This window comes from Canis aureus, chromosome 9 (genome assembly GCF_053574225.1).
Source record: "Canis aureus isolate CA01 chromosome 9, VMU_Caureus_v.1.0, whole genome shotgun sequence".
In the NCBI taxonomy this organism is placed as follows: Eukaryota; Metazoa; Chordata; class Mammalia; order Carnivora; family Canidae; genus Canis; species Canis aureus.
In genome coordinates, this window is record NC_135619.1 from 6,845,794 (window position 1) to 6,902,444 (window position 56,651).

General features: G+C 53.6%; 4 protein-coding genes and 1 long non-coding RNA gene across 9 annotated transcripts; 3 read left to right on the forward strand and 2 right to left on the reverse strand.

Annotated features, from left to right (window-relative positions):
* Positions 1 to 201: 201 nt before the first annotated feature.
* On the reverse strand, positions 202 to 10,069 carry EFS (embryonal Fyn-associated substrate). Of its 4 annotated transcripts, XM_077908653.1 has the most exons (7): positions 9,754 to 10,066; positions 5,588 to 5,668; positions 5,390 to 5,501; positions 4,995 to 5,135; positions 4,169 to 4,891; positions 3,716 to 3,805; positions 202 to 2,599 (listed from the first exon to the last, which is right to left on the reverse strand). In XM_077908653.1, the coding sequence occupies exons 2-7, from the start codon at positions 5,596 to 5,598 to the stop codon at positions 2,165 to 2,167; spliced, it is 1,512 nt and encodes a 503-aa protein (XP_077764779.1). In that variant the 5' UTR covers positions 5,599 to 5,668; positions 9,754 to 10,066; the 3' UTR covers positions 202 to 2,164. The 4 variants fall into 4 exon arrangements, with proteins under 4 accessions (XP_077764779.1, XP_077764776.1, XP_077764778.1 ...); XM_077908650.1 differs by having other exon boundaries at positions 5,390 to 5,668; XM_077908652.1 differs by lacking the exon at positions 4,995 to 5,135 and having other exon boundaries at positions 5,390 to 5,668; positions 9,754 to 10,069.
* Positions 10,070 to 18,464: 8,395 nt separating this feature from the next.
* On the forward strand, positions 18,465 to 21,944 carry IL25 (interleukin 25). The gene is made up of 3 exons (XM_077908661.1): positions 18,465 to 18,749; positions 18,926 to 19,170; positions 21,135 to 21,944. The coding sequence occupies exons 1-3, from the start codon at positions 18,741 to 18,743 to the stop codon at positions 21,388 to 21,390; spliced, it is 510 nt and encodes a 169-aa protein (XP_077764787.1). The 5' UTR covers positions 18,465 to 18,740; the 3' UTR covers positions 21,391 to 21,944.
* A 391-nt stretch (positions 21,945 to 22,335) lies between these two features.
* On the forward strand, positions 22,336 to 25,304 carry CMTM5 (CKLF like MARVEL transmembrane domain containing 5). Its single transcript, XM_077908662.1, has 5 exons — positions 22,336 to 22,911; positions 23,784 to 23,936; positions 24,431 to 24,523; positions 24,824 to 24,908; positions 25,009 to 25,304. The coding sequence occupies exons 1-5, from the start codon at positions 22,786 to 22,788 to the stop codon at positions 25,020 to 25,022; spliced, it is 471 nt and encodes a 156-aa protein (XP_077764788.1). The 5' UTR covers positions 22,336 to 22,785; the 3' UTR covers positions 25,023 to 25,304.
* Positions 25,305 to 26,798: 1,494 nt separating this feature from the next.
* Positions 26,799 to 52,721, reverse strand: MYH6 (myosin heavy chain 6). 2 transcript variants are annotated; one of them, XM_077908654.1, is made up of 38 exons: positions 52,572 to 52,721; positions 52,029 to 52,247; positions 50,595 to 50,738; positions 50,205 to 50,361; positions 50,094 to 50,121; positions 49,707 to 49,818; positions 49,298 to 49,390; positions 48,513 to 48,576; positions 48,197 to 48,295; positions 47,631 to 47,734; positions 47,405 to 47,543; positions 45,723 to 45,991; positions 45,301 to 45,471; positions 43,816 to 44,125; positions 42,873 to 42,943; positions 42,503 to 42,590; positions 42,299 to 42,416; positions 42,028 to 42,151; positions 41,649 to 41,785; positions 39,587 to 39,842; positions 39,211 to 39,453; positions 38,885 to 39,061; positions 38,469 to 38,614; positions 38,133 to 38,223; positions 35,793 to 36,182; positions 35,350 to 35,476; positions 35,152 to 35,270; positions 34,565 to 34,761; positions 33,847 to 34,030; positions 33,492 to 33,657; positions 33,222 to 33,346; positions 31,996 to 32,304; positions 31,544 to 31,747; positions 30,240 to 30,365; positions 29,758 to 30,033; positions 28,048 to 28,143; positions 27,222 to 27,356; positions 26,799 to 26,875 (listed from the first exon to the last, which is right to left on the reverse strand). In XM_077908654.1, the coding sequence occupies exons 2-38, from the start codon at positions 52,227 to 52,229 to the stop codon at positions 26,852 to 26,854; spliced, it is 5,820 nt and encodes a 1,939-aa protein (XP_077764780.1). In that variant the 5' UTR covers positions 52,230 to 52,247; positions 52,572 to 52,721; the 3' UTR covers positions 26,799 to 26,851. The 2 variants fall into 2 exon arrangements, with proteins under 2 accessions (XP_077764780.1, XP_077764781.1); XM_077908655.1 differs by lacking the exons at positions 26,799 to 26,875; positions 27,222 to 27,356; positions 28,048 to 28,143; positions 29,758 to 30,033; positions 30,240 to 30,365 and adding an exon at positions 31,179 to 31,396.
* Positions 30,548 to 35,330, forward strand: LOC144320315 (uncharacterized). The gene is made up of 2 exons (XR_013385842.1): positions 30,548 to 31,427; positions 31,511 to 35,330. It is a non-coding gene; the product is annotated as an uncharacterized LOC144320315 (long non-coding RNA).
* Positions 52,722 to 56,651: the final 3,930 nt, after the last annotated feature.

Sequence of the window (56,651 nt, forward strand, 5' to 3'; positions counted from 1 at the left end):
CTCTCCACTGCACAATACACTTCCAATTTGTCTCCTCTGTTCAGATATTTTCCAAATACGGGAGCTCTAATATGTTAAGCAGCTTCCCACTGCTCCCCTACCCCAAATCATTTCAGTATCTCTTTAGGATTTATTTTGGTGCTGTCACAGCCAACGTTCCTTGGGTATTTGTTTGTCTGTGTCCTTGTGTCTGTCCTGGAATTATTATTTTTAAAAATATTTTATTTATTCACGAGACACACACGGAGAGGCAGACACAGGCAGAGGGAGAATCAGGCTCCCCACAGGGATCCCCGATGCAGGACTTGATCCCGGGACTCCAGGGATCAACCACTGACCCACCCAGGCATCCTGTCCTGGAGTTAGACATAATAAACTTTATGTGGCACTGGGCCATTTACAGGCATTTTATTGTTATGGCCTCACAATCCCGTGAGACCATTATGATCATCCTCTTATTAAAGATAAAGCCTGGACTCAAAGGGACTGACAAGATTTACTTGCAGATAGGCACAAGGCAGATCTGGGACTTGCACTGAAACCTCTATTTCCAGGTTGATCTCTTGACATTCTTTTTGGGAGATGATGAAAAATAGCTCTGATATAAATCTTCAACACCCAAGGGTAAGTTTGGGTGACTCCAGAATCTGGAAGTGAATTTTCTTTGAGTGAAATGAGAAAGAAGGAACCCAAAATGGAGAAGGCAAATGCAGAGTGGGGCAAGAGACTCAGATTGTGATTGAAGTTTGGGGAGCCTCTAATCCAGTCACAGTGCCAAGGTGTCATCTGGGGAAAGCAGAGATGAAGCAATGGATCGGTGGCTTGGACTTCTTCCTGTGGTAAGTGCCTGGAGTGATCTTCCATCTAAGCCATGGCTTGTCAATTTCACCAAAGCTTGAGGACTATGGACTAATGACACATTGCATTCATTCGACACATTGCATTCATTTGGCCCCTCAGCTCCTTCAGAAGGATGGTCAGCAGGAGGCCTGGGAAGGGGGATTTAAGGGGCCAGACCTTCTTGGGTTAACATAAGAGAGGGCACCCATAAGGAGAGGTTAGCCAGCAGCACTTTCCAGTTGGCCAGAGTGCTCCTGTGGCGCTAAGCTGAAGACAGACCTTCACTGGGGTGATCTCTTCAGCATGGCACCTTTCAAGGTTCTCGTGAGGCCAATCTCTCCACACGTGCACCTCTCTAATGATATCGTGTGATGATGAAGTCTTGGAGGAAAGGCCACCAGTCAGTAATAAGTGTCTGCCTTCTGGCAATGCTGGTTCTCAGACTCTCTTTGGGGCTCTTATCCCTGGGCCCTCAGCTATCACCTCTCAACCATCCTGTCCAAAGTCCTTCAACAGCCTCTCCCTCAACCAGTTAGTCCCTCACATCACCCTGTTTATTTTGTTATTTACTTATTTTAACTGACTCGGTTATATTCACCCCACTCCACAATGTACCCTCAGGACTGTGCTCGGCACATCATGGGAGCTGAAGCCCGCCGAATGAATAGTTGTTGAAAATAAGAGCAAAACCTCCCCCCAAACCCAAGGACATTCTGTCCACAGTGTGTGTCCTGTAGGTTTGGCCAAGGGGCATCAGGCCCGGCCCCTTCCCCGAGCACCCAAGAAGCAGAATCAGAGAACCAGAGAGCAGGGCTTACTGAGGCCCCACTCCGTCCTGCCTCCTGGGGGGAGGAGCCTTCGGGCCTCTCCCAGACCTCCACCTTCTGCGCAGTCAACGTCCTGCCCTCAGCCTCAGCTAACAGTGAGGTGCTGATGTTTTAGAGCCAAGAACCAGGACAAGACAGGGGTTCCAAGTGACCCAAGGTTTCAGTCACCTGATTTCTGTGGGGCCAAGTTTCCAGAGGTGGGTGGCAGTGTTGTGACCAAGAACCTCCACCCCAGGCCGAGGGAAGAGACCAGTTCCTCCCTGCCCCAAAGGGCCTGGCACCTGCCCCTGACAAAGCAGGGAATAATACTAAATATAAATAATTTATACAAAACGGCTCGTACAAAAAGCTGTGGGAGGGGGAGGGACATCTCTGTGAGAGACTGAGAAGACCGGAAAGATGGCCCCACCTCTCCTGGTCCCTAAAACAGAGCTCTCTGGCTGCCCAAGGCCCAAAAGGGGTAGGCAGGAGAGGGGCAGAGCAGGGCCGAGGGGCCCTCAGGGGGCCAGGCTGGAGAGCAGAGTGGTGAATTGCAAGGCCTGCCCGGCCAGCTCTGCCACGCGCTGTGCCAGTTCTTGGGCCGCGGGGTGGGACGGGTAGCCCAGGGCGGCCCCCTTGACAGCCAGCACGGTGGCCCGCAGTGCCTGGCCCAGCGCCGTACCTGCAGCCCCGACCTGCGCTCGCAGAGGGGCGGAGGCTGCCAGCCGGCCCAGAGTGTCCCCAACAAACACCAGGCGGTGAGCGGCCACCACTACCCGCTTGCCATGGGGCACGAAGAGGCGTGGGGGCTGGTTGGCCTGGGTGCTGGCCATCAGGGCCGCCACGGCTGCCTGCAGTGCTGAGTAGTGGCTCTGGCACTGCCCTGCGTAGAAGTGCAGGAGCTGCAGATCTCCGGTGGGCAGATCCAGTGGCTCCCCTGGGGACAGGGCCTCCTGAGGGTGAGAGGAGTGGTTGGCGGGCAGGTTCTCAATAGTGCTACTTTTACAATCGCTTCCTCCCTCCCCCCTCCTCCCCCCTTCCCTTCCTTTGCTCCCCATTCCTTCTTTTTTACCTGGGCTCTTCCCTCTGCCCATCAGAAAATCTAAATTCTCATTGCCAGTGGCAGAAAGTGCCCGGAGTCTATGTCAGATCAATCTGGATTCAAACTATTGCCAACGAATCTCTGAACTTGTTTCTTTATCTCTAAAATGGGGAGGTCCAGTATCAACGTGAACCACATGTGTAATAGAATTTTTTCTAGTAGCCATGTTAAAAAAGGTAAAAAGATCTAACTCCAGATATAAAAAGTGTTATAATTTCAACATGTAATCAATATAAAAATTACTGACTTTTTTTCATATTAAGTCCGCAAAATCTGATGTGTGGTTTCTATTTACAGGGCCTTTCAATTCAGACAAGCCACATTTCCAGTGCTCAATAGCCGTGTGTGGCCAGCGGCTGCCCATATTGAGTAGTCAGTTCTAGTCTCCGCCTCCCAAGGCTGCAGGGCAGTTAATGCCACGGGATGAAGGGGCTTAGAACAGAACGTCGCACACCACGAGCACTGTACGGGTACTAACGGTGGCTGTGATTAGTGCTGACACATGCGATGCACTTGGCACAGGGTCTGCACTTGGTAACTACCCGATAAACCGTAGCTACTATACTGAGGACCATTCTAGACAGTCCAGGAGACCACCTCACTTTTCCCAAGGCCCAGAGAGATTAACTGGTGACTTCAGGGCTCCTGGCTTCTTACTGGTGGAGCTGGGATTAGAAGCCAGGTCTCTTAGGAACCCAGGAATTCAGTTGGAAGGAGCCCCGCCCAGCTCTGACCCACAGTCCAAAATTCTCTCTGCTTCCCTGACTGCTTGGTTTTCTAATTCCTCTCCAACACATTCTTTCCCCGCTTTCTGAATTCCTGATATCCTTTCCCAGGTTCCTGCTGAATTCTCACTCCTCTCAACTGCAGCTCCGCCTCACTGAGTTCTTATCCCCATCCTAATCTCTCTCCCTGGCTGGTTCCTCCTCCCTGTCCCCCTTCTCCAGGGCCATCTGCACAGGGTTACCTGCTGCTCTGGTGGCCCCCTCTCCAGCAGTTCAGGATCCCCTGGGAAGGCTTTATCCAGGGGCCTAGATCCCTGAGCTTTATCCATGCCCTGTGGGAGGGATCAGGGTCTCAGTGCAGGGGTGGGGGAGCAGGGCAGGTGGCCCCCAATCTTATTCCTGGCCCCTCCTCTCCCTTCCCCAGGTCTCTCCCGCCATCAGAGGTTGCAGTCCCTTGAGAGTTGAGTTCTGGTGGGAGGGTCAGATGGCTTGTGGACCTCAGGCTGGGTTTAGGAGTGTGGCCCTGCTACAAGTGATGGGGCCTAGTACTGGGGTCCCAGGGCATAGGGTGAAGGGCTAGTGGAGAGAGGAAGGAGGAAAGAAAGGGAGGGTCCCTCTGGGCCCCATGCCTCCTCACTCCTCCCTCTGATTATCTTGGGGTCATTTCTGGTGGGGCTGGTGGGAGATGAGCTCACCTTCAGGTGGACATAGTCGTACTCCTCGGCCATTGGGATGCCCTCATACTCATTGCGGTGTCCTGCTGGATCGTCCTCTACCTCCTCACTCATTGGATCCCCCTCAGCCTTGGGGCCCCCATAGCCAGGCAGGCGGGGTGGGGGTGGGGGTAGAGGCCGGTCCTGGATGCTGCCTTTCCGGCCCGGTGCAGGAGATGGAGCTGGGGAAGGGCTGGGGGCCTCAGAGACAGGCAGGGCAGGCAGAGGGCGACGGGATAGGCTCTCAGCTGAGGGTAAGCGGGGCCTGTGTGGGAGTGGGGGGCTTCTGGCCAGAAGCAGGGCCAAGGTGTCCAGGTCATTGGAGGCCGAGGCTCCTGGGGGCTCTGGAGAAGGAGGTGCCTCTGGGCCCAGCAGGGGCACATCGTAGATGCCCTCATCAGTGCCTCCACATTCCCCATCTGCTAGCAGTTCCTCTGGCGCTTCGTACAGATTGAGCACGGCTGATGCCCGTTTCAGGTTGGAAGGGGCAGCGTAGAGGGGGGGCTCTGGTTCCCGGCCCCACTCCCAATCCAGATCCGGTTCCAGCTCTGATGGTGGCTTTGGGGCCAAAGGCACATCATAGGGAGCTTCATCCTCTCCAGGTGACTGCGGGGCAACCAGGGCCAGAGGGCGTGTAAAGGAGGCAGGGGAGTCATAGGGACCACTGGAGGGAACTCGGAGGGCAGCGGGGGGCACGTCATAGACCTGGAGAGGGAGCAGAGTCACCGGTTATCCTCAGACGCAGCACTGGATGCCCACGGAGCCCTCAGTTCCCTGCCCAACACACACGTGGACACCCAGCCCTCACCTCCAAGGCATCTCCGGGGGCAGCCGGTTGGGTCCCACTCCCTCTGGGGATCTTGTAGATGGGATCAGGGGAGGGCGGGCAGGGTCTGGCTGGTGGTCCTAAGGTAGGACAGAGCCGAGCTGGGGGTGGCACCACATATACCTGGGGGGTCAAGGCAAATGGGTGGATCAGGAGTGAAGACCAGGGAAGCCCATAATGTATGCCTTAGAGGAGCTTACACCCCTTCCAGCCCCCACCCTGTACCAATGGGGAAGGGTTGGCAAGCAGGTTTCACATGGCACAGGATCCGTGCAGAGCTGTGGTTTCAGGGATCACCCTGCCCCACTTGGCTGCAGGTACCAGTGGAGGGGAATGGGACTCTTCTGGCTTGGGGTTGGTAGGGCTCCAGCTCTCACCTCCTGGTCCTCATTGCCGTGCTCTGGGGCTGGATATGGTGAGCCAGGCTGGGCTGGGGGCACCTGGGTGAGGCTGGGCTGGGGTGCCGTGCCAGCAGGAAGGAGCTTCACTCTGTTGGCGGGCACAATGCCCTGTTGGCCATGCAGAGAGCAGAGGCACCAGCCGTCTAGCCCACCAGCGCCCTCCCTCTGCAGTACCCGTAGAACATCCCCTCGGCGAAAGGACAGCTCCTGGGGGGACTCAGCGGTGTTGTCGTAGAGTGCCCGGGCCAGCTGGGCCTGGTGGGTGAGGTGGAAGTGGGGAGAGGGGTCTCACACATGTATCAGGTCATCAGGTAGGTCCTGTGCTCAAAATATTACAGAGCTGGGATCCCTGGGTGGTGCAGCGGTTTGGCGCCTGCCTTTGGCCCAGGGCGCGATCCTGGAGACCCAGGATCGAATCCCACGTCAGGCTCCCGGTGCATGGAGCCTGCTTCTCCCTCTGCCTATGTCTCTACCTCTCTCTCTCTCTGTATGACTATCATAAATAAATAATAAAAAAAAAAATTAAAAAAAAATATTACAGAGCTCCCCATTTCCCTCAAGCTAAAAATCTAAACTCCTGACTCAGCTCTTCGTGACTGGGTCCTGCCTTGTCTCCAGCTTCATCCCCTGTACTCTTCCTTTCTATTCCCTGAATTAGAGGAATCCTTTCCCACTTCAGGGCCTTTGCACTTGTGGTTTCCTTGGCCCAGAATGCTCTTGCTCTGACTCATCACCTGACTGGTCCCTTTTCATCCTGTAGTTTTGCTTAAGTGTTTCCTTCTCCAAGAGGTCTTTTCTTCCCTCTTCTCCCCACCCCATTCTGTGTCAGTCTCCACCATTGTTTTCTTCCATCATACTTCACACTATTTGCCTATTTCGTTTCTTAATCTGTTTCTTCCCTTTCCCTGTAAGCTCTGGGAGAACAGGGATGGCTATACTCGTAAGCCCCTACAAAAAGGCTTCACCTGGAATTGAGTCTCAATGAACCTATGTCAAGTGAATTTCCTCCAAGGCCACGAGAAAGCCCTGAGAAGGCCCACCTCCGTCACGTTCCCTGTTTTCCAGGCAGCATCTCCCCACCCCTGTCCCTGCCCCAAGCAGGTTAGACTGAGTGGCAGCAGAGCCCCACCAATTTGAGAGAGCCTGGGAAAAACCCAACACAGATAGTGCCTCGGCAGAAAAAGGAAGAAAAGAAAAACTGAAGCAATTGTTTTATTCTCAGTCTTAGCAAATAAGGTTCTATCAGAGGAAGCAGAAGTTACCATGGAGAGGAGAAGAGTATACATGCTACTGTGTGTGTGTCTGTGTGTGTATAGATGGGTGGCTAGCAGGCCAAGAGCATACATTTATCAGCCTGTTGCCAGTTGTGTCTGGTAGGGACATCTAAGCTTTGTTGCTTCGAGAGTCACCTGCTCAGGTGGTTGGTCACAGATATCAAGTGCAAATTATGTGTCCAGACACTGTGCAAGTCTTTATGCTAATCATCTCATTTCATCTCATCTCATTTAATCTCAAAACATCCTTATGAAGAAGGAGCCATCATTATCCCCATTTGAAAAGGCTAGGACAGGGATCCCTGGGTGGCGCAGCGGTTTGGCGCCTGCCTTTGGCCCAGGGCGCGATCCTGGAGACCCGGGATCGAATCCCACATCGGGCTCCCGGTGCATGGAGCCTGCTTCTCCCTCTGCCTGTGTCTCCGCCTCTCTCTCTCTCTCTCTGTGTGACTATCATAAATAAATAAAAAAAAAAAAAAAAAAAAAAAAAAAGAAACAGCTAGGACAGAGAGGGTAGGACTGCCCGCAACAGAGAGTGGGTGCTGCTGGTGGAGGTGACCTGAACCTCAGGCTGTCTGACCCCAGAGCCCACGCTCTCAAACCCCGCCCCTGCCCCACTGCCTCTCCAAGATCACAAACAGGAGGTTCTACTTTTTTTCTTCTATTAGTAACTTAACCACTTGGTTAAGTATAGTCCATGACTCAAACATGACTCAAGTGCATATAAAGTCTTCATTATACCTAATTTTGCTTTGTCAGTCACCCCTCATAGGGCTCTGGTTCCATGTTGTCCTTTGGTAGAAAAACTTACACCGCTCACAGTATCAAAAAAATATTGTGGTTTGATTATGCTTGCTAAGTGACTGCGCCTACTGGCAGGATTCCAGGCAGTGATGGTGGAGAGCAAGTGGTTAGGCATCACTGAGCGGGTAATCCATGTTAGCTGGCGAATTCAGGAAAACATCTCAAGCTAAAGATCTCTAGCAGGCTGCATTTGGCCCCCAAGGCCCTGGAGAGGAGGCCCTGCTCAGCCAGCATGAGTACATGTTCCTCTTAATTGGCATTTCCCTGGGGTGGAAAGGTGGTCCAGCCCTCATGGTGTGGGGATTTTAACAACAAACTGGCTTTTCCTTTTGCCTGATTCCAAACTCATCAAACCATTTTCTGAGTATATTTTGGATTCTAAAAGGATATTGTCCCACAGAAAGAAAACATGCTAACCAGATGGCACAAATTCCTGGTTAGTTCAGCACTTTTCTAATTGCAAATTAGAAATTAGTGCTTTGGGGGGCTCCTGGGTGGCTCAGTGAGTTAAGTGTCTGTCTTCGGCTCTGGTCGTGATCTCAAGGTCCTGGGAAAGAGCCCTGCATTGCACTGTCTCCCTACTCAGCGGGAAGTCTTCTTCTCCCTCTCCCCGTGCCTCTACTCCTGCTCTCTCTCTCAAATAAATAAATAAATAATGTTAAAAGAATAAGAAGTAGTAGTAGTGGAAGAAGAAGAAATAATTAGTGCTTTGGATTAGGCAGGGGGACTCAGACCCCGGGCGGAGTCCTGGCTCTCTGTCTTTTTCTAGCTGGGTGACTTTGGGCAGGTTGTTTGACCTTCCCAAGCCTTGGTTTCCTGCTTTGTAGAATTCCATGGCCATATCCAAATATCCATTTCTGGATAATAACAGCACTATCCTTACAGAATTGTCTCGAGGACTGGAAGAGATAATGCATCAGACAACCAGGACAAAGGTTAGGGCCAGCACAGAGGCCAGCACATATTCAATAAATATTAGCTGTTATTAGGATCCTAAGTTTGATTAGCATAAATGCCACCCCCACCTCTAGGTAAAAAGAAAGCTCCTCCTCCTGGGACTACAAAGCCAACCAGCTGACCAGCTAGCTCCTGAGCCAGCATCTTTCCATCAGAGTACCCCCACTATTTTCAGGACCACCCCCCCGCCCCAGGCTCTGAGTGAAGATCTTCTCACCATCATACCGATTGAGATATGAGACCAAAGGAGTTTGGTCTTAGAGGGAGTGAAAAACTGAACTTGCCCTTGAGGGGTATGGGAGGATGTCTGGAGCCATGCTTCTCGGCTTGCCAGCCTCATAGGGCTCCTTCCCAGAGTCCCCATTAGGAGGGGACCAGAGAGTAAGCGGCAGCCTTACATTCCTGGGGAATCACAGGGTCTAGGGAAGGGTGGAGAGGGGACAGAATTGCTTGGATCCAGACTATAAGGCATGCTGGACAGAAAGAGGTGGGGCTGTGTGGAGAGCTCCTCCTTGTGTTAAGGTTTGAATTCCGTCCAGTGGGGCCAAACCTCTGAGACAAGCAAGGAACCCAAGCCAGAGTTGCTGATAGACTGATTGATGATGGGTGTGGCCACCTCTGCTCTACCCCCTCCTCAGGGACCCAGCTGAGGGAGTGGCTGCCTTAACTGGGGGGTGGCAGTGGGCCTGACACTCTCTGGGAGGCCTCCTCCCACTGTCCCATCATGCCAGCTGCCTCCTCCCTTTGTCCCCAGTCCCCAGAAAGTGGCCTGAGGCTGGCTGACATCACCTCTCCTCCTCCCTCTATTTTCTCTCTCTCTCCCAGCCTAATCTCCCTCTTTTGCTCTATCTCCCCCCTTCCCTCCAACCTTCCCCTAGAGAAGGGCCTCTTTGGCCTCTCCCACTCTCCTGGAACCACCGCTGTTCCTTCAGCCCCCTCCCAAACTTTTACGTGCCTCCCAGTCACAAGCCCCTGCCAACCACCGGTAGCCATCTGTTCCCTCCCATAAAACAGCAGACAGGCCTGGGGCTGGGCTTGCTCCCTCCCCTCCATCAGGGGTAGCCTCTAGAAAGAAAAAGAGGAGAATGGGGAGGAGGAGGGGAGAAGGTGGAACCTAGACCCAGAAGGAGTTCGGGATGGAGAGGGAGAAACGGAAACAAAAGTGGGGGTGAGGGGAGGACACAGCCTTTCGGAGAAAGGGCCCAGGCAAAGAGACAAAGCGAAGGCAGAAATAAAAAGTGACAGGAGTGCAGGGCAGACCGTGAGGGCCCAAGGCCCGCAGCCTCCTCAGCCCGGTGGACTCACCGACGTGGCTACGGCCATGGCCTTGGCCTCCCGCGCGGCCTGCTCCAGGCCGAGCTCGGTTTCGCTGACTTCAGCAGCGGCCGCCCCGGACCATGGAGGCGGCCCCCGGCTGCGGCGCCTGAGTCGTGGCCTCCGCGGAGGTTGGAGGAGGAGAAAGAAAACCCACAAAACTCCCCAGATGGGAGGCAGCTTGGCAGGGCAGGAGGAGGAGCGGGGCGGGCCGGGGCGTCGCTGCGGGACCTCATCCAAGGGCGCGCTCCGGGCCGTCCCGGGGGCCGCGGGTGGGCCAGGCCCCCGAGCTGCGTGCCCTAGGCCGCGGTCGGCCCCCGGGGCCGCAGGGGCGAGGGCTCCCTCCCGGGGCCGCGCTCGACGCCTCGCCGGGCCGCCCGGGGCCGCCCCGAGCGCCGGGAGAAGCCGCCGGGGCGGTTGGGCCGGACGGGCGAGTTCAGGGGCCAACCCTCCCCACCCGGGGGCCGCTGCCGAGAGCGGGGCGCCCAGGGCGGCGGGCGGGGCGGCCCCAGCTGCGAGGGCGTGGGGCGAGCGCGCCCCGAGACGTTCGCCCTTTTCAGACTCGCCCGGGTTGGCACCCAAGGCCCCGGGGCGCGTGGCCGGGGGGCGGCGTCGCCCAGGTGGCTGCGCCCGGCCCAGACACTCGCACCCCCGGCGGCCAGGCACGGTCACCCTCCGCACGCCCGGGGCCCTGGGGCCGCGACGGCACCTCGCTCCCCGCACGCGGGCTCGGCCCGAAGGGGCGCGACGGCCTTCCCCACGCCGCGGCCCGGCCCCCGCGCGCCGCCGCCCCCGGCCCGCCCGCGCACCCTCCGCAGGGCCCCTCGGCGCGCCCCGGAGCTCGGGGCAGCTCCCGGGATCTCTGGGGACGGAGAGAAAGGCCACGGAGCAAAAGCAGCAGCAAAGAGAAGGCGAAGGAGCAGGAGCCGGGGTCCTGGGGACTCGCCTGGACGGGGGCGGGCGGGGACACTGGGGGGCTGCGAAAGCTCCGGGGGCCGCGCGTGGCCTTCGGGCTCAGCCCCGCGCGCGCCGCTCCCCTTTCCTCCCCTCCCCGGGCTCCCGGCTCCCTCTCGGGGAAGCTCCTTTCTCCTCCCCTCGGGCCCTCCGGGCTCCGGCGCGGGGCTCCAGTCCCGGGGATTAAAAGAAAGGAGGGAGGGGGAAAGGGAGGGGAAGGGAAGGGGCGGAGGAGAAAGGAGGACGAACCCTCCAAAGGCGGGTGTAGAGTTTCAGCTCGGGACCCTCGGGCCACGCCGCACGCCCCCTCCCGGGCCCCGGCGGCCGCGCCTCTTCCTCCCGACGTCGCGGCGGACCTGCGGCGCGGGGGTGCGGGCTCCGGGGAGCGTCCCTCGCCCGCCACGCCCCGCTCTGCCGCACCAGCCCGCGGGTCCCGCGCCTCTCAGCGTCCCTTGCAGGAGCCCCACATCTGTCCCGTGGGAGGGAGCGCGCTCCCTCCTCCTTTCTGGGGTCCTCAGCCGAGCCTCTCTGCTCCCTTGGCCTTGCCTCCGCGCTGGCGCTAGGGTTGGCCGGCCGTTCCTGGGGAGGGAGGGGGCGGGGGGTGCGCGGGCCGGGGTCTGAGGCCGGACAGGGATTCCGGCCCTGGCGAGAGAACAGAGCCTGGCCCCGGACCTGCGGGCGGGCGGGCCGTGCCGCCTCTTCCACTCCTCCACCAGCCCTGGCCTGTCCCCGGCCCTCACTCTGGCTCACTCTGCTGCCCCGGGGGTGGGGGGTGGGGGGTGGGGGCTGGGGGCGGGAGCGAGGACCTGCTAGCACAAAAGGGCAGACCTGTTTCACAGGAGCTGGGATCAGCTGAAAGGACGGGGTTCTTGGGTTCCCACATTTCTCCTTACTGTGTGCCGTTTCCCTCCTGCTTCTTCCTTTTGGGGCACACCTCAAGGCCTCCGAGGCTGGAAGGGAGCTTTCCTTTTTCCACTTTTGAGGTTCCTGGTATTTAAAAAGTGAGATGCCAAAAAAGATTGAGAAGCTGTAGTAGATTTTTAGTGTTTACGTTTAACAAATTAACACCTCAAATGCATAAATCAGACAATGACTGTGTATAACCTTATCGGGAGATAACATCAGAAGTCTAATTTAAGAGGCTTTGTGAACCTGGGGCCTTGAACAGATGCTCCCTTCCTTCTCTCCTGACATTCTCCAGGCCCACACATCCAGGCGTTTCTTAGGAGGGAAGGGGGCTATCTGGCCTGGCTCCCCCTCCCTGACACCTAGGCACTTGTGAAGAAGCAGAGGTGAGAAGTGGGACCTATGGGGTGGGTTAGGAAGAGATTCTGGGGTGAACGTGGGGTTGGACAGTACAGTATGGGTTCTAGGCTTGGCTCACAGATGGGGGCAGACCTGAACGTGGCCCTAGGAATTCTGAATAGACTTAGACCCCTTAGGGGGTACTTGGGTGACTCAGTGGGTTGAGCAACTGCCTTCGGCTCAACTCATGATCCCAGGGTCCTGGGATAGAGTCCCACATCAGGCTCTCTGCTCAGTAGAGAGCCTGCTTCTCCCTCTCCCTCTGCCTACCACTCTGCCGGCTTGTGCATGTTCTCTCTGTCAAATAAATAAAATCTTAAGAAAAAAAAAAAAAAAACCCTTAGGATGGTAGAAGAACTTATAAATTTCCAGATGGATCTGAAGGGAGACCTCCAGCCCAGTCCAATCTCCTCCAGACCTGAGCCCTGATGGGGGTGGGGGTGGGGGGCTGGCTGCCTGGAACACAGACATTCAGCCGCTGGGGAGTGACCTTAGTATGCTCTGCAGGAGGGGTGGGGGACGGAAAACGACTGTCAAGGCGAATTGGGACCCAAGATGGAGATGGGCAGGAAATCCAATTCCCAAAGATGAATGCTCAGACAGCCACAAGGCAGCCAGAAGAGGCAGGAAAGAAGTGCAAGGACCAGGAAAAATGGTGGTTTGGGAGGTTGGGCCTTGGAGCCTACTGGCCGTTGCTCAGTCCTGGGGAGATAAATGTAGGTGGGGTGGGGATCCCTGGGTGGCTCAGCGGTTTAGCGCCTGCCTTTGGCCCAGGGCGTGATCCTGGAGTCCAGGGATCGAGTCCCACATTGGACTCCTTGCATGGAGCCTGCTTCTCCTTCTGCCTATATCTCTGCCTCTCTCTCTTTGTCTCTCTCTCTGTGTGTGTATCTCTCATGAAGAATAAATAAAAATCTTAAAAAAAAAAAATGTAGGTGAGGAGGAGCAGCATACAAACCTGAAGGAAAACAAGACTGTGCTTCTGGAGAGCCCAGGCAGGGAAAGGACCTGGTCAGACTTGGGAATAGATCCTGGTTTATTAGCTGTATGACCTTGGTCAAGTTATATAACATCTCAGAGTCTCAGCTCCTCATCTGCAGCAGAGTCTTTGGTGAAGAGCAAATACACGTAAAATGCCTAGCACAGAGATCTCCCTCCCCGTACCCCCACAACTTGTACTTTCATAAAAACTGAAAGTGTTTCTTTGTTGAGGCCAGGAGGAGCCTTTTCCTGACCTTATCTCATCTCTGCCGTCACCTCTACAGAGGTTTAAGGTGATTCTACTTTGTTCAGGGAGGCTCTGGGCTTTAGGTGAGGTTGGATAAAACCCAGCTGGACACTTAGAGCCTGAGTGGGAGGTAGGAGCGGAGGTGGGGTTGGGGTGGGGTGGGGAGTTGGGGGGCAGCCTCAGGTGGCCTGGCCCTCAGGCTTCAGGGCTTCCCCAGGCCATATTCATAAGGTAGCAAGGAGGGAAACGCCCCATTTGGCTTTCTGGGGTCCACTTTCTCTTCATCTCCCAGGAGGGCCGACTGCTGCTTTCTTCCATCCCATATCATGACCTCCTTGGCCTGTTTTTGCTCCTCCTGCTGCTCAAAACTCAGGCACTCAGGATTTCCAGTTTTCCTCTCTTGGAAGCCCACAGCACCCAGATTGCCTGGGTTCTAAATCCTGGTTTCAACGCTGGTTAGTGACCTTGGCATGACCTTTTGGAGCCTCTGGTTCCCTGTCCGTAAAGTGGGATAATAATGAACCATAGCATCAGGCTTTTTTGTTTTTAATTTTATTTATTTATTTATTTATTTATTTATTTATTTATTCATGAGAGACACAGAGAGAGGCAGAAACACAGGCAGAGGGAGAAGCAGGCTCCATGCAGGAAGCCTGATGCGGGACTCGATCCCGGGACTCCGGGATCACGCCCGGGGCCAAAGGAAGGTGCTAGACCGCTGAGCCATCCGGGCATCCCAGCATCAGGCTTTTTATCAGGATTAAGAGATCTCCGAGAACAGCAAACAGCGCCTGGCCCATGCTGTATAAATGTTGGATGAAAACAACCATTATTATTGTTATATGATGCCAGCCCTATGGGGGCAGCAGAAGGTCAAGGACAGAGGGCATGGTCTTGAGAAACTCACATCATAGATCAAGCTTGAATCCAGTCAGGACCTTCCCCCTGATCTTGGAGTAAATCCAAATGCTCTGCCATACCTGGTAGGACCCTCTGTGATGTGGCCCCTGCCCACCTCTTTACCTGTCTCATCCTGCTCTGCCCTCATCACATGTTTCCCATGCGTGTTGTCCTGTCTGGTTCTCAGCTCCTCCCAGCTCTTTCCCACCTGTAGTTCTCTGCCTGTCCCACTGCCTCTGCCTAGACCACCCTTCCCCCACGTGCTTTCCATCTTCCTGTCAAATTCTTCATCTTCAGAAAGGCCTTCTCTGGCTTTCCACGTTTGAGCAGGATACTCCTTCCACCCCCCTGAGCCTCCTGTCTCATAACACTGTTGCATTTTCTTCATGACACTAATATTATCAGAAATTATCTGGTTTCCTTGTTTATCAATTTGTCTCCTCCTAAAATGTAAGCCTGAGGAGACAGAGATCTGATCTGGCTTGTCCTCCTCTGTACTCTCAGCATTCAGAAGAGTGCCTGGCATATACTGATGCTCGGTAAATAGCTGATGAGTGGATGAATGAGCAGGGCAACCATGACTGTAGGACAAGTCTGAGTAAGCACAGGGTCCCCCATGGGTGGGTATGAGCCCTGGGCCAGGCAGGGAGGTGCAGGGCCTTCTGTCTATTTCACCCAGATTTTCCATGTGTCTTCCAGGGCAGACAAGATTCCCTCCCTTCCTTCCTTCCTTCCTTCTTTCCTTTTTCTTTCTTTTCTTTCTTTCTTTCTTTCTTTCTTTCTTTCTTTCTTTCTTTCTTGACTTATTTATTTGAGAGAGAGAGAGAGAAAGGGAGACAGAGTGGGCAGAGGGAGAGAATCTCAAGCAGACTTCCAGCTGAGCATGGAGCCTGACTTGGGGCTCAATCTCATGACCTTGAGATCATGATCCCAGCAAAAACCAAGAGTCAGGCACTTAACTGACTGGGACACCCAGGCGCTCCAGCCAGGGCTCTCTTTGAAGGAAGGCTCCTAAGCCCAAGCCTCTTTGTAACTTGAGGTGATGTGACAAATAACTAGCAATCAGTACCATTATCATTTACTAATCAGGACACGGGAGCCTAGAGCCCCCATCTAGGCCAGGTATTCAGTGGCTGGATCAAAGGTAGGTTGTGATGATACAGGAGGTGCCCCAGCCTGAAGACAGCATGGATTTACCAGCAGAGGCAGAAGTATTTGAGCCTTTTATTTATTTATTTATTTTTATTTTTTTTAATTTTTATTTATTTATGATAGTCACACACACAGAGAGAGAGGCAGAGACATAGGCAGAGGGAGAAGCAGGCTCCATGCACCGGGAGCCCGACGTGGGATTCGATCCTGGGTCTTCAGGACCGTGCCCTGGGCCAAAGGCAGGCGCCAAACCACTGCGCCACCCAGGGATCCCGTATTTGAGCCTTTTAACTGCTGTTGCGTGGCCCTCACATCAGGTGTGTGCAGATGAGCTGCAGCAAGACTGCTGAATCCTGTGGTTTCAGTGGTATTTCTGGAGCCGAAGTCCAGAGCAACTGAGCTGGTTGGTGGTTTTATGGTCATCCATGGTTACCCCCTCAAAACCGAAAACTAAAAAATCTACAAGCACTTCTACAAATGAGGAGAAAGGTCCAGGGAGGGCCCAAGGTCAAGAAATGACCAGAGGCAGGGGCAGGACTTTCAAAGCAGCAGGGAAGGAGTCGGGTGTCTTTCTGTGGAAGAGAAGGACACCCACATTCTAGCATCCTGCAACCCCCTGGGGTCTTTCCTGGCCAAGGGTGGGGATGCCTTCCATCCCCTCTCTCCTGCCCTTCCCTGCTGGGTGCTCTTCCCTCCTCCCTGAGGCTCAGCCAACCCCCTCTGGCTACAGGGCCATGCCCAGGCAAGTGAGGACAGGTGTGGAGTGAACTTTCCTTTCCTTCCCCCTCCAGTGTTCCCATTGCCACCCATATCTCCCCACACCACCAAGGATTCCCTGGAAGCTGAAGTGACTCAGGGATTCCAAAATGAGTTCCCTGAGGAGGAAACCCTCTGGAAAATGTTTCTCATGGCAGGGAATCACCCAAAGGAATCCCACAGAGCGGCTGGTGAGATAAGGACAGAGGCTGAACAAACTGGAGGGGGTGGGGTACTTGTGACTCAGAGCACAGGTTCTCAGGTCACAACTGTGATCACCACAGTGGGAGAAAGGCCAGCTCTGGGGGCAACTGTGTGCTCACAGGGGCCTTCCCTCTGCTCTTTAGGGCTTTCCTCAGAGGATATTCTGGTACAGAGGCAGGAGATACCCCAAAGGCTTCTCCTGAAAGGCAGTGTGGGTCTCTGGCAGCATCAACAGTTGAACCAAGCAACTGGAATCAGTTCTGGCTCTTTCCAGCACCCCCTCCTGGACAGGGCCAAGATGGGAAGATCTGGGCCAATGTCAGGCTCTGAGGCTATGATTGATTTGGGGGACACCCATGGGGATTGAGCTCTTGTGGAAGAGCAGTGCCCTCTAACAGTCTTTTCTGGGGTTAGGGGTTTCTCAGGAACACCAAAAGCCACCCTGGTGGCCACGTGCCAGACCAAACGCTAGGGGATCAGGAGCTAGCTAGAGCAGTGGACCCCAGCCAGCAGGGCTGAGTGCCTGAGTGGGCAGGAATATCCTGTGGCCTCTGGCAGGTTCAGGTGAGACCTGTCCCAGCCTAGACCTGGATAAGTAGGAAAGCACAGACTGCAGGGGCTTCTCTCCCACTTGCAGCTGACTAGGTGTCAGCAGAGTGTGGCACCTGTGTGCCAGATTAGATTTGGGGTTGGCCAGGGCTGGAGTAAAAAGCCAGCTCTGCCTCCTCCTAACTGTGCAAGCTTGGGCAGGTTCCTAAATTTCTTTGGGTCTTAGTTTTCTCATCTGTAATATGGAGATAATAGTTTCCATCTCATGGTTTTGTTGCAAGAATAAAATGAGCTAATGCACATACAGGGCTTGGCACCATTTTGGCATGTGATACACAGGAGCTGACGCCAGTGGCATGCAGAAGTGAGAGGGCGTTGGGGAACATGGGGCAGACAGGGGGGCAATGGGAGCGGGGTGATGTGTTCCCCACCTCAGTGATTTTCTTAAGAGCTCCTGCTCTCCCAGCTACCACCTGTTTCCCCGAAGCCCCTGCCTCACCTCCCCCAAACCCACCAGAAAAACTTCTCCCAATTCTCCAGACTGCCCCCTGACCTCATCACTCCTCTGCTTTGGGGTTGCTTTGCCCTACGACATTTGAAGGATTCCTCCTCATTTTGCAGTTTCAGTTATTCCTGGTTCCCTTTGTTTATTTTCTGAGTCCCTAGTTACTAGTGGAGTATTTTCTAAGGGAAAGCACATGCAAATCAGAAAACATCATTCTAGAGACCTTGTCTGTGTATGAGTGTGCTGGCGGGGAGGGTCGTGGGTGTGGGGATGGGGGGGGTCGATGGGCAAGGTTGGAGAGAAAAGGCTTGGCGGAAAGTAGGTGACCTCCTCTCAGCAGTGTCTCCCAGGAGGGGTGACCCTTGGCTGACTCTTGTCTTTGGGGTCAGGCCTAGTTAAAGCATTTCTGAGCACGTATGCCCTCTCCTGGCCAACGGTGGCCCAAGTTGCTGGGAGTGGGGCTGAGGTTGGGTGGACTTGCCCTGTGGCCCAAGAGGGGCAGCTGCCTCTGCTGTGGCCCTTGTCTCCAGTGCCTTGTGAGTGGGGGGGCAGAGGCAGGCTTGTTCTGGAGCTGAGACCTCCTGCTGGGTCTTAGGTGAGGCTGTTAACAACCAGGCCCTTCCCCTTCCTGGGTTTACCTCATTTGTGCAATGGGAGCAACCACCCACATCTTCTTCCATCAGACTCTGCACATCCAGCATTCCTGGCAGTCCTGTGGGGTTAGGCCTGCATCCCTGATCCAGAAGAGGTCAGGGAAGGGTGGGATGGGGGTTGGCAGCTACTGAAGAGGGTGAGGGGAAGTCAAGGAGTGGGTAATGGACAGTGAGAAAGAAGTCTTAGATGATGGTCCTAGATGCTGGGGTCATCAAAAGGGAGGAAGGGGTCAGAGAGCAGAAGGGTTGAGGGTCAAAGGAGAAAGAAGGAAGTATTCACTAAGATGTGTGATCAGGAGGCTGTCTGAGAAGAAAGGGAATGGTGGAGAGAAAGCCCTGGGGGTAGCATAGAAAAGAGGCCTCTTAAAGACAGACCAGATGATGTTCCCTGATTTGGGGTACCAAACCAACCAGGGAAATTCCCATAATGTCAGTCCTCCAATGCCCAGTGTAGCAGAATACTATTACTTTGACTCCCACACCCAGAAAGGTACAAAGAACAGATTTTCCCCAATAAGCTCCCAAGGTGTGATGTGAATTATAACTTCCATGAATATAGCCTTGAAGCATCTTTTGGAAACACTTTCAGGGTTTTTTTGGTTTTGTTTTGTTTTTTTAATGTCAGGTCATTCCCTCCAAAAGGTCGTGGAAATAAATTTGAATAAACAAAACAGGTTTGCTGAAAATAAAACCAGGACACCGGAGCTGCTCCAGTCAGCCTGCCCCACCTGTCAGCTAGTGTAGCACCGTGGCTGGGCGAGCAGCATCAGGCATGAATCAGGTGAGTATGAAGAGGCCCGACAGGTGCTGAGACTGTTGCCGAGGGTGGAGAGAGGCCAGGCTCCGGGTTTAGGGCTGGGGACCAGGTGGAGCTGGAAACCAGGCTCTCAGGGAGCAACTGGGGAGGGAACAGCCTGATTAGTTGAGAGCAGTTCTCTCACTGGCCTTTTCCCATAGGTGATCGTGTTCTTGGTAATGGCCATGGGAACCCACACCCTCAATTTTCGGATCCGGAAGGACTGCACCCACTGGCCTAACTGCTGTCCCAGCAAAAGGCAGGACCCCACTCATGAGTGGCTGAAGCGGGACACTGTGCTCAAGTTCCCCGGAGAGACCACTAGCCTCACCCACCACCCAGAATCCTGCAAAGCCAGTGAAGACGGACCGCTCAACAGCAGGTCTATCTCCCCCTGGAAATATGAGTGAGTCTGCTGCCCCTTTCCCAAATGCCAGCATATGTGCCCATCAGGGTGTATGTGAGGGGCCAGGGAGTTCCATCTAAGTCCAGCCTGCCCACTCCCTTTTATCTCAGAGAGGCCATAAAGGTTTGGGTGTTAGGCAAAGCCCACTCTGGGGTGTAGCTCTGCCTCTTAGTAGGTGACTTTGAGCCGCTCCCTCAAGGTCTCAAAGCTTAGTTTTTTTTCATCTGTAAAATGCAGTAAAACCCTCAGGCCAATGTGCAGATCAGATGAAATAATGTATGTAAAATTTGTACCTTATACAGGAAAGGTTGTTTCTTTTCTAGAGGAAACTCTTCCTCCTCCTCTTCTTCTGTCCCTACAATGGTATGTTTGTTCTAACTGAAATATCAGGGAATAATGGTATGATACACACATGAAGCACCCCAATGCCACATGCTACTGCCCTGGCCCAGTAGGGATGGGTTATATGCATATCAAGCTAGTGAAACCCTCAACTCTGTGGGAGTAGCCAGAGCCCTGGGCTGGTTATTTTTGATTATAGGCTGTCTTATTCTTTCGTTCAGTGTGCCACACGAATATTAAAATTCTCTATTTGTTAAAAAAAAATTCTCTATTTGTACCATGATATAAAAAATATTTGGAAACACTGAAATCAGGGCAATGAAGCAAAATACTAAATATTAATATTAGGGCTCTAGGGATCCCTATCTTGTGTCTGTCTTCCTGGGGTGTCTGTGTTCCCATTCCCCATAGGTCTAATTCTGGCTTGGCCTTGGCTTTGGGGATGGGTGGACAAGTTCAGTAGGTAGGGAGAAGGTGAACTTTGGTTGAGACTAGATCCAGGGTGGAGACTCCAGGTCTCCATGTGTTAAAGTGGTCTTAGAAGTCTGGCTGGGTCCTGGGCTAAATCCAAAGAGGTGGGAGCCCCTTTGGGGAGGCTGGGTGCCAGGTGGTTGACTTGGCTGGGGTCCAGACACCCCCCTGTTTGGAGGCTGTTAACATCTGATAATTACTTGGCTGATCTTCCCCAAAGTGTTCTTTGTGATACTTGTCCCACAGGCTGCTCCTCAGAAAAAAGGTGATGACAGTTAAGTGTGGGAAAAGCTGCTCCAGCCCTCACCCCTCAGAGATTCATGATGTGCTCAGCACATTAAAAGTTGCAAGAAGTCCGCAGAAAAGAAATAGCAAATTCAGTGTTGCCCAAACTCATTTGGCCACAGGCCCCTTTTCTTGCGGGGTACTTATTAGGGAACCCACCCTGGGAAATGCTTCTCTAGCTGAGCCCCAGCTAGTGAGGGCTTGTCTGTATGGAGAATGGTCTTATAACTGAGCAGCTGTTTCCCGCTAGCCTTTGGGAGTCCCCGGCCTTTGGAGCATCTACATTTTAAGTCTTGTTTTGGCCACAAAATCCTTTCAGAATAAGTATTACCAGGATGCTTACATGTGCTCATGATATGTGCATGAAGAGCGTCTGGATGGAAGTGCAGGGAATGGTTGACTGACCGTGGCTCCCTCTGGGGAGTGGGACCAGTAGGGAGACTCACTGTCTTCATTTTACAGTTTTTTATACTTGGATGTAAGAGCAGTTTTACTTTTTAATAAAAAAAACCCCCAAATCCTAAAAACGTAATAATAATTACTAAAAGAAACCTTATGCCAGAGCCCAGCATGTATATCAGATGGAAGTAGAGTTTGTCTGGTGGATGTGGCCCACCTTCCCCTGCCTCTGCAAGGTTCCCAGTACCAGAAATCCACTCCTCCTTCCCTGCCCCTCACCAACAGTGGGGGAAAATAAATCTCAGGGAGGAGGTGGTGACTTGTTTAAAGTCACTCAGCAAGTGGGTTCAAGAGCTGGGACATAAAGTCTGGCCCACCTCGCCACACTTCCTTCCCCTGGCATCTGGTCCATCCCCTGTCTGCCAGGCCAGCCTCCCTCCAGGCTCTGATGACTGCCACCCCCACAGGTTGGACAGGGACTTGAACCGGCTCCCCCAGGACCTGTACCACGCCCGTTGCCTGTGTCAACACTGTGTCAGCCTACAGACGGGCTCCCACATGGACCCCCTGGGCAACTCGGAGTTGCTCTACCACAACCAAACCGTCTTCTACCGGCGGCCGTGCCCTGGAGAGCAGGGTGCCCCTGATGGTTACTGTTTGGAACAAAGACTCTACCGTGTCTCCCTGGCTTGTGTGTGTGTGCGGCCCCGAGTGATGGCCTAGTCATGCTGCCCATGCCTGGTTCCTGGTTGGAACACTGGACCTGGGTGTGCAACCACCCGCCCTGGTGAACCAGGATGCCCGAATGTTCAGCCCCTCCAAAGCACTACCTGGAGCAGCAGTGTCATTGGACAGAATGGTGGATTGGAGGGAGTCGCTCGTTTCACTTTTTGGAGTGGATGGGAAATGCAGGGTGAAAGCAACAGAATTTCTTATGGCCAATGGAAGAGGACATCCTGGCATTTCCTCTTGGGAAAGGTCTTTAAGACTCTACCCGTTTCTGGAGGCCACCACCCCATCTCTTCCCTTTCTCCCATTCCCAGCTACCTGGCACAGCACAAGCACTTTCTTGCTACTTTCCCCTTTGCTGATGGAGAGCCCCTCATTTCATTTGATTGTTCATCTGTCCATCCATCCATCCACCCATCCACCCACTCATCCATCCAACCCTCAGTGAGCATCTACTCTGCACATACCTTGATGCAATTACTAGGCTCTGAGAAAGAGGCTGTTATTGAGCTTGGAGAGATTTGTCCAAATAAATAATCTGTATTTAAAAAGGCCTTAATTTGTCTTGGTGTCCCTGGTACCTGAACACCAGGATCCCCAGCCTGGTCCCTTCTCTTCCCCACGGTCAGCCCTCACCTGTTATCCTGTCCTTTTGCCTCCCAGAGTTTCCGCTGTGGCCTCCCATCCCTCCCCTTCTCTGGCTCCCTGGCCTACCCCTGAACACTGAGGTGGGGGTCAGGCTGCCCTCCCGGCATGCTGGAGACACAGAGGCCCATTGAGGCACTGCAGCAGGCACACAGCGCCCCCTTGTCCCCCCAACAATCTGTCTTTGTCCTCAGTCTTGGCTGCTAGAGCCCGGTCCTGGGGGGTGCTGCCTGGGCCGGGCTCCAGCTCCCACCCTCCCTTAAAGGAAAAGGGAGAAAGGACAGCCAGGGAGAGGGGAGTTAGTGGAGGGGGATGCAAACTTCTTCAGCCTCGGGTCCTTGGGGGGCTCCTAGTCTGGCTCCTTTCTTGCTCCCCTCCCAGCTCCTCCCAGTTTCTGTGTGGCCCTCCTCCTTTCCCCCTCCTCCCTGCTCCCCTTCTCCAGGCGGGGTGGGGCTCTAGTAAGGAGCCGGCTGGCCACTCCTCCCCGTCCCGCCCCTCCCCTCCCCATGTGCTTCCTGGGGGGCCAGGGCAGGCACCAGCGGGGGCACTCAGGGCAGCTGGGAGACGGCCCATCTGGGCAAGACTCCCCGGCGGCCCCACGGCCAGCCTGACTGCTTCTCTTGCAGGTTCCTCCAAGTGCCTCCCTGCTCCTGTTTGCTTCCTCCATCTCTCCAGGTTTCTGTCTTCCCAGTTCCCTTCTTGGGCTGGTGGCAGTGGGGGCTGTGCCTGGTGGGCTCTGTGGAGATGCTCAGTGCTCGGGATCGCCGGGACGGGGCCCCTGCAGAGGGGGCAGCTGCGGGGCTCCAGGGCTTCGCCGTGGACAAGACCTTCCTCTCCTCCCTCAAAGGCATCCTGCTGGAAACCGAGCTGGTAACAGCCACCTTCCCAAGCTGGCACCTCTCCCAGTGTGATCCCACTCCCCCTCTCCCTGCCCCAGTGCCCCCACTGGGTTCACCCCTCAGCGGTCTCCTTTCCCAGGCTTTCTGGACACCCCCCTGCCCCGGCCTCACCTCCCACCCCGCCCTCTGGCTCCCTTTCCATCTGAAGGCCCTTATAGTAGCTTCAGTGGCAGCAGGAAGAACTGAATTAGACAGGACATAAAGGGCACACTTCCTGCAGCCCCACTTTATCTGTGGCCTGCTCCCTGTGAACATCTGTTCTCCCGAAGGGACCTTCCTCTGTCACTTAGCAAGACCTTAGTGTTAATGTAAGCCCACTGCGTATGTGTCACCCTCCATGTCAGAGCTGAAGGGACCCTTAGAGTCCACCGTGGAGCATCTGCCTTCTAAACCTCGTCTCTTGGTGTGAAACTGAAGGCCTTGTGTTGGTCCTTGTTTAGAGGTGGTTCAGACATCTGAGAGTGGGGAAAGTACTCTGGGATAGGGGGTCCCTCCTGAGGTGCAGGGCTGCTGTGGCATGACTCCAGGCTGGTGTTTACCCCTTACCCTATGCTGCAGCAGGACACCTCTTTCGTGGGTTCCACAGGATGGTGCCCCCTGGAGGGGTGGGCTTGGTCAAACTGCTGGTGTTGCTGGGACCCCTGGGCAGGGGGAGGTGAGAGGCTGGAAACTGCCCTCCATGGGCAAATGCCCTGGAGTATGGCTCCTGTTAACAGGGATGGGGAGACCTCAAAGGATGGCTGGTAGAGGGCCAGCCTGGAGGAGCTCCCAAGGAGGGGAAGGCAAATATCTGGCCAGGCCCGTGTCCCCTTCCTGGCAAGCTTCACATACTTGGTCCTGCAGGCCCTGACCTTCATCATCTTCATCTGCTTCACGGCCTCCATCTCCGCCTACATGGCTGCAGCGCTGCTGGAGTTCTTCATCACGCTCGCCTTCCTCTTCCTCTATGCCACCCAGTACTACCAGCACTTTGATCGGCTGAACTGGCCCTGTCTGGTGAGGGACCCTGCCTTTCCTCCCCCATTTGGGTCCCTTTCTTCTCTGAATGCTAAATTTCTCTTTTCCCTCCCAGCCTCTCTCCTTTTCTTGGGTCAGTATGGGCCCCAGGCCCGACACTGATTTCACAGCTACCGGGTACTGGTGGTGGGGATGCAGGTCACTTAGAGCCACTCTCCCCCTCACCAAAGATCCAGCCCTGGCCCCAACCCTGCCCTGGCTCTCGTGGCTGGCATGTCCCAGCTGTGCCCCACTGAGGGCCCCAGGTCGCTCTGCATTCGTCTGCATCCCTTCCCTGGCTAGCCGTGTGAGTTCTCTCTCTCTCTCTCTCTCTCTCTCTTTCTCTCTCAAGTACTTTATATTGTGTCCAGGGGTATCTCCCTGTAGGGATTCCCAGTGCCAAGGGGCAAGCCGCTGACTAGTCTGGAAAACCTGAGGGTGATATTCTCTTGCCCTCTGACTTCCCTTTGACCCTGTGCCCCCCTATCTCCCAGGACTTCCTCCGCTGTATCAGCGCCATCATCATCTTCCTGGTGGTCTCCTTTGCAGCTGTGACCTCCCGGGATGGAGCTGCCATTGCCGCTTTTGTGAGTCTGGCCCTACAAAGCTCTCCAGGCCCTAAGGACCTCTGGCTGGTATTTGCACAGCCTCCTCACAAGCCCAAGGCAGTGCCTGGGGCTCTGGCTCACACCTTGCCTGCTACCGCCCACCTCCCTCTCCCTAATACTGATGGCTGCTGACTTTTTTTTTTTTTTTTTTTTTTTTGGTGTTTTTTGTTGTTGTTCTTGTTGGTTTTGGCCAAACTTTATTTAGTATTCTGTAGTTGCTTAACACACACTTAAAGGATGCTGACCTTTGTTGTATCATCCCCGCTCCTACTCCCACAGGTATTTGGCATCATCCTGGTTTCTGTCTTTGCCTACGATGCCTTCAAGATCTACCTGACTGAGATGGCTCCGAGGACCAGCCAGGGTGAGTGTCTGTGTTCTGGGGAGAGGAGATGTCCTCTCTACCCTTTGCCCCAGCTACCCCATCCTGACATGCCTTTTCCTGCCCGGCTCCACATTTGCAGAGGACCAGCAGTGATCCTGAGCTACCTGGCTCCCAGGCCCAGCCAGACAAAAGAAACAGTGTAGCCCAGACCAGACACATTTCCTTTGGATTCCCTAGCTCACAGCCCACTGTGCTACCCTCCCTCCAGCCAAGCCTTCAGAGATGGAGTCTGGCCTGAGGAGTCACCAGGGACTTGTCTGTGGGGCTCAGTGCTCTGAGATCTGGCTCTTGATGAAGCTCTACCAGGAAGGAGGTGTTTTGGGAGGGAGGGCAGGAGGAAGGTGGTCATTCCCAAATTAAAAGATTCAAATCTTACTGGTGAGTCTTTTTCTTCCCCAGAAATTAGGCAGATCAGGAAGGCCAGAGGGCATTGACAAAAATGCTGCCTGGAGCAGGTCATGGTCCCTCCTCTGCAACCAGGTCTAGGCACTGGGGAAGGGGGGCTAGGCTGAAGGTGTGAAGACTTCCTTCAACACCAGATTTCCTCTCCATAATCTCTGTGTGCCAGGCTACTGTGTGGTGGGCCAGGTGGCTGGGCTCCCAGAGTTCCATGTCTGAAAAGGCACAAGCCTTCCCCATGGAAGTGCCCACCTGCCACACCTGTGCACACAGGTTTGTTAGCCCATTTGGGGGCCAGGTGCGTGTGTGGAGCTCCCCCTTGTGGTGCGGGGAGGACTTGGCCCGTAGACCGCGCGCGAAAGAGAGATTGAGAGAGGTTGGCCTGCGACATTAGATGAGGGCAGAACTCGAAATGCTGGCTCTGGAAGAGCTCTTAGATATCAGCTGGTCCCATGACTTCATTCATTTCACTTAAGAGAAAACAAGCCCAGTTGCAGGAAGTGACCTCTTCACTTATGACACAGCTGGGATTAGAACCTAGCTTGCCTAATACCTATCCAGGTATAGGGTACTGAGCTCCCGGTAATGCAGAAAAAAATGGCCCGGCCTCCCCTCCAGCCCCCTCTACCAGTAGGTATGCTCTCCCAGCTTGCTAGCACCTCAGCAAACATTTCCTGAGCTTCTCCTGTGTGCATACCCTGTGCTGGGCTCCAGGGATCCAGAGGTAACAGGCAGGCCTGTTCTTGGGCACTCACAGCCTGAGAAGGAGACAGGCTAGTGAACAACAGTCATGACTGCCCACAGCGAATGCTACGAGAGAGCTTGCTGGGGGTAGTTTGGAAGGCAGGCACTGCTACGGCTCAGGAATCAGTCCTACCAGGGCCATAGTACTCCAAGGCGCCTGGGAGGCTCCCGGGATGTCCCTGCCCACCCATATGGCCAGTGTCAGCTGGTCCCAGAGCCTCAGGATCCCCTCATGGTGAGGTGCTGATCACAGAGGCTGAGGTCAGACCTGGGCCCCAGCCGACTGTGCCTGGGGCTCCTTATGGGTTACTCAGAATGGGCTGGCCAGAATGGGACCTATGCTAAGCCCTTTATGAACCTCCACCCCCAGTGAGTCCTGAGCCTCTCCTGGCATCAGTGGGAAATTCATCTGGTGGGGGGAACAGGTGTCCCAGGACACCTTTAAGCCCTGCAGCACAGAACTGGGGTAGGTGGATGGGAGCTTCAGCTTTGACACTAAAGCTCTCTTAGCACATAGAATTGGCTCACCCTTCTGGTACCTTTATTTTCTCTCCTACTGACCAGGGTTCAGGGAGGACAGCTCACTGCTCTGGGCCTTGGCCTCCTCCTCTGTACATGTGGAATGCCTTAGCTCCCACAGCTCTGACACAGGGGCAGGGCCTCCTTCCTCTTGGGAGCCTTAAGACAGCTCCTGGCTGGCGGCGGGAAGGACAGGGCACAGGCAGGTCTGGCATTCATGTTTATTACAGGTTGGCAAGAGTGGGGTTCCTGAGGCAGTGTCACTCCTCATCATGCAGTTTTTGCTGAGAAAAGAATAAAAAGTGTGAGGGGGCAGCTGGCAAGAAGGAGGAAGAGTGTGAGGAGGAATCTCTAGGGCTCTCAGGGGCCTAAATGGGATGCCTTTAGAGGGAGAGGTTCTGGCCTCAGGGATCGTGGGTCTCACTTAGGAGCCCTTTTCATTTAGGGAGTGGGGCTGGGCTTTCTTGAGAGTTCCGGTCGGTCTGTATGGGCTGCAGTGACCAGGAAGGGGATTCTCAGGTCCAGGTGTTGTGGGACGCCTCCCAGGCCCGTCACAACATAGGTAGGAGTGCCCGTGTTGGTGAGTGTGCTGACCCGGGGCAACTAGTGAGGCCCAGTGGAGGGACCCACCTTGGTGCCAATGTCGCGGCTCTTGGCTCGCAGCTTGTTGACCTGGGACTCGGCGATGTCCGCGCGCTCCTCTGCCTCATCCAGCTCGTGCTGCACCTTGCGGAACTTGGACAGGTTGGTGTTGGCCTGCTCTTCCTGTGGGGGTTTGGGGACAGGGACCATGAGGTGAGAGGCAGAAGGGGAAGCGGGGGAAGTGGGCATTTCCAGCCTCCCAGTCTGAGGGATTCCCTGTCCCTGAGCCAGGGGTTCAGGGCTCTCACCCCTCAAGTATGTTCCTACAACAACAGCCTTGCCAAGGGTATCCTGCTCCTGGCTTGGCACCCTCCTCAACTTGCCCAGCATCCAGGATCCTTCATGGCCACCCACTGCCCAAGGTGAATCACATGCTGCCTGGTCCAGTCCCATTCAGAATCTAGCCTCATGGCACATGGCCAACCGTGGCTCTGATAGATGCTCCCAACCTTGAGGTTTCCCTTACATGTGTGCTCATCAACACTTTCCTTTCACACTTTTCTGCCCACCCAGAGTCTTTCCTGCTGCCCTCTGGTCAGGTCCTCTCCTGGGACCAATTCCATGGCCACCTTCCAGCCGTCAGCACCCTCTGGCCCCCTGGCCTGCTTCACAGCTATAGTGCCTTCTCTTGGCTCTACTGGTGTGTGGATTACAAGCAATTTGTAGGAATTGCTTTTGCTTGCTTAGAGGGCCTGACACAGCTCTGAGTACATGAGACATGTGAAACGTCCAGTCCCTGTGCTGAGGCTGCCACCTGTCCATTCTCACACATGGGAGGTGTGTTGACAGAGAATGGAGAGAACCATGAACTTACTGCCTCCTCTGCCTGGCGCTTGTAGGCCTTGACCTTGAGCTGCAGCTTGTCCACCAAGTCCTGCAGCCGTAGCAGGTTCTTCTTGTCCTCTTCTGTCTGGGGGTGGATGGATGGGAGAAGCCAATTTGGGGGAGGAGCAAGTACAATCATTGTTCCCTCCCTCAATACACCACTCTTCTCCCCAGGCCTTAGCTGGCCCTCCCTCCAATGGGCCAGGTCAAAGACAGGGCTGGGCAATTCCATCTCTGCCTCGACTTGTAGGTCAGAGGGCCACAGCAAGGTCCTCAATCTGGACCTGAAAAGCCAAGAGGGCTGTGGCCCTAAAGCTGGAAGTGAGGGAAGGGGTCTAGAAAAAAATGGAATTCCTTCATCTGATAATATGGAGACATTGAGGCTGTTCCAGCTCCAGCCTGGAGCACCATAGATGCTCTTGGCCAGTGGTTTTATTTTATTTTTAATTTTTTAAAGATTTTATTTATTTATTCATGAGAGATACACAGAGAGAGAGGGAGAGACACAGGCAGAGGGAGAAGCAGGCACCATGCAGGAAGTGGGACTTGATCCCAGGACCCCAGGATCACACCCTGGGTCAAAGGCAGATGCTCAACCGCTGAGCACCCAGGTGTCCCAGTCAGTGGTTTTAGAGTGAGCTGAGCGGCCGAATGAAGAATACAGAATGAAGCGGATGCTGTCATAGTCACACCATTCTAACCTATCAGACGTATATTGCACTGGGCAGATTTGGGCATCAGGATCACTGGCCCTAAGGTCACCTGATCATTTTTATCTCCATATCGTTGTTTTTTTTTTTTTTTTTCCACATCGTTGTATGTGCTAGAATGCCACTTCCTCTTATGTACACAACAGATTTGCCATTCTATAGCTGTAGCTCTTTCTCACACCTCTCATATCCAGCTATCAAAGGAACCAATACCCTCTTTCTTTGTCCTTCTTTCTCAGGCATACTGTGAAAATAATAGGTCAAGGTCAAAAGCTCTGAGCTATGCAGGTGCAGGTCTTAGAACATTTTGGGATCATCAACATGTATCAAAAGCCATCTATCTGATGTCCCACAAGTTCCATGGAAGATTGGAACCTTTTCCCCTCCCCGACCTTTATCCCTAAAGTGCCATACTGTGTCCTTCCCTCTTGGGCTGATAGAATGATTCCGTGGACTGTACTAAAGACATCAAGGTAGCACTTGGGTTATTAAAAAACAAAACAAAAACAAAAAACAGAGGAAATGCTGGTTAAAACAGCTTTCAGGGGGATCCCTGGGTGGCTTGGTGGTTTAGTGCCTGCCTTTGGCCCAGGGCGCGGTCCTGGAGTCCTGGGATCGAGACCTGCGTCGGGCTCCCTGCATGGGGCCTGCTTCTCCCTCCTCCTGTGTCTCTGCCTCTCTCTCTCTATGTCTATCATGAATAAATAAATAAAAATCTTTTTTTTAATAAAAATCTTTAAAAAAAAAACAGCTTTCAGGAAGTAGAGGTAGGTTCTGTATTTGCTAGAAGAAATCATGGACTCAAGCCTAGTGGACTCCAGGGAATGTGAAAGAAAATTAATCTAAAAACAGCTTCTCAAGTAATAGGTGCCAGAGGTTTGGGTGGCGTTCCTGGTAAGTGGCTGTGCATGGGGGCCAGGAAGTGGGGCTGAGGAAGCGCTTTTACATCCACTCTTGACTGCCCCCCGGAGCAGCCACCATGCCCGCACCTGGTAAGTCAGCTCCTTGATGCGACGCTCACTCTTCCTCATGCCCTTGACTGACTCTGCATTGCGCTTCTGCTCCGCCTCCAGCTCATTCTCCAGCTCCCGCACCCGGGCCTCCAGCTTCTGCAGCTGCTTCTTGCCACCCTTGAGGGCGATCTGCTCAGCCTCATCCAGCCGATGCTGCAGGTCCTTGATGGTCTGCTCCATGTTCTTCTTCATGCGCTCCAGGTGGGCGCTGGTGTCCTGCTCCTTCTTCAACTCCTCTGCCATCATGGCAGCCTGGGGACGGGAGCGACATGTAAGAGAACAGGACCTGTGGCCCCTTCTCCCTCCAGGATCACCTTTGCCCCATCCTGGCGCTTGTTTCCCAAGGCCCACCAACCCATGCAGCTGGAGAGTCCACTTGTCAGGGCACAGTGGCCTGGCTGGGACCAGGGCCCTTGTTCATGTCACTAGTGGGGGCGGGAAAGGGAGCAGTCACTCACATCTGTGATGGCCTTCTTGGCCTTCTCCTCGGCATTCCTGCACTCCTGTACCGCCTCTTCCACTTCCGATTGGAGCTGGGTCAGATCTGACTCCATCTTTTTCTTTTGGTTGATGAGGCTGGTGTTCTAGATGTAGGTAGAGAAAACTATCAAATATATACTTTGTTATTTGATTCTATATCTTTATTCACAGGAAATTAAAACTGTCATTTAAAATTTTATTTAAAAATTTATTTAAAAATTTATTTAAAAATTTATTTATTTATTTATTTATTTATTTATTTATTTATTTATTTATAAAGGTTTATTTATTTGTTTGAGAGAGAGATTGAGAATGCATGAACAGGAGGGGCAGACGGAGATGGAGAGAGAATCCCAAACTGATTTCATGCTGAGCACAGAGCCTGACATGGCGCTCTATCCTATGACCCCAAGATCATGACCCACAAAAACCAAGAGTTGGGGCTTAACGGACTGTGCCACCCAGGTGCCCCCCAAAACTAGTCATTTTTTTTTAAAAAAGTCTTGCTTTTGTTTATTCCTTGTATCCTTTGTTATTGTGTATTTTATGTTTTGTATCTACTTTTCCTTTTCCTATGAACACAGATACATTCTAGATGTTATAGCTAAAATTGCTCAGCTCTGAAGATAGACTTCAAGCAGTGAAAGGTCGTCAATTCTACTTCTGACATCTTTAGTAACATGTCTACTTAGAGGCATGAAAATATTCCAAGGAAAATGGGAACAACGTTTTTACCAGGACAATATCCTGGAAATGATTATAGTTATAGAAAGAATGTCAGAGAGTAAGGAAGAGGGGACGGGGTCAGTGCATGATGTCATTCCCACACATATTAGATTACAGAAAAAGCTCCACAGACCTGCTGCAAGACGGGCACAAAAATTCATTGCAGAGAACATCTGATGACAGGGTGTCTGGGATTACAAAAAAATGGTGTTCCATCGAGAATTTGGTTTGCGTGTAGATGAATTTAAACTCCCCAGATGTCATCTTTACAGAGCAAGCTGGAGGCTGTCCTCTAGGTCAGCACTGTCAAATAACAGCAGGCATTCCACTACTCCCAGATTTGTGACTTTGGTGGACAGCACCAACCAGTCATGACACCTTCTCAAGGCAGTGTTTCCGACAGCCACGACTGACAGATGAGAGACGGCCCAAGAGATGAAGTAAGTGGCCATCCCGGTTGGATGTGCTCAGTCAGAACATCTGGTTCAGAACTCCTATAGGAGTCCTGGGCTCTGCCTCTCAGCAGGTTTCTCCATGTGGCCCCTGACTGCCTCACCTGGGAGTGCAGCAGCTGCACCCGCTCACTGGTCTCGATCAACTCCTGCTCCGCCAGCTTCCGGGACCGCTCCGTCTGCTCCACCATGGCCCGCAGCTCCTCCAGCTCGGCCTGCAGCAGGTTGTTACGCCGCTCCACGATGGCGATGTTCTCCTTCAGGTCGTCATTGGCACGCACTGCATCGTCCAGCTGGATCTGGGTGTCCTGTAGATCAGGAGGGTGGGTATGAGAGACAGGTTGGCCTCTGGGTCCATCAGAAGGCTGTTAGGCTAGGCTGGATGCCAGTGGGGAGCCCAGTGTGCTGGGTCAGGAGGGCCTGTGGGATATCTCTGCAGTAGCCGAGGCCAGGAGGCACCTGCTGTTGTAATGGGGTACCACCACCCAACCCGGCCACATGGAGGCTAGTCCATCTCCGAGTAAGGGGACTTCCTGCTTTGGGAGTCTCCATGTACCTTCAGCAAGCTCTGGAGACCCTTAACTTGCTTCTGGGCCTCAGCAGCCATGCGGTTGGCATGGCTGAGCTGGATCTCCATCTCATTGAGGTCGCCCTCCATCTTCTTCTTCACCCGCAGAGCCTCATTGCGGCTGCGCGTCTCCGCATCCAGGGAGGTCTGCAGCGAGTCCACCACCCGCAGGTGGTTGCGCTTGGCCTGCTCCATCTCCTCATCCTTCTCCGCCAGCTTCCGCTCGATCTCTGCCTTGATCTGGTTGAACTCCAGCTGGGCCCGGAGGATCTTGCCCTCCTCATGCTCCAGAGAGGCCTGGGAGAAGGTGGGGAGAGAGGGTCAGGGGCAGAGAGTAAGAGCACAGGGCAAGGTGGGGAGGGGTGCCAAGAAGATGTAGAGTATCAGCGAGGGCTATGCCTTGGAGAGGAAGGTCTGGGATGCCCTGGCAGAAGAAGTACAGGATGCCCTGAGATTCCTCTATCAAGGAAATCGCTTCAGCCTCAAGTGTCAAGACCTGTTAGCACTAAAACTGCATAATCCTGACCTTCTAAATATCGTAGAAAAGGGAGAGATTTTTATGAGCACACATTCCAAACTTCCTCTTTGTTTCCTAGGTCACTTACCCTTCAGTGAAAAAAGAAGACCCCAAACTCATGGCTATCTGTAGGTTCTATAAAGATGAGCAGTGACAATAGCAAATACGATGAAGTGCTTACGTTTGTTACCTCATTTAATCTTAGTAACAATCATGCACAAAATCTTATTAGGTATGTTCAATTAATTCCATTAGGCATAAGGAAACTAAGGTACAGAGATATTAAGAAACTTGTCCAGTAAAAAAAAAAAAGAAAAGAAAAGAAAAGAAACTTGCCCAGTGACACAGTGGAGGTCTTGAAGCCAAGTTTCAGACTCAGATCTGTTTGACCCTGAAGCCTACACTCCCATGATCAGAGGGGTTATTATGATGACCATATTTCAACTTTATAAACATGGTAGGAAACATAACCTTTTCTCCTATGATTGGACTGTGATATTTTCCTTGGTGCAAACCTTGGCTTTGCAGGCAGTCATGGGTATCAGATTAGTGGATAGACTGAAAAAAAGGAGCTAATACATTTTCTCTTAGCCGGGGGTCATGTCGCTCCTGGGGTGAAGGAGAGTGGAGAGTCAGAGACAAGAGGGCATGGGTAGGAGAGGGTACTAGGTAGGGGTGTGGGCAGAGCCAGGCTCACCTCTGCCTCCTCCAGGGCCGACTGCAGCTCCAGCTTCTCGGCCTCCAGCTGCTTGCGGACCTTCTCCAGCTCATGTGCATTCTTCCCTCCTTCTCCCAGCTGCTCAGTCAGGTCGGAGATCTCCTCTGGGGGAGGGGCCGGGCCATTCAGTTGGGGGCTGCCATGGTCCAATGGGGAGGCACCCCTCTTGGAGCCCCTAGGTGGTGCCACATGAGAACACTACCCCCAGCCACCTCATCCACCCCCCCAGCCTTCCAGGCCCCAGCGCACCCTGAAGGTTCTTGTTCTCCCGCTTGAAGGTCTCCAGATGCTCCAGGGACTCCTCATAGGCGTTCTTGAGCTTGAAGAGCTCTGTGCTGAGGGAGCGCGCCTCCTTCTGTGACGACTCCAGCTCTGACTGCGACTCCTCATATTTCTGCTTCCACTCGGCCAGGATCTGTGGGGACCCGGCTCACTGCACAGCCCCCTCTCCCAGCCCCAGCACTTCACCCTCTCCAGGGCTGCCCTAGCCCCTCAGCAGGGCTCAGCCTCCTCCCCTCTTGCCCCCAAGGAGGAGGCCCCTGGCTTTATGGTGACTCTGGCCTTCCAGCTCTGCCCCTGGCTGAGACCCCCAGCCCAGGCCCACCTTGTCAAAGTTCCTCTGTTTCTTGTCCAGGGCTGCGGCGGCTGCATTGGAACGCTCCACATCCACCATGAGGTCCTCGATCTCATTCTGCAGCCGGTGTTTGGTCTTCTCCAGTGAAGAGCACTTGGCATTGACGGCCTCCACGGCCTCCTCTGCGTCCTGCAGCCTCTGGGCCAGCTTCTTCCTGCCCAAGGTGGTTAGTGTGTGGGTGTGTCTCTATCCGGAAACAACAGGCCCTGGAACCACCTCCTCCCCAGATCAGGGTGACCCAACCCTCCCCCTGCCCCCCAATAGCTCCTTGGGAACCAGAGCAGCCCTTAAGGCCCTGGGTACCCAGCCTCAAGCAATCCAAGCCTGCAGGTGCCTAGAACAGGATGTCCTCCCTATGTGTAGCAGCATCTGGGTGGCAGCCCCCACCGCTCCCCACATCAGGCTGATCGATGGAAGCTCCTCTGACCAACAAGCTTTTTGCTCGTCTTATACGTGAGCATCAGGTATAACCCGAGCCAAAAGCTCATGCGTCACAGGAAGTGAGTCGGGGCCAGCCAGGTTCACTCAGAGGCCAGGGTCCAGGCTCCTTTTCAAGCACCTCTATTACCCCCTGACCTCTCCCATCCTTTGCAGATGTCCTTCCCATGCCCACTCTGCCTGTCCCCACCCCAGATCCTCTTACTCCTTCTTCCCTTAGAATCAGGGTGGCAGGCTGCCTGGGACTCACTTGGCCTCCTCGAGTTCCTCAGTCCTCTGGATGGCATCCGTCTCGTACTTGGTCCTCCACTGGGCCACCTCCGAGTTGGCCTTGGACAGGACGCGCTGCAGGTCAGCCTTGGCCTCAGTCTCCTCCTCGTACTGCTCCCGCAGCAGGTCACAGTCGTGGCGTGCCGACTGTAGTGCATGGGCCAGGGCGTTCTTTGCCTGTGGAGGGGGTGGCCGCCGGGAGGAGGGCTTATCTCCCAGGAAGGTGGGAGGGAATGTCCCCACCCCCCGCCATGATTCTCTAGATCCTTTTCATATCCATGAACTTCAAACAAGCCTGGCCTCATTCAGGATGAAGGCTGGTGTGGATTTTAGCATCTTGGAGTAGCTTTCCAGCTTAACCACTGCACCCCTTAGAAATAAGGAAAGAGGCATTCCATGATGTTCAGGTGTGGCTTAGCTGGAGTGTAGAGGAACTGAGATTGGGGGCCTTTCCACCATTGACAGAGGCTTCTCTCCAGCCTCTACACTCCATGCTTGGTGTTGATATAATTTGATTACCCTGGGCTGCCATTGAGCCTGTCCCACTGTACCCTAGCTGGGCCTCACCTTAACCTCCTCCTCCAGCTGCCTCTTGAGGTCCTCCAGCTGCTGGGTGTAGGTGAGCTTGCCTCGGGTCAGCTGGGAGATCAGTGCCTCCTTCTCATCCAGCTGCCGGGACAGCTCACCTGGAGGGGGGAACAAGAGAGAGTTCGTGGGCTATGGAAGGGTGCAACTGGTGATGCAGGGCTGGTTAGGGGCACCCACCATTCTCGGTCTGCAGCTTGGCTCGCTGGGTGGCAAGGTCATTGAGGGACCGTTGGGTCTCTTCCAGCTTTGCGCGGTACTCATTAGCTTGGTCCTCCAGTGTCCGGGACATCTTCTCTAGGTTTGCCTTCAGGCAGTAAGGGACAACTTGTCATTGAGAGGGGCTGGGTGGACCAAAGAAAGGAAGGGAGGGCCAAGGTGGGGAGAGCACAGGGTGCAGAGGGGTGAAACAGAGAGGTGCTAGATGGCATGGTCTGAAGGAGGTACATGAATTAAAGGAGGGACAGTGAGGAGCTGTGGGTGGAGGGAGGGAGGGCAAGGAAGGAAGCGAGACAGAGACCAAGGGGTGATGAAGGAGCAACAATGAGAAGACAGGGCAGAGAGTGTGGAAGGAAGGCCACTGTGAGGGAGAAGGCAGTGTGGACCCCGAACAGGCAGCCCACCTTGGCCTTGATGATCTGCTCCATGTTGGAGGTGACATCGTCCAGCTCCAGCTTGAACTCGCTCTTCTCCTTCTCCAGCTTCTGCTTCACGCGCTGCAGGTTGTCGATCTGCTCGCCCAGCTCGGCCACGCTGTCAGCGTGCTTCTTGCGCAGGGCCGCCGCCGTGGCCTCGTGCTGCAGCGTGGCCTCCTCCAGGTCCCGCCTCATCTTCTGGAACTCGGCCTCCCGCTTCTTGTTCATCTCGATCTGCACGGACGTGGCGCCGCCGGCCTCTTCCAGCCGCTCGCTGATCTCCTCCAGCTCCCGGGACAGGTCTGAGCGCAGCTTCTCCACCTTGGCCCTGGCGGTGCGCTCAGCCTCCAGCTCCTCCTCCAGCTCCTCGATCCGAGCCTGGGCCGGGATGCAGAGAGCTCAGACCCACCACCTGGAGCCTTCCATCGGAGCCCCCACCCCAGAGCTCTACAACATTCAAGTCCCTCTAGAGCAATGGTGCTTAACTAGGGAAAGTTTTGTGCCACAGGGAATAGTTGGCAATGTCTGTAGACATAGTCACTTGCCATGACTTGCCATCTAAGTGGGTAGAGGCCAATGGTGCTGCTAGACATTCTGTAATGCATAGGCCATTAATAGCAATTTGGTCGAAGCTGAACCCTCAAGGCATTTAGACTTAGTCTGAAAATCTGTGTTCAGATGGGGATTCAGAGATCTTGTGAGATCTGAATCTCAATGATTCCACAGACTCACTAGGCTCTGCTCAGCTAAACCTAAGGCAGGACAGCCGGTGCTTGTATCTTACAAATATTTGCAACAATATGCCTTGAAACAATCAAAACTTTTGTAACCCTCCAAGTTAACCAGGAAGTCATGTCAACCATAGTCTTCACCCTCCAGGGCTTGCTTTATTTATTTATGCCTAGGGTGGGTTCCACCTTGACTATTCCCTTCCAGGCCAGGAAAGTATAAGCAGGTTGCCCTTATCATTACCATGCCCCTACCTCATTTTTCTGGCCTTAGCCTTGGGCTTGACTAAGTTGGGAAACTGTCCCATCTGTCATTTTGATCTGTTCCCTGACCAGTCAGGAGCAAAGGTGAATATCAATCAGTGGGGTCCCTGCATTTGTGGCTGTGTTATCAGAATGTTATCAGAATGTGCATGGGTGGGTCCTGGGAGCAGGAGAGAGAGGACCACCATGCCTCTGCTCCCAAGATGAAGAAGGTGGTACTGGGTGTGAGAGCTTGGGCAGGAAGAAGGAGGAGCCACAGCCCATTGCCAAGACCTGATGAGGATAACAGCACTGTTATTCTTGGTCTAACAGCTGAAGAGTTTGCCTAGACCCAAACAGAAGAACCTGGAGAATATCCTGATATTCTGGCTAAAACCCAAGAAAATGGGAGGGCAAATTGTCACTGAAGGTCAGGCCAGTTCCTGAGCAGTTCTTCAAACAAGGAGAACTGTGTTCATGCATCACTTGTAGCCTGAACCATGGGCCCTAAATGCTGAGGGGAGATCAGCTCTCTCCAGTAGCCAGAGTCTACCAGAAAATCAGAGGATAAGGCCCTGCCCCTAATGGCTGAGTACCTGTTGTCCTTGGGGCCACTATGTCCAGACCTGATCATACAGCTTCCACAGCTATAAGATGGGGATGATAGGACCTGCCTTCCTTGCTTGCAGAGCTCTTCTGACAAATACAGGACTAAAGTTCATTAAAATTCAGGGTGCACTAAAAGTAAGGGAGATTGTGGCTGTTTATTTGCTCTCTTCTGCAGAGGGACAAGAAGGCCATGGAGAAAACAAAAGAACACCTTCTTGCTGGTGGCTGGCTAACTGCTCGCTGACAAAATGGTTTTAAAACATTATCTCCTCTAGTCCTCTGTAAGGCAGGTGTTATTATCTCATTTCATGGATGAGAAGAGAATCTGAGGCTCGGCAAGGGGAAGTGACTTGCTCAGGGAGTTTACTGCGAATCATGAGATCAGTACTTGTGAAGAGTATAAGCAAAGCATCCCGAAGGAAGGGGGTCCATGAAGGCGCTTCTCATGCCCATGCAGAGGGGAGAAGTACTAGGGGAAGGGTGAGAGGAGAATTGAACGCTGTTATTTGTGCTGTAGCAAACGCCCATGAGGTAGGGTATAGCTTAGCAACAGAACCTTTTGGTAGGCTTGTTTGCCTCCCCAAATAGCTCTGCTGAAATAAGACATCATTGCTCAAATGGGGGAAGGCTGGTGGGGTCTCCAAGGCTGCCTGGAGTTCTATATACTGTCTAGAGCCCTAGGTAGCTCCGGTAACCTCAGCTGCCTCACCACTGAGCTCCCCATTGGCTGCACCAGGAAAAATTTCACCTGATTCTCCTTCAGTTTCTTCTGCAGCTGAAGGGCCAGTGCCTGCTCATCCTCAATCTTACTGTTCTGCTGATTAATGTCAAACTCTTTCCTGGAGAAGAAGTAGAGGGTAACAGATGGTCTTCCTTCCTTTGTACCCATTCTCTTCTCTTGCCATGGGATTCCAGGACCAATCCCCTCCTCCTTGGCCCAGAGGGTGAATGCAAGAGGGCTGTTTCACCTCCTCATTCACACTATGACCAGAACAGTGCTAGCTAGTGGGGATGCAGCACCCTGTGCTCTAACCCTCAGGCCAGATATCTCCACTAGCCCTTCCCAGCCACCTCAGGTTCCTACTTCTTGAGCTTTTCTTCCAGCTGCAGCTTGTCATTCTCCAGGTCCATGATACTCTCCTGAGTCAGCTTCAGGTCACCCTCCAGCTTCCGCTTTGCTCGCTCCAGGTCCATGCGCACCTTCTTCTCCTGCTCCAGGGATCCCTCCAGCTGGTGGGGAGAAGATAATAAACAAGGTGTTGGAAACCTGAGATCCACAGTGCATGCTCTTCTGCCCCATCTAAACTCAAAGTCCAGTAGGATTGGAGGGCAAACCAGCAGAGAAATCCCTGCAAGCACAAAATATCCCAAGCCCCAGCCTAGTGATGAACCTCAAAGAGCAAAGAGGCCCCAGGAGTCAGAGAAGTTAGTTCTAGGTATCAGGATATTGCCTGTGAAATATTGATCTGAGAGAGCCAGAGCATGGTTCTTATTACTCACATCATCCACCTGCTGCTCCAGCTTGACCTTAGACTTAGTCAGTGTGTTGACTTTGTCCTCCTCAGCCTGAAGGTCATCTAGGGCCTGCTGGTGGGCCTCTTGCAGAGCCTTCTTCTCTTTGGTCAGCTTGGCAATGATCTCATCTAGCCCAGCCATCTCCTCTGTCAGGTTCTTCACCTGCCGAACAAGAACCCCACTCCCTTTAGGGTCTGAAGTCATCAGCCTGGAGACATCTATCGGGATGTCCAATGCCAAGGACCAGGACCACACTGTGGTCTGGGAATCCTGAGGAGACCTGAGCTGGAGCCAGAAGGAGTTGCCCTCACCTTGTTCTCTGTTGCATGCTTCTCCTTCTCCACCTTGGCCAGCGTCAGCTCCAGGTCATCAATGTCCTTCTTGAGCTCAGAGCACTCATCTTCCAGCTTGCGCTTCTTGGCAGTGAGCTCAGCATTCATCTCCTCCTCATCCTCCAATCTTTCAGTCATCTCCTTCACCTTGGCCTCCAGCTGGATCTTATTCTTGATCAGTTGGTCACAGCGCTCCTCTGCATCGTTGAGGTTATCTTGTTCCTGGGAGAAGAGGACAGAGAGGAGAGCTGGTGATTATAGAGGAGAGATCCAGGGTCTTAGTTCCTGGGGATGAGATGGGCTGTAATCCAGGGGATGAAAGGGGAGGGATGAAGAGATAATTGCGTGGCCTCACCGCCTGCACTTGGAGCTGGAGGTCATTCTTCTCCTGCAGCAGGGATACCATCTTCTCTTCCAGCTCCTTGCGGCGAGCCTCTGACTTCTCCAGCGCCTCTTTGATGCGTGCAAACTCCTCCTTCATGGTGGCCATCTCCTTCTCTGTCTCTGCACTCTTAAGTAGTGGTTTGATCTTGAAGTAGAGCTTCATCCAGGGCCAGTTCTTGACCCCCATGAATGCCCGAATGTTCCACTGGATTACCAGCAAGGCATCCCTGGCAAGGAAACATGGAAACAGGAAGGGGCACTCTGAAAGAGCACTTCCCAAGCATGGGACGAACTGTACTTGGCTCCCAGCACATCTAAACATGCTCAGAGGCATCTGAGGGCAAGAGCCCTGTTGTTGCCTTGATATGTACCCCCAGTCTAACATTACCACACTGAATGTGGACTTGCTCAATAAATATTTATTAATTGAGGAATTCAACAAAAGGGCAGTTTATATTTTCCCTACTGGGGTGTTAGCAGCAATGAAAGCTATACTACTCATAGACTGCCTACTAAGTTCAATGTTTCTAATCCCATAAGAACCACAAATATGTTAAAAATTGTATTTTACATGTAAGAATATAGTATATCTGTAAGTTATGAAGAATGAAACAAAATGACTACACATAAACCTATTGATCCTTCAAACAACAGCTAGAGCATTGCCAGTGTTGGCTCCTCCTCATCCCTTTTCCTGGTCCCCCAACCAGAATCAGCCACTACCCTGAATCTTATCTTTTTCATTTCCTTACTTTTTAAAAACATACTTTAACCATATATGTATGTGTCACTATTTTTATTATCTCTGAGTTTTCTAAAAATTGTATTACACTGGAAATAAAATTATATTACACTGTATATATCCTTCTGTAACTTGCTTTTGTTCACTCAAGGATCTGCTTTTGAGGTTCAAACACATTGTACCATGTGGTTGTAAGTCCCTCCTTTCATTGCTTTATAATATTCCAGTGAACAACTATATCACTCTACCCATTCCTTTGGAGATGGATATTAGCGTTGTTTCCAGATCTTTGTTATTTTGGCCAAAGCTGCTATGAAGATTCTTTTTTTGTCCCATGTTGTACATATGCAGGAGTTTCTGTGGGAATGCTCTTAGGAGTGGAATTGGAGGGGCAGCCCCGGTGGCGCAGCGGTTTAGCACCGCCTGTGGCCCAGGGCGTGATCCTGGAGACCCGGGATCGAGTCCCACTTTGAGCTCCCTGCATGGAGCCTGCTTTTCCTTCTGCCTGTGTCTCTGCCTCTCTCTCTCTTTCTCTCTCTGTATCTCTCATGAGTAAATAAAATAAAATCTTTTAAAAAAAGTTAAAAAAAAAAGGAGTGGAATTGGAACGTATGCAATTGACTATCTTTTTTTGGGGAGGGATGATCTGTATACCCAACATGGGGCTCAAACTCATATCCTCGAGATCAAGAGTTGTATGCTCTATGGATTGAGCCAGCCAGGTGCCCCTGCAATTGTCCATCTTTAAAAGATAATGATAAATTGTTTTTCAGGGAGGTTGCGTTAATTTACATACCTGTAAGCAGTGGGTCAGACTTCTCAATTTTTGTCAAGTTAGTGTTTTGAAATGGTATCTCATTGAAACTTAATTTGCATTCCTTTTTTTTTTTTTTTTTTTTTTTTTTTTTTTTTTTTTAAAGATTTTATTTATTTATTCATGATAGACACAGAGAGAGAGAGGCAGAGACACAGGCAGAGAGAGAAGCAGGCTCCATGCACCGGGAGCCTGACGTGGGATTCGATCCCGGGTCTCCAGGATCGCACCCTGGGTCAAAGGCAGGCGCTAAACCGCTGCGCCACCCAGGGATCCCTTAATTTGCATTCCTTATGGTGAATTGTCTTTTCTTAAAGAATTCAAAATGAGACCTAGCATGGTAAAGTCACTTGTTTAAGCCAGCTTAATAAGTAGTGAAGTCAGGATTTGAACTCAGGTCTTCTGAGTCACACCAGTTAGCACTGCTTGTCTGTCTTTTTCATCTCTGGGTGAGCCTCACCTTTTCTCTTGCCTCACCTGCGCTCCACGATCTTCTTGAACTCAATGCGCATGAGCTGGCCCCGGGCTTGTGCCTGGATGCGGGTGATGATGCGACTCAGCCTCTCATCCCGCATCTCCTCCAGCAGCCCCAGCAGTCCTGCCTTGAAGAACACCTGTGGGCAAGAGGGCCCTCAGAGAAGGGTGGAGGAAGAGAGTTGGAGGTGCTAAGCTCCCAGGGGACCCATCATGCATATATTCTAGACCTCAGGAGTGAAACATGAAAAACAAGACAGAAAGGAAGCCTGGGTTCCAGCTCTTGAGTTAATACAGGAAGCCAGAATCAGAGGTTTGCTTTCCAAACTCTCAGTTGCTCTGCTCAAGGTGGGTACACATCCCTATGGGGCTCTAGACCCACCTTGGTGTGGCCGAACTTGTACTGGTTGTGGTCGATGTCCAGGGAGCCCAGCAGTTTCTCTGCCCCTTTCCTGCTGTCAATGAACTGGCCCTCAGGGATGGCTGTTGGGTTGAGGATGCGGTACCTGGAGAGGGAGGTTCCCTGAGTCACCCACGTTTTGTGCCAATCTGCTCTTCCCACAGCATTTGGGGCCACCTGTGGACTACTCTTCCCACCAGGTCTGCCCAAGCTCCCCCTATTCCCTGAACTCTGGGGGCACCCCTGTACCCACCTCTGCCTGAAGTCCCCGTAGAGGATGCGGTTGGGGAAACCCTTCCTGCAGATGCGGATGCCCTCCAGCACACCGTTGCAGCGAAGCTGGTGCATGACCAGGGGGTTGTCCATCACCCCTGCAGCAGAAGAGAAGAAGGTGTCGGCCTCAGGGTAAGTTGATGCCAAGTGCCCTCCCCAGACTAGACCCTTATACATCACTCACCGGGAGCCTTCCGTTCATTGGGGATGATGCAGCGAACAAAGTGAGGATGGGTGGTCCTCAGGTTGGTCATAAGCTTATTCAGATTCTCCTGGGGGTGGATGAGAGTGGGGAGTCAGGAGCCAGAGGGATCATCTTTTTGGTCCCTAAGCCCTGGGCCCCTGACAGCCTGTCTCCAGAATTCTCCAAGGGACCAAGTGTTTACACATAATTTATGATGTGAGTTCAGGCTTGTATAGAATTAACATGCACCAAATGACCATATAGCTTCTTTCCTCCCCAGACTCAGAAAATCAGATTAGGGTGATACAGCCAAAGGGCTAGGCGCCCACCACACACCACCCGCCCTCCGGCCTCTCTGGGCCCTTCTTACCCGGTGGAGGGCTGACACTGTCTGAAAGGATGAGCCCTTTTTCTTGCCTCCTTTGCCTTTACTGCTGTCCCCTAATAATAAGAGAAGGGATGAGGAGCCAGAGTCTGAAAGCAAAGGAATCCTCAGGCAGGGGCAGGGCTCTGCTGCTCACTAGCATGTGACTTCACAAAGTGATTCTTGGGCAGCCCCCGTGGCCTACCGGTTTAGCACCTGCCTTCAGCCCAGGGCGTGATCCTGAGGCCCCAGGATCAAGTCCAACATCAGGCTCCCTGCATGGAGCCTGGTTCTCCCTCTGCCTGTGTCTCTGCCTCTCTCTCTCTGTGTCTCTCATGAATAAATAAATATAATTTTTAAAAAAATGCCATCTCTTAAAAAAAAAGTGATTCTCCATGTTTCAGTTTTTCCAGAAGGAGAACAATAACTGCCTCTAATAGCTGGGATGGAGATTAGAGAAGCTTGCTTGTCACCTAGTAGGTGCTGAAATAGTATGAGTGCTCTTCTCCCACCTTCTAACCCTACTTTTCATGCTTACATCTTCCCGTGGCTATCTTCCTTCTTGTAGTTCTTCCTCCTCTGTCCACTCCACACCCTTTCTCTTCCTTCTCTGAACGGGACACTCACTTGTTCTACCATATATTCAGTGATCTTCTCAACATTTACCGAGACCTCCTTCAGGCACAGCTCTACAATGGGCCTGGCACAGTAATTCATGTGCCACCCTCATTCACCTCCAGTTGCTCACAATCTTGAGGAGACACTCAACATGTACAACAATATCCATAACACAAAGTGGCCCTTTTACACATCAGGTGCACATGGACTGCTGTGAGATCCCCTGACCCCATCCCTTCTGCCTCTAGGGTTCTGTGCTTTGGAGCAGCAGGACCCTGGCCCCTGGCAACTTCAGAGTTGCTCTGGCCCAGTGCAGCAGCTGCCCTCTTACCGACATCAGCAGAAGCATAGGAGGAGAAGAGTGTGGCCATGAGCTTGAGGGAGGACTTCTGGTACAAGGCCACCACCGTCTCATTGAGTGGGTCTTTGTTCTTCTCCAGCCAGCCCAGGATGTTGTAATCCACAGTGCCAGCATAGTGGATGAGGGAGAAGTGGGCTTCCTGCTTCCCCTTGATGTTGCGTGGCTTCTGGAAGTTGTTGGACTTGCCCAAGTGGTTGTCATACAGCTTGGCCTTGAAGGTCATGTCAGTAGCCTTGGGGAACATGCACTCCTCCTCCAGGATGGACATGATGCCCATGGGCTGAGAGCAGAGGTTAGATGGAGAGAGCATCACTGCATGCACTCCCAGGTTTCCAGAGTCCCACACCATGCCAGAGGAAAAACTATAGCCCATAGGGCTTGGCAGGCTTCAGAGTATCTATGCTACCACCTCTTGTCCCAATACAGGACACTAATATTCTTGGAATTAACCTAACTCTAATTCTATTCAGACCTGGGCTATAACCTCTTTCTGCTTCAGTGGGCCTAGTGAACAGCCCAGTGCTCCTAGCTACCCTGTCAGGTCCCTAAGGCCTTGCAGCAAGTCCGTTCTCGGAAGGGCAAGCTCCTTGCTCCAGGGACAGGTGTGTGTCAGTGGTGTCCGACTAAGGGGCAGGCCAGACCTCTTCCTATATAATGGGTAATAGTCCTTTAAGAGATGGTTAGAGGGATCCATGTTCTGCACAACATCCTGCTTTCTGAAAATATGGTGGTTCTTGACTTTTCTTGGGGCAGGAATCCTAATGAGAATTTGATTAAACTAAAGATGCCTCCCTGTAAAAATGCATGTAAACACGTGTGTGTGTGCATGCACACACATACACATACACAGTCTTTCCCATGTAATTTCAGGTGATTCTGAGACCTCTGGAAGAGCAGCACCCTGGATAACCACCCAGAACTTCTGGGAAGCTCCTGTTTTCTGATGGGCCACTGGCTGGGTGAGGGTAGTTATTCTGGGCTCTGGTCTATACCAGCAAAATGCAAAGGCATACTCTGAACAAGCCAGCACTGGGAACCTCACATCAGCTCTGTTCCTGTCTCCTCTAAGTCTATAGTCAAGAGGGGCTGAAGACAGGCTTATTCTCAGCTCTCAGGAAGAGGATGGGAAGCCAAATGTCTCTAGTTTCAGCCTAGGATTTCCCATAGATGCTGCTTCTCATGGGCTGTCAGAGGGGCCAGGAGTTATCACCTCACTACATCTCCTTCTTAAGATTCTGGGAGGTGACCACCATACAGGACAAGGTCTTAGATCCTGGAGAGAGGAGAAGGGGGCTCATCTCGTGTATGACTGTGGCTTCACAGTGAGTAGAAGTTGGGCCTGAGAGAGGCTTAAGATTCTGGGGACTCTAGCTTCTTGGCTGGAGAAGGGACAGCCTTGTCACTCTGTCTGGGATGACAGGGGAGGGGGACACAGGCAGCAGGTGGAGGCAGCACCTTCTCAATGAGGTCAATGCAGGCCTGCAGGTCCATGCCAAAGTCGATGAACTCCCACTCGATGCCTTCCTTCTTGTACTCCTCCTGCTCCAGCACGAACATGTGGTGGTTGAAGAACTGCTGGAGCTTCTCATTGGTGAAGTTGATGCACAGCTGCTCAAAGCTGTTGAACTGCAGGGGGTGGGGGTGGAGTGGGTCAGGCAGGCAGGGGTCTGAGTGGCCAGTGGGATCAGCCCAGGCCCGTGCCCATGCTCCTCCCAGGGAAGGAGAGCTCCTGTGGAAGACAGGGTGAGGCGTCTGCCACTCCTGAGCCCCACTGCCTTTCCTGAGACTGGCCATGATGGTAATAGATGGGAATGAGTGAGTCACTCTCCCTGCGCGGTCCCCCCGCTGCCCGTTATGCATAGGCTCCCCCCACTCACGTCAAAGATCTCAAAGCCTGCGATGTCCAAGACTCCTATGAAGTACTGGCGTGGCTGCTTGGTCTCCAGGGTGGCATTGATCCGTGTCACCATCCAGTTGAACATCTTCTCATACACTGCCTTGGCCAGTGCCCCAATGGAGTAGTACACCTGTTGGACGCTCTGCCCTTTAGTGACATACTCATTGCCCACTTTCACCCGAGGGTGGCACAGCCCCTTGAGCAGGTCAGCTGAGTTCAGCCCCATGAGGTAGGCAGACTTGTCGGCATCTGGAGGAGAAGGAAAGAAGTAAGCAAGCTCCTTTTTCCTGCTCCAGGGCCAGAACCTTTCTGAAGCATTGGGTCCAGTCAGGCCCTTCTCTAAAGAATTGCAAATCCAGGCCTGGAAGGGAACAGGCTTGCCAGGGGGCACCTAGCCCATGTGCAGAGTCAGGCTGGAGCCCAGGCTTCCTGTCTGTCCAGAAACTCCCACTACTTAGCAGTGCCTCTCGCCTCTCTTTAACATCTACTGGGTGTCCCTGGTCCAGGCCCTGTACCAGCATTGCTGTGAGCACATTCTTGCCTTCACTGCATCCCTTGTGTCTCCAGGGCAAGGACTGTGGCTGACAGAGGAGATGTGCGCTGCTCTCTGCTTCCTTAGTTCCCATCCCAGGATCCAATCCAGGACTGGGCCTGTTCCACTCTTAATTCATGTGTTGACCAACTTGAAATCAAGATTCCTAACAGCATGTTAAGCCCCCCACCCCCACCCCAGCTCTCCACCTGTGCCATCCAACATACGATTTCTATTTAGAGGAAATTTGTTTGATTCAATTTCGAGAGTTTTATGATAGCTGATCATGATGTGTTACGATGAAACCCAGGCTTGGCATTTTGATCTGGATAGACACAGAGAAGAGGTCCTTGAAGGTAGGCTAAGAGGAATGTTCTTGGGCATTTGTCTGGCCCTATTCACATCTTGACATCTCCTTCTCAAAGAATTCTTACGACAGCCCCAGAGTGACTGAGAAGTACTGTTGTTCCATTTCACTGAGAAGGAAACTGAGGCCCAACGAGGTATGTGACATGTCAATGCCAAGAGAGCCCAAACGGAGCTCAGTCAAGGGCTGGGCACCCTCTACATACATATTGCATTACTGACTGGGATGTGCAGAGTTCAGAATCTGTGTTTTCTTGAGCTTGGGTGAGTCTTGGGCCTAGGAGGAGACATCCCCAACTCACTTCTGGTCAGTGCAGCTGGGGAGAAGAGTTGGCAGGATTGTGGGGGGCTTCCCTGTCTGCCTGCCTCTCGCATATCCCTGCCCCTCCCTGGCTCTGGCCCCAACCATCTACCCCACAGGCCTCAGGCCCCCAGGAATGAGCCTGTCTGGGGACAGTAGATGACCTGTGACTAGGCCCTCACGAGGAGAAGCCTGGAGGTAGGCTGGATGGCGTGAGGGCCCTGCCCCTGGGAAAAGGTACTGCCCTCTGACCATGTGCTTTTCATACTTCTGGTTTCCTCCCACTTTCTCTATCATGATCCTAATAATCCTAATAAACTAAATTGTTGCCTAGCTCTTCAAGAATCGTTGAAAAGCATAACTTTTGGATACAGCATGGGAGACCCTGCTCCCAGTGCACTGTCTCCACTTGACAGGCGAACAAACACCCAGCACCTCAGGCCTTTTAGGCACCTGCCCCCACCTTCGGTGCCATCTGGCTCGGCCTGCTCCTCCCGCTGCTTCTGCTTGAACTTCATGTTCCCATAGTGCATGATGGCACCTGTCAGCTTGTAGACGCCAGCTTTCTCCTCAGAAGTGAAGCCCAACACGTCGAAGGCGCTCTGGGACAGAGCAAGAGAGCCAAAGAGGGTGGTTGGATTGGGTGGTGCAGGAACCCTCAGGAGCTCTCATGGTGCCTCCTCACTTACATCCGTGGCCATGAGCTCCTCGGAGTCATCAATGGAGGCCACGGACACCTCTCCCTGAGACACGAAGGCGTAGTCGTAGGGGTTGTTGGTAACCAGCAGCATGTCTGTCCAGGCAAGGAGCAGGGCAGGGGACAGGGAGACAGGAGAGGGCAGAGGATGGGCAGAGAGAGGTTGAGAGAAGGGCATCGTGGGCTTGGGCAGGGGCAAAAGAGGAGAGGGCCAGAAGCAGGGAGAGCGGAGGAGAGTCAGCAGACCATGCAGAGAATCCCAAAGACATGAAAAAGCAGGCAGAGGACTGGGGAGGGAAGACAGTGGGAGAATGGCCCTGGGAGAAGGTGGGGCACAAGGAGGAGAAGGGGAAAACCAACCAGGAGGAGAAGAAATATGACAAAGAAAGAGTGGGAAGGGAGGCAAGAGGAGACAAAGGCAGATCTGAGACGGGGAGGGAAGAGAAGACCTGAGCAGACTGAAGGATGAGGGAGGTGAGCAGGGGTAGGTGAGGAGGAGGAGGACACCCACCCCTTCCTGGGGAGGGCAATGGGGGCATTGGCATTGGGCAGGCTCACCCAGCAGCTCTGGCTTCTTGTTGGACAGGATCTGATAGAAGATGTGGTAGTTCCTCTCAGCCTTCAGCTGGAAGATCACCCGAGACTTCTCTAGGAGATCTGAAGTGAGGAGGAGGGAGGAAGGCATGTGAGGATGGAGAGAGTCGATCCAGCAGAAGGATGGAGATTAGGGGAGAAAGGCTCTTAGAGCAAAATGGAGAAAGCCAGGAGAAGAGGAAGAAGATGGAGAGGGAATGTTGAGACAGGGTCACCCAGCTGGGAAAGAAGGCAGGGGCGGAAGAACCAGAGGGGGTGCAGGGCTCCCTGCCATACTCACAGGTCTCTATGTCTGCAGAAGCCAGCTTTCCAGTGGCTCCAAAGTGGATCCTGATGAATTTTCCCTGCGGATGGATGGGACAAAGAGAGAGGGAACTGGCCAGAAGGGACAGATGGAGATCTTGGACCTCAACACAACCCAGAAAGCCCTGGATTGTTCTGGAAATGTTAATGACTGACTTGGTGTTCCAGTTTAGTATCAGTAAAACAGGGAAAAGGATGCCTATCTCCATATTACTAAGTATCTCTGAGCAGAACCAACAACATGGGAATGAACACGGGTACAATGCCTCCTGCTTGTACCTCTGATATGATCTCGTGAATGCTTTCAATAACCCGCAAGGTAAATATTGCTACCTCTGTTTCATAGATAAAGGAACTGGGACTTAGAGAGGTGTGAGGACTTGCTGGATAGGTGGAAAGCTGGGGAATGGGCTCTAGCACCTATGCTTTCTTCTCACCTTCCAATGTGGAAGAGCTTTGGAAAAAGTCATTCGGAAAAATCTAGAATGTGACAAAAATCAGCTTCGTTACTTGGCTAGGGAATAGCTGTGGTGACTCTGGGTCTCTTGAGTTCTCAGAGCTCAGGGAGCCAGGCTGTCAGGAGGGTTTGAATGTGTGTGTGCATGCACCCACACTCATGCACACGCACACACTTGTTGATACTGCAAAGCCAAACACAGGATGATCGACTGGGTGTAGTGTAATGACTGTAGATCAAACAACACCCCCCCTTTTCTTGTCAAGGCCAGGTGAGGCCAGTTGGCAGCTGTCAAAGGTACTCACAAAGCGGGAAGAGTTGTCATTCCGGACCGTCTTGGCGTTGCCAAAGGCCTCCAGGGCGGGATTGGCCTGGATGATCTGGTCCTCTAGGGTGCCCTGCGAAGGCAGCAGAACCCCAAGGGTTTATCTTCTGTCTGCTTCCAGGAGTGGGGAGGGCAGGGGACTGCTCTGGTCCTGGGGGATGGGAGTGGGGCTGGATGGACTACAGGTGGGTCTGTGGCTCCAAAGGGCCATATTCGAACATCAGAGTGTGTCTCCTGCCCGGAAAGTCTCAAGCACTGGGCTCAGTGGTGCTGTCCCCACAATTCCCCAGGGTAAGGCTAGGGGTTATCTGGGTCAGCCTGCCCACCGCGCACCCCGCCCCCCCCCCGCCCCCCCCCCCCATATGCTGAGCATATGGCTCATCCAGTACCTTGTTTGCATTAGCATTGTCCTTTTTGCCACGGTCACCTATAGCCGCGATGCTGGCAAAGTACTGGATGACACGTTTTGTGTTCACAGTCTTCCCTGCGCCAGATTCTCCACTGGAGAGACCAGGGACCCATTAGAACCCAAGATTTCCCATGCTTCATTCGGATCAAGTTCAGCGCCACCCCCTCCTCCCTCAGAATCCCAGCCTTCTAACCTCCACCAGAGCCCAGGGCCCTGCAGAATTTGCATATCATTATAGGTCACTCCAACACCCCTCTGAGAGCTCAGCTCCCTGCACTCCTTTGCAATAACAACCTTAAACCTTTCCTCCCCTCTGCACTCCAGGGTCCCTGCCAAGTCCCTAGGTGGGTGATTGGCATTCACTCACGTGATGAGGATGGACTGGTTCTCTCGATCTGAAAGAGAAAAAAGGGGGGCAATAAGGTCAGGTCCATGGGTATGGGGCCAAGGGGGCACGGGTCAGGACGGCCAGACTCACCTGTCAGCATGTACTGATAGGCGTTGTCAGAGATGGAGAAGATGTGGGGCGGCGCCTCACTCCTCTTCTTGCCCCGGTAGGCGGCCACCACCTCGGCATTGTACACCGGCAGCCACTTGTAGGGATTGACGGTGACACAGAAGAGGCCCGAGTAGGTCTGGAGCAGGAGAGAGGGCAGGCATGAGGGGCTAGAGGGGGACGCCTGGGGCAGGTGGTAACAGGCAAGGGAGTCCCTAGCCACCCTAGGTGGCTCCTCTCTTCTTATGGCTGACCAGGAGTAGGAAGAGGGCAGAGGGGAGCTTGGGAGAGTTCTGACCCCTCCCCTTAAGTGAGTTTCCGTGGCCTACTTTAGCCTCCATCCAGGAATGGCTTCCTGCCACGTGTACTCACGTAGATCATCCAGGCTGCGTAGCGCTCCTTGAGGTTGAAGAGTACGGCGGGCTCGTGCAGGAAGGTCAGCATGGCCATGTCCTCAATCTTGTCGAACTTGGGTGGGTTCTGCTGCAACACCTGGTCCTCCTTCACGGTCACTGTCTGGGGAAGGGTGTGTGGACAGGGATGACTGCACTCCCACCGGGACCCTTGCCAGTCTGTGCTTGCCTGCCTCACCCACTTAGGTCTCCCCAGAACACCAGCCACAACCTGGCCTCGATCCCCCAACTCTTCTCTGATCAGTGGCCAAGCCCTACCTCATAGCTCCCCTACAAGGCTTTCCCCAGACAACTTACTGCTCACTGTCCCTCCCACCCTAGGGACTCTCCTAGAGTCTCTGTGTCCTGCCAGTACCCCAGGGGTTGTGCCCTTGAGCAACACCTTACTGCCCCTACTTCAAGCATCTAGAGACAAACTTGGCGGGGCCAGCAGCTCTCCAATCACACACCTCACCCTGACTCCTGGGGGCATTGCTTGTGGGCATCAGCTGCTCAGGGCAAACCTTGCCCTATTGGAAAACATCTCATCTACCAACCCTACACTCCCTATTGGTCACTGTCAGTGTGGTTTGATTGGTACCAGTCAGCTTGCCATGTCCTAATGTCATCAGATCCTGCAGGTAGGTATTCTAGTACTTTTTTTTTTTTTTTTTTTTTACAGTGGAAGAAACTATAGATAGAATAATTAAATTGTTTACGGGCTTGGTATATAGCCAGTGGCAGAGCTGGGATCAGAGTCAAAGCCCCCAGCAGGTTGTGGCCTGTCACTGCACACTTCGTTGGGGCACAGCATTCAATAAGCATGTCTGAAGGCAAAAGGTTCAGAGCTGCTACCAGTGACCAGGGGCAAATCTCAAGGCTCTCATGAGGAACCAGGGTACTGTGGACTTCTGAGCGCTAGTCACCAACCCTGAGACTAGAGCGTTCAGCACAAGAGTTCCTGCTTTTTTTGTGTTTATCTGAGTCTACGAGTTTGCTCTTGGTTTGGGTGAGGTAGATTTGGTTTGTGGAGGAGACTGAGGCACAGAAAGGATGGATACACATTCAAGAGGGAACTTTACTTGATGCTGTGTCTGTGTCTTCTTTATCTAAGAGACCCCGCTGAGATAGAAACTGGTGGAGCACCCCCCCCCCCCCCGCCCCGTCCCTGCCCCAGCATCCTCTCTGGTGAAGGCATTCCTCCATGGTGTGGTGCCCTGCCTCACCTGCTCAGGTCCATCTGAGAAAGGTCAGAGTTCTCACCGAAATGTTGGGTTCCTCAAGGGAACATGTTCTGCACTCCCAGTGGCTTTGGCTCTTCCCCAGAGCCCTCAGCTCCTCCTGCAAGTGGCCCCACCCCTGCGATTCCCCACCAAACCTCCTCTCCCTTTCCTTGGTACTATGCCCCACACACCTTGCCATTCTCTGTCTCAGCAGTGACCTTGCCCCCTTCTCGGGACAAGATCTTGGCCTTCACAAACTCTTCCTTGTCGTCGGGCACAAAGCATTCAGTGCGGATGTCGAAGGGCCGGGTCTGGGCCTCCAGACGCTCCTTCTCGGACTTGCGGAGGTACTGGGCGGCTGCCCCAAAATCGGCCATCTGAGCATCGGTCATCCTGGTGCTTCTCTGCGCCTGAGGCAGGAGGGCCCAAGCTTCAGTAGGTGGCACTGCCCTCAGCACCCCCACTCCCTGCCACAACTCCTACCCACCTGCGTCTTATGTTCTTCCCCTACCACGGAGAGGGGTAGGGTCCCACCCTGGGTCCCACCCTCCCCGTGCTGCAGGTTCTGCTTCCTTTGTCCTCTGACATGATGTGGAAGGAGAATATCTGAGGATCTGTATGGGGTTGAAATTGGCTGAAGCTTGTTAAGGGGAGGTGCTGAGCTGCTTGGAGGAGAGACAGGGGACCCTGCTCCAGCAAGCTGGTTCCCACGAGAAAATTAGGGTGGTTCTCACCTGATTATCTCTTCACAGAGAATCTTGAAGACTCTGGACTGTGGGTAGAGCCACAGAGACACAGACTGGCAGAGGGAAGACCAAAGAGAAAGAAGAGTGGAGGCAGGTCACCAGGGAGAAGTGAGCCGGGAGGATGGACCCAAAGAGCCAGACAGCAGGACAGTCAGAAATGGGGAATGCGGAAGAGAGAGGAGGCAGAGAAGCAGGAGAGAAAGGAGGTAGAGTTCGTGAAAGTGTCAGTGGTGGAGGTGGCATCAGAGTTGTAACAAAGAGAGGTGAGATTAGAACACACAGCCAGGAAGGCAGGGTGAGGGGGACAAGGAAGTACCACAATGACAAGCAATGACAGAGACCAGGCCACAGAGACCTCCTGTGACAGGAGACAAAACAAAACCACTCGACAAATAGAAAGCCATCCAAGGAGGGAGGAGGATGGAGACAGAGCATGGAGCGTAGAGAAAGTGGGAGAGGGCAGAGGCAGAGAAAGAACTGCACATCAGAGGAGAAAGGGGGTTTCTGGTTTTTCCCTGGGAACCTCTCCTCGGTCCGTGGGAACTTCTCAGAGGCTTTGGAGCAAGGCAGTTCTAGTATAACCTTTGGGCCACAGACCAACCTGCACCCTGCTCTCCAAGAAGGCAAAGCCCCTCAAGGTGGGGCCTTTGGGGGCTGGCTGCAGAGTCCCCCAAGCCCCCTCTTACCTGGTTCAGAGGAGCGTGTCTGTCTGTCTTCAGGAGCCATCTCCTTTATACCCCACTGCCCCCACCCCCTGCCTAAATTTGGAGTCCTTCCGGAGGGACCCTCCCCCCTACCTCTCTTCCCTCCCAGCTCCTCCTCCCTTGATCCCTTGGCTCTGGAGGTGACAAGAGGACAGCAGGGCCTCTAGATTTGCCCATGAAAGGTCTGTCACCCTAGCCCCTCGGGCTCCAGGGCCTTTTTTTAGTCCTTGGGTACATTCCTCCCCTCCAAAGAACTGATGGACAGATAGCAGGAAGACAGGACCTTCTCCACAAACGCTCCTGCCCCTGCCCCTGCCCGCCAGGCCCTTACCTTGGTTATTTTTAACCTGAAGAGTGAGCTGAGCACACTGAGCAAGAGTCACCTTCTCCGGCAGGCCAGATGCTTGTCCCCTGCCCTCCAACCACGGATTCCCCTCCCGTTTCTACCCTGGCCTGTCCTCGCACAGCCCTGGGCTGAGAGCATCTGCCCACCCTCTCTGACCTGAAGCCCCACAGTGCTAAGGGCTGGGAACTGGAGCTGGAATGCCCAGGACCGGGCATCTACAGCCCAGCTCCATGACTCAGTTTCCCCTTGTAAGGAAACAAGTGTCTGTGCTGCCCTCTCTGTACAAATGCAGTGCCTGGTTTCCTTTTGTTCCCCAGATTTCCAAGAAGGTGTGTTCCTTTGGGGACACATCTGGAGCCCCCAGCCCCTCCCTGATGCTCCTGATACAGTGGCCACTGTCTGTCCTCTCAAAGGAGAAGGAATTCACCCACACCACCGCCCACCCCACCGTAGCAGATTTACACTCACCACCGACGCATATCGACTTGACCACCCAACATCCATGTGCACTCTTAGCCACACACATGCAGATTTTTCACACGTCCCTGCTTATGACTGCAGATTTTCCCACTTGCTGTTAGACACACTGATATGCACATTTGCACACCAGCATTCACACACAATTTTACCCTCCACTGCTCCTGGTGTGGGCAGGGAGGGGGTGAGGAGAAGCTGGAGGTGTTAATCCCGGGGCCTGAGGGAGGAGGGGTGGGGGTGGGGGGGCTGCTCCCTTCCGCCTCTTGGGGCTGCCAGAGGGTGCAGGTGCTGCTGAGGCTGGCTGGGGCGCCTGGCAGGCCCAGGGATTTACACCAGTTGGGCCCCGGGTTCTGCATTCCATGGAGTGGGGGCAGGGGGTGCTCTGCAGTCTGTTTCCCCCTCCTCAGGTAGAACTCCACTGTCCTCTCTCAATCTTTCTGAGGCTCATACTCACATGCCTTTCTCTGTGGGTGTCCCTAAGTGCCCCAGGACCTCAGGGCCCCCCTCCTTGGTCTCCAGCGATGCCACCTCTCAGAGGCAGTAGGTGTCGGGTCTTCAGCAGGCCGCGCCTGGTATGACTAAGTGGACATTGTGTTCAGGAAACAAAGCCAGACTCCCCTGCTCTGGCTTTCTCCCACACCCTCACACGCAGAAACACTCTCCCAGCTCCCCCCTCCCACCCCATCCACTGTCACCTCTCAATATAGCTCTAGAGCATGGAGGTGGGTGGGACAGACAAGGGTCAGTTTCTCTGCGTAGGAAAGGTTTCCATTAAATATGTGGCTCCTCCTCCAAGGTCCCCAACTCCCTAGGGACCCTCTGCTGTCCCATTACTAGACTCAGGAACACACATCTGTTCCAGGAGACTTGTACCCTATACCCAGTATCCTTGGTGGGGGGGCGGGGACTGAGGCAACCCCACATCCACATCTCCTGCAGGTATGTACACTAAAATGTGACCCCCAAAGGATGCAGACCGACCGTCCCCAGTCTAGGTCACTTGAGGCCCTTGGTGTGCATATTGGACGGTTAACCCAGTATGTCAGTGCTGGGTTCCCAATGCCCTGGGGAGGCGATAAGGGGCTAAGAACACCAGGTCAGGCTGGGTCAGGTCCAGGCAACAAAGACCAGGCTTTGTCCTCAGGGAACCCTGTGTTCTGAGCAGGCCAGACCCAGTACAGGCGGAGTGATGGGTGAGGGGTAGGCAGGCAGTTCCTCCTGTCTCCAGTGGAAGGAGGAAGAGGGAAGAGGTTCAGCTGATTCCAGGGCTCTGCACCTCTGTCTGGGCCACTCCCCCTCCTCTTCTTCCCCCAGGTTCCCTCCTCTCCCCCTCCTCTCCTATCCATTGCTGCTCTCTATCCTGCCTCAGCTGCCTCCCACAGGCAGCATCTCGTGGTGCTGGCAGTCCTGGAGAGGGAGGGTATGGGATGGAGACTCCTGCCACAGAGGACACCAGGTTGAAACCCTGTGCCCGGCTCCCTGGATCTCTGTCTAGGCCTGGCCTTCCTTTCCCTCTGCCCAGTTCCCTGTGTCCAGGTTGGGTCTGTCCTCCCATTCTCCCTGGTGCTAGCTTTCTGCCTGTCTTGGGGTCTGACAGGCCTCCGGTTCCACGTGTCTCTGCTCCCCCTCTGGCAGCCTCCTCTCTGCCTCCACGTCTTGCTTCGGGGCCTGGGTCCTCCTCTCTCCGATGTCACTATTTCTGGCCTTGCCAATTTTCCTCACATCTGAAGGTGATCCAGGATTTCTTCCCTTGCTCAGTGGCAGCCCCCTGAACTCCTGCAGCAGTTCTGTCTAAAGTTCACCCTGCCTTTCTGCTCTTGCACCCGCTGCCTGGTGCCTGGCTCTGCTGCCAGCTGCCACAGGGTCTGCAGCAGCACTCCCACATCTCTCCTCTGCTCCTGCGGCTTGCCTTCTCAGGGTGTCCCCTGTGCCTTCCTTTCCTCTGCCCACTTCCTCATGGCTCCCTGAGTCCTTCCTAGGAAGACGAGTGGTCCTGAGGTGGGTGGATGGAGTGGGCAGAAGAGGGGTCCACAAGGACAAGGGTGGGAACTCATGGATCTGAGAATCTGAGGCCTCCTCACTGCTCAAATCTTTTCTCTCTGCTGGTTCCCCTAGTGTCCCTGCCCCCCCTTTCTCCTCGCCCTGCCCCACACTACCACTCTCCTTGGTTATCCCTGCTCTCCCCGCTTCCTCCTCCTCCGATTCTGACTCTTCCTGACTCTTCCTGGCTGCTCAGAGTGGGGGCTGAGGAGGAGCCTGGCTGGCGCAGCTGTGTGGTCCGGTGCAGGAGATAGGTCCAGGGCTGAGCTAGGCCTTCCAGGGCTCCCTGGGGCTGGTAGCCAACAGCCCCGTATCTTGCACACTTCTGGAAGTGTGGGGCCTTCCCTCGAAGCCCAGGTGTGGTGGGGACTCTGGAGCCTGGTCTTATGTAGTTAGGAGAAGGCTTGCTTCTTTCTCTACTTCCCAAGCCTCTGGTCACCACCACTGCCCCCTCCCAGAGTCCTGTTCACATGGGACTCTCTTCTCCACAATCCCTTGTCT

Excerpts from the sequence above, each read along its gene's own strand:
- EFS (XM_077908650.1), bottom strand. Across the intron at positions 4,892-4,994 it reads CCCCCGGAGATGCCTTGGAG|GTCTATGACGTGCCCCCCGC; the intron begins GTGAGGGCTGGG and ends CTCCCTCTCCAG. Across the intron at positions 3,806-4,168 it reads ACGACTATGTCCACCTGAAG|GGCATGGATAAAGCTCAGGG; the intron begins GTGAGCTCATCT and ends TCCCTCCCACAG.
- CMTM5 (XM_077908662.1), top strand. The coding sequence starts at position 22,786 with ATGCTCAGTGCTCGGGATCGCCGGGACGGGGCCCCTGCAGAGGGGGCA. Across the intron at positions 22,912-23,783 it reads TCCTGCTGGAAACCGAGCTG|GCCCTGACCTTCATCATCTT; the intron begins GTAACAGCCACC and ends TTGGTCCTGCAG. Across the intron at positions 23,937-24,430 it reads GGCTGAACTGGCCCTGTCTG|GACTTCCTCCGCTGTATCAG; the intron begins GTGAGGGACCCT and ends CCTATCTCCCAG.
- MYH6 (XM_077908654.1), bottom strand. The coding sequence starts at position 52,229 with ATGACCGATGCTCAGATGGCCGATTTTGGGGCAGCCGCCCAGTACCTC. Across the intron at positions 49,391-49,706 it reads ACAATGCTAATGCAAACAAG|GGCACCCTAGAGGACCAGAT; the intron begins GTACTGGATGAG and ends CTGCCTTCGCAG. Across the intron at positions 42,591-42,872 it reads CAGTGTCAGCCCTCCACCGG|GAGAATCTGAATAAGCTTAT; the intron begins GTAAGAAGGGCC and ends ATCCACCCCCAG.
- IL25 (XM_077908661.1), top strand. Across the intron at positions 19,171-21,134 it reads ATCTCCCCCTGGAAATATGA|GTTGGACAGGGACTTGAACC; the intron begins GTGAGTCTGCTG and ends CCACCCCCACAG.